At 41.6% G+C, this 72,089-nt stretch overlaps 2 protein-coding genes across 2 annotated transcripts; one reads left to right on the top strand and one right to left on the bottom strand.

The window, feature by feature from the left end:
* The first annotated feature begins 18,646 nt into the window (after positions 1-18,646).
* Positions 18,647-26,273, top strand: wdr74.L (WD repeat domain 74 L homeolog). The gene is given in 11 exon segments (NM_001097880.1): positions 18,647-18,726; positions 20,981-21,087; positions 21,406-21,527; positions 22,477-22,540; positions 23,434-23,577; positions 23,652-23,753; positions 24,242-24,342; positions 24,814-24,869; positions 24,958-25,100; positions 25,346-25,402; positions 25,837-26,273. Coding segments are annotated over 11 exon segments (1,131 nt in total). The 5' UTR covers positions 18,647-18,668; the 3' UTR covers positions 26,014-26,273.
* Positions 26,274-31,299: 5,026 nt separating this feature from the next.
* Positions 31,300-70,236, bottom strand: nxf1.L (nuclear RNA export factor 1 L homeolog). The gene is made up of 21 exons (XM_018257637.2): positions 70,078-70,236; positions 64,035-64,233; positions 63,795-63,930; positions 63,404-63,487; positions 61,481-61,585; positions 61,204-61,284; positions 59,341-59,410; positions 59,165-59,253; positions 52,874-52,981; positions 52,090-52,199; positions 48,262-48,298; positions 47,955-48,023; positions 47,807-47,862; positions 46,574-46,684; positions 46,367-46,425; positions 44,241-44,356; positions 43,705-43,747; positions 42,850-42,922; positions 35,797-35,979; positions 34,622-34,682; positions 31,300-34,251 (listed from the first exon to the last, which is right to left on the bottom strand). The coding sequence occupies exons 1-21, from the start codon at positions 70,103-70,105 to the stop codon at positions 34,213-34,215; spliced, it is 1,857 nt and encodes a 618-aa protein (XP_018113126.1). The 5' UTR covers positions 70,106-70,236; the 3' UTR covers positions 31,300-34,212.
* Between the last annotated feature and the right edge of the window lie 1,853 nt (positions 70,237-72,089).

Genomic DNA, 72,089 nt, shown 5'->3' with positions numbered 1-72,089 from the left:
GGGGGGCGCTAATTGAAGTCCTTGCCTAGGGTGCCAAACTACCTTGGTCCGGCCCTGCTGTCATGGATATATTACTGAGGCTGAACTTATAGCACAGATGGCAAAATCACAAATCCTGTTGCCCACAGCAATCAGTCAGATCTTTGCTTTGATTTTCTGACTAATAGGTGACTGTTAAACCTACTTGCTGACTGGCTGCCTGCTATGGGATTTTGGTGATTTTTATTACCTATGTCAGTTAACCAACCTCAAAGTCCCAAATATAGTAGAGCAGTAAATGTCAAATGACATCCTAATATCCCTTTATATGGGTTTCCAGCTGTAACTAGGAGGGCAAATGGGCATTCTCCATAGACCCCCCACAACTTTAAGTTGAGCCAACTGTCAAACAGAGTGAGATTTGGATTGAACACTTGTTTAATGTATTTGTTATTTTACATATGCAAATCAACTACAGAAAAAGATGGTTCATTAGTAGGGATGTAGCGAACGTCGGAAAAAAAGTTCGCGAACATATTCGCGAACTTGCGCAAAAACGCGAGCGGTTCGCGAACGGTTCGCGAACCCCATAGACTTCAATGGGAAGGCGAACTTTAACATCTAGAAAAGACATTTCTGGCCAGAAAAATGATTTTAAAGTTGTTTAAAGGGTGCAACGACCTGGACAGTGGCATGCCAGAGGGGGATCAAGGGAAAAATGTATCTGAAAAATCTGCCTGTGTGTGCTTGGAAGAGATAGTGTAGGGGGAGAGCTGTTAGTGATTTCAGGGACAGATGATAGTAAGTTTGCTGGCTAGTAATCTGCTTGATACTGCTCTGTATTGGAGGGACAGAAGTCTGCAGGGATTTGAGGGACATTTTAGCTTAGGTAGCTTTGCTGGCTAGTAATCTACTGTTCTCTTTAAACAACTGCCATACGTTGACCTTGTAGGCATTGTTTGCCCAGTTTTTTTGGACGCAGCCACTGAAGCACAGTTGCCAGAAAAAATATGCCATATAAATGCTGAAAATAGTCATTTTTCGCCATACGTTGACCTTGTAGACATTGTTTGCCCAGTTTTTTTGGACGCAGCCACTGAAGCACAGTTGCCAGAAAAAATATGCCATATAAATGCTGAAAATAGTAATTTTTCGCCATACGTTGACCTTGTAGACATTGTTTGCCCAGTTTTTTTGGTTGCAGCCACTGAAGCACAAACTGGGCAAACAATGCCTACAAGGTCAACGTATACACTACTACAGCGGTGGATACGGATTACGTAAAATATATGAATGCTGCTTGAAAAAAGTGACTCCGGTGTTTTTTCTGGAGACGGTAATATTATGGATATTTAGACAGAATGGGAACAAGGTCACACAGCTCGATGGCGGGTTGAAGAAAACAGTGTGCAAATAATGCCTACAAGGCCAACGTATACACTACTACAGCGGTGGATACGGATTACGTAAAATATATGAATGCTGCTTGAAAAAAGTGACTCCGGTGTTTTTTCTGGAGACGGTAATATTATGGATATTTAGACAGAATGGGAACAAGGTCACACAGCTCGATGGCGGGTTGAAGAAAACAGTGTGCAAATAATGCCTACAAGGCCAACGTATACACTACTACAGCGGTGGATACGGATTACGTAAAATATATTATGGCTGCTTGAAAAAAGTGACTCCGGTGTTTTTTCTGGAGACGGTAATATTATGGATATTTAGACAGAATGTGAACAAGGTCACACAGCTCGATGGCGGGTTGAAGAAAACAGTGTGCAAATAATGCCTACAGGGCAAATAATGCCTAAAAGGTCAACTTATACACTACTACAGCGGTAGTAAAATAAAAAAAAGTAAAATAAAAAAAAAATGAATATTAAAAAAAAAAAATTAAAGTTGGTGCTGCTGAACTACTAGGAGCAGCAGATTAGCACACCAGTCCCACTCCCCAACACTGCTAGACTAATAGCACTGGGCTCTTATAGTAGTAGTAGTAGTAGTAGTAGTAAAACAACAAAAAAATAAATAAAAGCAGTCCTTACAAGGACTACTGTTATTGCAGCAGTCAGCAGATGAGATCAGAAGCAGGACAGCTGCCCACTGCAGCTACATACAGAGCACTGCAGTAGAAGGTAGATTACTAGCCAGCAAAGCTACCTAAGCTTAAATGTCCCTCAAACCCCTGCAGACTTCTGTCCCTCCAATAACAGAGCAGTATCAAAACGATTACTAGCCAGCAAACTTTCAACTGTCCCTGAAATCACTAACAGGCAGCAGCTCTCTCCCTACACTATCTCTTCAGCACACACAGGCAGAGTGAAAAAACGCTGCAGGGCTTCGGTTTTTATAGGGAAGGGGAGTGGTCCAGGGGAGAGCTTCCTGATTGGCTGCCATGTACCTGCTGGTCTGGGGTGAGAGGGCAAAAAAAAGCGCCAACAATGGCGAACCCAAAATGGCGAACGTCGCGCGACGTTCGCGAACTTCCGGCGAGCGCGAACACCCGATGTTCGCGCGAACAAGTTCGCCGGCGAACAGTTCGCGACATCTCTATTCATTAGGCTATGGGCACACATGCTGTTGTCAGTGTCTGTGACCGCACACAGGCTGATTGTATTCCAAGCAATGGAGCAGGGGCACTGAGCAGATCTGATTCTCCCAGCCAGCAGAAATATGATGTCTGAGAACAGCCACTGACAACAGTCTGTACAAGCTGGAGTGGATCAGTGAGAAAGCATTAACTCATTAGGTAAATCTGTCATGGATATATTACTGAGGCTGTACGTTTAGCATAGAGAGCAATATCACAAGTTTGGCTGCCCACAGCAATCAGTCAGATCTTTGCTTTCATTTTCTGACTAATAGGTGACTGTTAAGCCTACTTGCTGACTGGCTGCCTGCTATGGGATTTTGGTGATTTTTATAATATATGTTTGTTAACCAACCAGTCCCAAATATATTAGAGCAGTAAATGTCAAATGACATCCTAAAATCTCTTAAGATAGGTTTCCAACTGTTACTAAGAGAGCAAATTGGCATTCTCCATAGATCCCCCCCCCCCAACTTTAAGTTGAGCCCAACTGATAAACTATCAGGGGTCAGAGAAACATTCTACAAAGCATGAGTTACAGAATCCATTTTTCAAATGTGTATGTTTAGTCTGGTCCTTCTTACCTTCTGCTGATTCCCTCTCTCTCTTCTTCTCCACTTGCTCTACGTGGCACAGGCGTTTCTCCTCTATGTTGTTACCCATAAGTTTGATTTTTTTAGGTGCCCTTTCTTCTCCTTGATGTTTCTCTTCCTCATGAGCCCACCAGATTTTGGAGAATTTGCAGATCTATCCATAGCTGGTGGATAGAACCTCAAAACTACTAAAATATAAAAAAAATCGCTTCTCGCTGGGGAGACGCTGTGAACATTACCAAGTGCTGAGACAGCTCTATGGCCAACTGATATTCAGCAACTGCCAAATGGCCATGTGCACACTGCTGTGAATGACAGTTATACAGGGAAACATTACATAGCTTCCCATGTTTAATGTGTATTGCCTCATTAATCATTTTATGCAGTTAGTCATTTAATTGGAGTTGCTTTATAAAAACAAAGGGACATTTTTTTAATCTTTTTATACAAATTGTTTCCTAAACAAACGCTGGTGGAAATACGACTACTATTGAGCCATTCAGCTAGTTCCTATAGGTGTAGCTTAGCAAGTTGGCAGGTCGTATATACTGAGCATCAGGGGAAGCAGGCAGAGCTTGTTGTCCACCAAAGCCTCCCTGGCCCCCCCAGGATCATGAGCAGTGCCTAGACCACAGTGTGTGAGTAAACTTCAGGTGCGACTGGGCAGCATGCCACCCCGTCATTTGTGCTGCCCTAGGCCCAGGCCTTTGGGACCTTGCCACAAATCCGGCCCTGCCTGGTCTATTACCCATAAAACACTCGGTGGTGTAATTAACATACAAAAGACCCTTATGTCGCAGTAGGTCTCAGGCCATGAGGTCTGCTGTATGGTAGTCCCCCTCCTCAGCCACATAGTCTCCTTCATCTTTGTCACCTGACAAAAACGAGAGGGCCTCAAATAACCACTGAACATTTTTGCAGGGGCCCAGTGGCTTCACATTATGCCACTAAAAATACACTACTTACTTTAAACGAATTCAGCAAATATATTTTATGAACATTTGCATTCAGATGGAATGTAGTAGACCACTCAAATATCCAATGTCTATTTTTCTGCAACCTGACAAGATTTCTGCAACCATGCAGTAGACCCCTCAGTTCTCCATGTATGCTCTCATTCTATAACTTGTGGTTATTGTTATTGAGCTTCCAACACAATATCATTGGTAGAAACATTGCCATTTAAGCCATGTGAGGTTATGGGTGAGGATGATACAATGAGAAACCCTCAGCACAATTTTATGACTGAAAAACATCCAGTGTCAGACTGGGACACCAGGGGCCCACCATAAACCCTTAGACCAGGGGCCCACCCAAAAACCTTTAGACCAGGGGCCCACTCTAAGTATTATTTTGTTACTCACCTCACTCAACCTCTATTCTCCTATTCTTTTTTCTTTGCATACTATAACTTATTATTCCATCTATTTAGCCTCTTTATTCTTATAGAAATAGACAATGACCATAAATAGGCCAAATTTTTAGAAGCAGGAGGGCCCACCGGGAGTTTTCCTGGTATCCCGGGGGGCCAGTCCAACACTCAAAACATCCCTCCAGGGATATGCGAGGAGCCATGTTTCTTTACATTCAGTACTCCTCCTCCCTGCGCTAGCGCACTGAGGTTTCATCGTACATGACAGCTAATATGGTGGCGGCCTAGGAGGGCTTTGTGGGAGGTGGTTTCTGGGAATAGTAGGCGGCTCCTTTCAAAAAGAGGGTTCTGGTTGGTGGGGGCCGAGGCAGCAGTTCAGGAAGGGGCAGCTGAGCGTCAAACGTGATTTAGCTGTACAGAAGAGAATGAAGCTACTGACGTATAACATGCTACAGAGCCACGTTACCGAGGTCACCCGGGGATTCCCTCTGCTCATCCCGTATTTGTTGCATTTTGTGCATTACATGTCATTTACTGATTACATTGATTAGTAAGCCACAACTCCCAGCATCCCCTGACAGCAGGGGCAGTAGTGTCACTGTTACTACAGATCCATTCCTGCCATTGTATGTTCTTATTCTCATTTACACTAAAGTATCAAAAAAAAACACAAGTCAAGGGGCTATTACTTGTTTCCCTTTATGACATGGTGTTTGTGGATTAGTTTAATGGAGGAATGCAGACAGGGTGGGGTTTAGTGATCTCTATATATATGTAACATCTTGTGTTAGAATAAAATACTGTCTTTCCTATCTCTGTTGTCTTCAGTATTAATGACACTGGCAATGAAGAGGAGCAAAATCGGGCTTGGGCTGATTTCCCATGGTTTGGACTAGATTTGGTTCCATTCACACTTCTGCACTTCCTACTTTGTGGAAAGGGTTTGGGGAAGTCTCTTTCCTGATTCAGTATTATAATGCCCCCTGACACAAATTGTAATCCATAGAGAACTGGTTTTCTTAGATGGGAGTGAAAGAACCTGATGGGTCTAAACAGAACCCTGACATTATCTTAACTGTATTTGTACCCGGATAGAGAACTGGCTCAAAGATAGACTACAAAGAGTGGTGGTAAATGGAACATTTTCTAATTGGACCAGTGTTGTTAGTGGAGTACCGCAGGGCTCTGTACTAGGTCCCTTGCTTTTCAACTTGTTTATCAATGACCTGGAGGAGGGCATTGAAAGTACTTTTTCTATTTTTGCAGATGATACTAAATTGTGCAGAACTATAGGTTCCATGCAGGATGCTGCCACTTTGCAGAGTGATTTGTCTAAATTGGGAAACTGGGCAGCAAACTGGAAAATGAGGTTCAATGTTGATAAATGTAAGCTTATGCACTTTGGCAAAAATAATATAAATGCAAGTTATACACTAAATGGCAGTGTGTTAGGAGTTTCTTTAAATGAGAAGGATCTAGGGGTTTTTGTAGATAACATTTTGTCTAATTCTGGGCAGTGTCATTCTGTGGCTACTAAAGCAAATAAAGTTCTGTCTTGCATAAAAAAGGGCATTAACTCAAGGGATGAAAACATAATTATGCCTCTTTATAGGTCCCTGGTGAGGCCTCATCTGGAGTATGCAGTGCAGTTTTGGACTCCATTGCTTAAGAGGGATATAAATGAGCTGGAGAGAGTGCAGAGACTAAGTGCACTTAAATTGGTTAGAGGGATGGAAGACTTAAATTATGAGGGTAGACTGTCAAGGTTGGGGTTGTTTTCTCTGGAAAAAAGGCACTTGCGAGGGGACATGATTACACTTTACAAGTACATTAGAGGACATTATAGACAAATAGCAGGGGACCTTTTTAAGCATAAAGAGGATCACCGTACCAGAGGCCACCTCTTTAGACTAGAAGAAAAGAACTTTCATTTGAAGCAACGTAGGGGGTTCTTCACAGTCAGGACAGTGAGGTTGTGGAATGCACTGCCGGGTGATGTTGTGATGACTGATTCAGTTAATGCCTTTAAAGTGATACTGACACTAAAAAAAATACTTTTTAAAATATTAATGTAGATTAAAAGTTACCTATAGGTCATGTTGATCGTTTTTTGCAGAGAGGCTTGTTTTTGTAAGTAATGGTTAGTTGAAGTTTTTAAACCTGACTGTTTTGCCAACCTGACTGTCCCATCTCAGCCTCTCAGTTAGAGTTTCTAATGCTAACGGACTCCTGCTGCACAAATATGGCAGCCCCCTCATACAGGAACATGGGGCATCAGACAGGTAATTTAAAAGCATTGTGCAAATTACTTATGTCAAAGTTATAAGTAGCTTTTAAAGCCAATATTATGATAGCTGTAAAAAAGAATTTAATTTCTGGTGTCAGTATCTCTTTAAGAATGACTTGGATGATTTTTTGGACAGACATAATATCAAAGGCTATTGTGATACTAAGCTCTATAGTTAGTATAGGTATGGGTATATAGAATCTAATTAAAAGTAGGGAGGGGTGTGTGTATGGATGCTGGGTTTTCATTTGGAGGGGTTGAACTTGATGGACTTTGTCTTTTTTCAACCCAATTTAACTATGTAACTATGTAACTGAACACCAGTGGGTTAAATTGAAATTCTGATCCCCATCATCAGTGCCCAACCTCACTAATGCCCTTGTGAATGAATGGATGCAATCTCATCTACATGTAGAAGAAAGCCTTCCTGGAAGAGTAGAGGCCGTTAAAGCAGCAGAGTGAATAGTCACTTCTTTGGAAATGAAATGTTGGGCAGGTAATTGACAATATAGTGAACATTAGGGCACATGGTTTTAGACTAGTCATGTGCAGTTTGGAAAATTCCTTACCCATTCTAAATCTTGACTCTCAAACCTGATGACCAGACCCACCAAGGAACAGCAGCAGGATGGATAATCTAGCGGCAGCGCACAGTTAAAGGTGATGCTGCTGTTGGTAATATTTAACCCATGCCCAACCAGAACTTTCCCGACCCACTTGAATCGGGCCAGCCCGTGTATCACTATTGAGGGCCCAAAAATGGGTCCCCATGACACTCTGTAATACACAATAATTAGTATGTAGAAGATTAGTAATTCATGTTAAACCAATTCGGAAGCTGTACCCACATTGCATCTGAATTCCTAAGGAAAGGGTAATGGCATCTGGATAGATTCCTAACATTTTGCTGCCTTTGTGATTTCTGGCTCAGTGGATGCAAACAAGTGGGAATTGCTCCTACATTGATTTTAATATTAATTGCCTAGACCCTGCCAGTGTTCTCATGAGCTTGGCAATTTTCATTTGGAAACACAGCAGTAATCTGCCCTCCCAAGCACAGTATGATGGAAGGAGGCAGCATCCCAGTAACACAGGGCAACAGCACAGTGAGATTCCCAACATGTCTGATACAATTCCTGCTCAGCAACAGGTACTAAAACGCTTGGAATCTGTGTGCCATTGTCTTATCTTTGTCACAGCCAAGACACCACTTCTTTCCATTATGTTGTACTTAGGGGCGTGGGTGACATGGTGCTCCATTAGTTTCAGGGTCAGACTGGACCTGCCTGAATGCTGCTCTGGTTCTCTCCTTTACCTCTCCCCGATCACAACTGCAAGGGAACAGGTACACGCCGGTGAAGTGGGAGGTGTGGTGCCACGAGTAGGACTCAAGGACTGAGGTGGGGGCCCCAGGCAGGCCCGGACTGGCAATCTGTGAGTTCTGGCAAATACCTGAGGGGTTGCTGTAATATGCCATAGACAGTCACTGTGGAGTGGGCTGGCGGGGGATTGGTTGGGCTTCTTTGCACTTGAAATGCCAGGGCCTATTTTGAGTCCCAGTCTAGACCTGACCGGGGTATGTGCGGCCCTCTGAGGTGGCAGCCGCAGTGGGCCCTGGGCCCCCAGTCTGACACTGATTAGGTTGGACTTCTCTGGGGTCATTGCATCACTCTGGCCCCTAAGACACTTGTGACCAGCGCCGGGCCAACCCAGCCAGGCGCCCTAGGCAACCTGGCTGGCCACGGCGCCGGCTGAGGGATTGCTCTGTTGCGCATGCACGAAACTGCGCAGAAGCGCAATTATGGAAAAATATCCACGGCAGTCGGAGAGAGACAATACCGGACAATGGGGTAGGCAACAGAGCAGGTACGTGCCTGGCGCCCCCCCAGCTTTGCGCCCTAGGCACATGCCTACTCTGCCTACCCCTAGTTCCGGCCCTGCTTGTGACAGGTAGAAGTCTCGTCACAGTAAGAGTGCAGCAATTCAGTCACATAAAGGTGTCCTGCTTAAAAAAAAGAACTGAAATGTTTTAAAAGCCCGATGTGATAATCCACCAATAAATGTACCATCTTTACACCACTTTTGCTATGATTCATATGAAAACTTTATAACTTTTGGCTGTTCTACTATTTTACATGGTTTAATTTAAACAAAGGGCAGTTCCATTTCATTGTATTGAAGATATTTTATCATATGTGTGCAAAACAAACATGGAAGCCGCTTTGAATGACTAAAATCTAGTTTCAGCTCTGTTTAAAACAACCATTGTGACATTCTATTTGTTTTATAACAGTGAAGGGCAAAATGAATGAAACTGGGCACACTTGGCACAAGCTATGTTGATGAAAACCACTCAATTGACCCAAATGTTACCATTTTATGAGAATGTGTTTCCCCACCACAAGCAGAAGAGGTCAAGCTTAGTTCTGTTGATTTCACTCAGGATTTTGTAACTCGTATGATTCCTAAACTGGAGTGGGGGCACTTTTGGAAGCTGCAGAAAGTGTGAGTAAAATCCTTTGTGAGACTTTTTATTCTCATGCACTTGATGCAGGGGTGCTTCGCCAATGAGGCAAGTTGAGGCTGTCGCCTCAGGCGGCAGCACCCCACTAGGTACCGGGGGCAGCAAAAATGCTGCTCCTGGTACTTTAAGAGCGAATTTCCGGGGGGGGGGCAGCAGCAACTGCTGCTGCCTCAGGCGGCGGAGGGGCCAGGATCGCCCCTGACTTGATGTAAGGTGATGTCACACATGGTGATTTCCTAACACAGCTAAGTTGCAGCAACAAAACTTCAGGAATTATTTCTCTATGCTAGGGATAATTTTGTATACAGAATATATTGGGGACAAATGGCACCCCATACTCTCCTCAATGCAGGTGTGCTCTTCCAGTCAGCTGGAGGCTGGCGGGTCTGCAAGTACACAAGGCCCAGGTTTCCCTCACAATACTAGGCCGAAGCTCATCCCCAGGCTAGGGTTGCTACCTGGCCGGTATTTTACCAGCCTGGCCTGTAAAAATGATGGTTGATTCCAATGTTATTAATAGGGGAAAAAAGATAAATATATAGCAAGGCTGGTATTTTTTTCCATAAAAGTTATGAGTTATGTAGCTTTTTATTCAGCAGTTTTCCAGTTTGCAATTTCAGCATTCTGGTTGCTAGGGTCCAAATCACCCTAGCAACCATGCATTGATTTGAACAAGAGACTGGAATATGGAAAGGAGAGGGATTGAATAAAAAGATGAGTAATAAAAACTAGCAATAACAATAAATGTGTAAACTTACAGAGCATTCGTTTTTAGATGAGATCTGTGACCAATTACCCCACCTCCTGGCTCATAATTCAAAACCTAAAAAAAATAAATACTGAAGACTAATTAAAAAAAAGGTGGTTCGAACTAGCCATTTTGTAACATGCTAAAAATTAATTTATAGGTGAACCATCCCTTGGTTTGCACATTATTGTTTGGGTGCAAGTCAAACGCAAACAGTTATGACCCATGCATCCTCTCCATGCTTTGGTAACCAATCGGGAGAATCAAAGTTGAACTGAAAAGCAGGAAGAAATGTTCTGGCTATTATATTAGACATCCAGTCACTCCAGCCTTAATACATTACATTTTTGGCTGACTAACTATATTAGAAACATTTTTTTATTTTGCACAGCCTATCTTCTTACCCAACATTTTGGAAATAGAAAGAGGGACAAAAAGATTTGCTCAGCAGAGTGCGGCAAATTATTTTTTACTACGCCCATTTTTGTGGCCACACCCGCTAATTACCATGTTCATTTGGCAAGTTATGAAAGTTTGAACACTTTTCTGTGGTTTTTATTGTTATTACAGTTTTGCTAATAAAGGTGGATTGCCCTTTAAGCTACATAGTTTCCCCAAGAGACCTTGTTATCTTAAATTGTTACAATCGCTTCTTTGCTTATCTTAAATTGTTAAAAAGTATTTAAGTAAACCTGGTGGCTGTTTTGGGCTCTCTGCCAAAAGCCAATTAAGTTAGAAACTTTGTATCTTTTTTTAGCTGTTCAGTGCAGGAGATCAAACAGAAAGTTGGGACAATTAAGTAACAAACCCGGGACTGTGGGTTGAGCTGTCAAAATAGGGACTGTCCCATAAAAAATGGGACAGTTGGGAGGTTTGATTTACCTGCTTTTAATTTTTATACTGAACAATTCCTTTAAAAGGTCTCAGTTTTGGCTTCTGATTGTCTAAACAAACTTTATTCTCTTGGTAGCCAAAAGTTTTGGAAAAATTAATTGGGCCATGACTAACGAAAAACTGACCACAGACACGAGAAATTCAGGAAAACCTGAGACCCTTGGTTTATACTCTGTCCCAACCACAGAGACCCTCTCTACAGTTTCGCCTTAGACCCAGTTCAGGTGCAAAGGCTCACACACCCTATGGAGTTGACAGTGCTAATAATTTCACCATTTTCATTTATTCCTTTTAGTTTGTTTTCATGCTCTTTGATATAGTGCTACTACTCTGTTATTTTTGTTATACTTGCCTCTACTTTCTCTTTTCTTTTCTCTCTTTTCTTTATTTGTCTGTCATGAGGTGCTAATGCAGAATATCTATAAGCTATATGTTTTCTCTTAGATATTGATGTAGTGAGCCAGGTTAATTAGCACCCAAGCATGGATGATGCACACTGGCATCATCTACTATGAACAGGAAGCTATATATATATATATATATATATATATATATATATATATATGTGTGTGATGCATCGACTTACACCATTAAAGCTTATGCACATAATTTAAGTCCCTTGAGTGCTCTGCATTCTTTATACTATATATATATATATATATATATATATATATATATATATATATATATATATATATATATATATATATATATATATATATATATATATATATATATATAGATTAACTGTCACAGTTGGTATATTTATTGTTGGTTTTACATTAATTTAGATACAGGTATGGGATACATTATCAGGAAACATTTTATCCAGAAAACTCATAAATTCGGTATGGCCATCTCTCACAGCCTCCATTTTATTAAAATAATTTAAATTCAAATAGCACACTAAATAAAAAAGGTCAATTGAAAAATTGCTTAGAATACATTGCCCTGTATCAACTTAGAATTTCCCCTTTTGTATGTTCATCTAAAAAGCACCTAAAACAAAGTGAACAGCTCATTGGCCTATGAATGCTAAAAAAGAGTTTCTTTCCTTGGTCAATATCTAATCTTGGTTTGCCCAGGTAGTTATTAGACCAGGTAAAATATTAGTATCAGCCAAAGACTGCATGTTATTCATGTTTTTTTTTTTTATTATTTAAAAGTTTTATTTTTTCCTTGAAATTCTCTAAAGCATAATAACACATGATCGTACAGGTTGTAATTTCTGATACATTATGACAGATTGGCATCTCAAATTTGTAAGCACTTCTACATAGATATCTATTCCCGACATATATACCTTTATATTCAATGTATGAACATATTGCTTTCTTTATTGTCGCTACCTTCCTTTATTCACCATAGGTTTCGGGGTAAGTGTTACCCAATCTGTTAACAATGCTTTTTTATAATTTGAGGAGGGAAAAAGAGGGGATAAACTGGTATAGAAAAATAGGGAAGATCAGAGGATGGATGCAGAGGAGCCGAGTCTATGAGTCAGTTGACTGTTTGGGCTGTTTCAAATTCCACCCAGGGTAACCATAACAGTTCATTTGTATATCATTTGCCTTGTAGATATGCTCTAATGGTCTCCATATTTCTTATCCATTTCACTTTAGTGCTGAGGGCCTGTTACTCATTCATGTTTTTAATGGTTCTTGATGTGATCCAAGCTAGATTAGTTCAGGGGCCGAATGTCTTCAAAATTGGAATGCTATATTTTAGCACTTATGATAGGTCTGTGTAGAAGTAGAAGTAGTAGCAGGTACAGTTGCAGTATGTATTGAGGAGTCTACTGGGACCTCACAGGTGAGTTAGTGAGTGTTATGGGCATTAAGCATTGCAACTTTATGCCCCACAAAGTCCAACCAAGAAAGTATCCCTGGAAATGATTTCAAAATCTTGACACCCATGCTTTCATAAATATACATGTACCCATTATCTTCCCCCTTCCACTCTCCAACTTCTTGATCCATACAAATCTGCTTCACATTTAGAGGTGGCATTTGCAGTTCAGCAATTGTCACAAGTGCCATGTTGAAACAGTCCAATAATATTGTCACTTCTCATGCACTAAGGTGAATATGTGTGTTCCACAAGGTAATGAGGAATGGAGGACATTGTGGCAGCTTGGCAGGTGAAGGAAATTCAATGTTCTGACGAGGACACATGTGCCGGACACAAAATTCAGCAGCGTTTTGTGCCTTTTGGAATGGCAAAGTGACTTCAAACCGTTGGCCACAATGAGGACTCAGGAGATTATGGGCGTCTACATCTGGTGTTAGCTCCTGCTGCCCGGTACCTTGGGGATCAATCAGGAGCTGGCAGGGCAGGGGACTAGGATCCACAACAACAAATGCCGTCTCTAAGGATTCTTCATTACTGCAGTGTTTAGACAAGAACCAGCAGTAATATTGCTCGGACTCTGCAACCAAAGAAAGATTCTTGATTAGTATGTAAAGTATTTTGTATTCTGTTCTAGACACAGGGCCATTATAGCGTGGTTTTTTTTTTTTTTTTCCTCTAAGGTTTCGTTTCATGGAAATTATGAGACCTTAATATTGTTTAATTTTCCTGTTACTTATTTCCATAAGCCTCTATACTCTAGTATCACTGGCACAGCATGCCATTTAGCCTTGGCTAATCTGTACCTGTCATTTAAATACCCCACATCCCCCATATTGTATTATAATCCCATTACAAATAAATCTAGAGGGAGCTTGGCCTTGCAGGTCATGACCAGGCCCGGATTTGTGGAATGGCCTAGGACGGCAGAATTTTATGATTGCCTGCCCTCAAGGATGCTCATGTGTCTCAATGGGAGCAAATTCTATGTTCCAACATCTAGTGGAAAGCAGTTCCAGAGGAGTGGAGGCTGCTATAGCAACAAAGTTAGAAATAAATCGTTCTACAAGCACATATTGGTGAGAATCCATGTTCTTTTGACCATGAAATCTACCATACATTAAGGTCAGCATAGAGATTCACCTGTACAAACTCTTCAAGAAAATGTGAAGTTAGAACAGCCCTTCAGGCCATTCAAATCTAGATACATCATATTGAGACTGTGAGTAGAGAAAAATATTGGAAGCACTAAAATAAAGTAAGATTGAAGGTTGAAAGTGCTATAATTCATGTGCTTGTTTACGAGTAGCTACGGTGATTCAGTGGCCCAGCTGTAGAAAAGGATAGGTCACAAGTTCTTGGGCAACACTAGGCGAGTTATTTTAATATTGTTATTTTAATTTTATGTAATTATTTTGCATTATGCATTAACAAATGAAAAACAAATTCAACTCCTGAAACTCACATGAACATTTCTTTTCATACACTAGTGGTCATGCACAGCAATGCAGGTGTGCCCCTACTTGTGGTGGCTTCGGTAAACAGCACACTGATTCTCCTCCCCTGCCCAAGTATCCTGTAGTAAGTCAATGTGGCACAGCGTAGGGCACACTCACTTGGTCGTGTTGGGGTGAAGTGACGTGTACCCTGCAGAGGGTGACTGCATCTTTCTGTTTTCTGCAAGCCCGATGCCAAGGCCCACATTGTAGTAAAAGCCCCCCACAACCAGCCTGCAACCATCCTACTTTGCCTCCTCTCCAAAATCCATATTAATATCCCGGGCACCATGCCAGCACATGAGAGAGAAGTCAGAACTGGCTGCTGTCCCAGGCTCTATATTAACCCATGCAGTTTTAGAAGCATAAAGCAGTCATTTAGCTTCTTGATTGATATGTTGGAAAAGAGCAAAAGCCATTCTCATATAATGACAAGGACAAAGAGCATTTGTTTTGGATTGAGTTGCATTACATGCTTATAGTATCCTGCTCTTTCACATGGCACTGCCCAAAGGGACTAGGTATATTGTACTAAAATGGATTTCCCCTTAAAGCTTCTCTTATAACAAGAATAGGCTTAGTTCTATATGTAGGGTCTCCTCCTTCTTTTTCAAGACATAGCAATACGGTGCCGGCAGTGTCGGACAGGGATGCCAGGGGCCCACCAGAAAATCTTAGACCATGGGCCCACTTTCCAAACTATTATTCCTCCTTTCTTCACTCAACCTCTTTATTCTCCTAGTCTTTGATATCTACTTACTATATTCTTTCATTATTAAGCATTTTTTTCCCATAAAGAAATAGGGAATGACCATGAAATAGACCAAATGGTTAGAAGCAAGAGGGCCCACTGACACCTGGGCCCACCGGAAGTTTTCCTGGTATCCCAGTGGGCCAGTCCGACACTGGGTGCCGGAACCATATACATCTCTCATTCAGATTAAATTAATGGTGCTCACTTGCACACTGGCCATGTCATTAATGCCATTTAGTCTCCCAGTTTCAAACTGGTTACTTGAGGAAAATGTGAAGGATCCCCTTCTTTACAGCATCCTTCAACAGGCTGTCTTTGGGAGGCTCCTTTGTATTTTTGTGCCATTTCTTGCAAATTATAAAAAGTGGCTAAGCAAGGGGGTAAAAGGTGCTGCCTCCTAGTGGGAGGGCCCCTTCATCCACTGTTCCTGTCCCCCTACAACAGAAGTTCCCAACCCTTTTTACCTGTGAACCACATTGAAAAAGTTGGGGAGCAAAACAAGCATTAAAAAGGTTCCTAGGGAAACTAATTTCTTTTGCGCAATTAAAGGACCAATTCCAAGTCCCACATACCCAATGGCTGACCTTTCACAAGCTCAGCCATGCTCTCAATGCCATACACAAGAGCCACGGCTTATCACTGTCCACGCATCCCCTTTTGCTATATATTAAGAGAGGTCATACGAAAGGTCTGGTCACTATGCTATGTTGCTACAAGAAGTGCACAAAAACAACCTAGATGGGCTACGGTCAAAATGGGAGGTAGATGTGGGCACAATCCTGGATGAGGAATGGCAGGAAGCGCAGGAATCCCCTCAGTTAGTATCCCCCAACCATAGATTACGGCTCATTCAACTGTATATTCTCCATAGGGCTTATTACACCCCTGTCAGACTTCATTATATTAATGCCAGCACCCTGGATGTTTGCACTAGATGTGCTTTGGAAAAGGGTACTCTGTTGTGGAGCTGTACTAAGCTCTCCGCATACTGGAGGAAAGTCCTAGACACCTTAGATGCGGTGCTTCAGGTGACTATTACCAGGTCGCCAAAGGTGTGCATTCTGGCCATAATTCAAGACTTGAAGCTGAATCAACATCAGTAATTTTTCCTTCTTGAGGCCTTACTACTAGCTAAGAGACTAATCACTCAGAATTGGAGAGTGGTGGCTCCTCTTACCTTCTCTTCCTGGAAAGCAATAATGCAGGATACCTGTAGCACTGAATATTTAATGTACCTGAAAAGGGGAGTCCAGACCAAATTTCATAAAATTTGGGGGCCCTGGGCCGACCTTTACCCCCCAACATCCAAGACGACTTCTAGCAGTTTAGACTGTCAGGGTTCAGGGAAGGTGAAAGGTGTAATAATAAAGATGTGAACTGTTGTGCTTATGACGTAGTAATGGCTGAATGTTATACTTTCTGCATTTTGTTTTGTCTAAGACATGTAACATGTGATACAATGTTCTTCCTTATTTTGACTTTATTTTGTAAACTGCTTATTTTATCTACTCAATAAACTACCCGAAATTTAAAAAAAAATGGTGCCCAATAAGGGCTGTAATTGGTTATTTGTTAGCCCTTATGTGGACTGGCAGCCTACAGGTGGGTCTGTTTGGCAGTGCTCATGGTCTTTATGCCTCCAAGTCAGAAATGCCAAAATGAGCACCTGTTTTGAGGCAACTGGAAGCAACATTAAAGGGCAACATGTTGCTTGTGAGCCAGTGGTTGAGGATCACTGCCTTACAACATAAGAGAAATGTGTATTTGGTCTTCCCTAACATTTTTTTTCCATTGGTATGTTCACCTGGGCCTAAAGGTATATCTCCAATGTAACAGCATTTACAGTAGGTGTCACTTGCTTTAGACTGTGCCGCATCATAAGCTGTACTCCTGGTTGGCTGTTTAAATGTAGCTGTCAAATAGGCAAGTTACCTTACCTCTCACACAATAATCAAGACTTTAGAAGATAAAAATTTAGTAGTGTCCCGGTGTAAGACATTGTCTAATATCAGGTTAATCAAATAGCTGTTCCCATTCACAGTCAGACTACTACATAATGACTGATTATGTCACTTGAGAGTAAATTTACTAGTGCTTTTAGACTGTAAGCTCTTTTGTATGTTTCTTTGCATAAACCCATTTATTCGACTGCATTGCGGAATACGTTGGCAATCTAAAAAAACATTTTAATAATAGTGCATGTGAGCAAGCCCCCAAGCATGTAAGATTATGTAAAACACTTATAGAATAAAGGAGTATCCAATGCCAATGGAGAGATTGTATTGCTGAGTTCCATAAAAACTCTGGCCTAGCTATGAGTTCCTATTTTTTTCATCTTTTTCTGAGCTCAGCTTAACCCTTACGGTACTTAATACAAGCTGGATCTATCAAACTTATCAAACTGTAAGCCTGGATCCTTCATTGCATGTACATGTAACGCTTTCTTGGCCTATTCTGCCGAATAGGCTAAATTGGGTATACCACCAGTGATTTCAATTACTGGCAACGGAGAGGAATGTTTGGGAGATTTGCTGGGTGCCAACTACTGTGTGCCACTGGGTGCAAATACACACAGAAGATTTCAGCACAGAAACATAAGACTTTGCATTTCACCAACACAAGTTCTTGGTGCAGGATTGATTACTGTGTAGGTACTGATTCTTGATCGAGTTTCAGCCCATGTAGGGTTGCCACCTGGCCGGTATTTTACTGGCCTGGTCAGTAAAAATGCTGGTTGATCCCAATGTTATTATTAATAGGGAAAAAAAGATAAATATATAGGAAGGCCGTTTTCAGCTTTGAGTAGGTCACCATTTTGGGCATGCTCTGGGTGTAATTGGGAGTGGCTAGGGTTGCCACCTGGGAGTAGGGTTGCCACCTGGGCGGTAAAAATGATGGTTGATCCTAATGTTATTAATAGGGGAAACAGATTAATATAGAGGAAGGCCAGTATTTTCTTCCGGAAAAGGTGGCAGCCCTAACTGGCTGGTAAAAATGATGGTTTATCCCAATGTTATTAATAGGGAAAAAAGATAAATATATAGGAAGGCCGGTATTATTTTCCAGAAAAAGTGGCAACCCTAGGAGTGGCTGGATGATATTCAGGTACAAACAGCTAAATTTATTTATTTAGTATATTCTTTGGTTTGCATTTTATCAGAGAAAGGAATATATGCATAAAATAATCAAGTCAAAGAATATTGATAGGGACCAATTCTTAGTCTCCAGCCCAGGGTATTGTATATGCAGTCAGTGTGGAGTAATATTGGGCTCCTGACTGAGTGTGTGTGCCACTGGGCCCTGTTTACCAAGTTGTACGGTGGCCCATTTAGGTCAGCAGCGTTCCCTTCTACTAAACTCTAGTTCTTTCTATAACTTAACAACCGCGCAATTACAAATGCCGGAAACTGAAATCCTCTGGATTATGTCCCACAAAAGCATCAGACAGACTGACATCACAACTCTCCCGCGTTCTCAATTTACGGCATTGGGATTCCCTAAAGTTTTTACTCCGATTGATAACTTCCGGCTTCTGCCAGGAAGTGTCAAACCGGAAGTGACTGCAAGTCTTTTAGCAGCTATGGCAGCGCCCGTTCGGAATCACGTGTGGGTAGGAACCGAGACTGGAATACTCAAAGGTTAGAACTTACTACTGTCAAAAACTAATGTTCTCCCCCTACGACAAATAGGCAGGATTCATATGGGATTCTTGTTGCGGTTCGATGTGAGATCCATCTCGTTTAGGAGACAGTGTGTTGGCTCATGCTGTTAGATTTTGTGCACCAGCTCTCAGCTTTGATCCTGGATACACATACACAGTGCAGTTCTGAAAGGAGTTATCTACACCTTATGATAATAGTTATTAGTCTGGGATTTCTTGTACACAAAAGGTTAAAAATGACCTACATAAAACACTGCAGCAAATTAAGGGTGCTCGTGGGCGATCTGCACCTTCGGGACATGAGGGATATTCTGACCATGGAACCATGTTGCGAGTATTACATAGTAGGTAACATAATAAGTAAGGTTGAAAAAAGACACACGTCCATCAAGTTCAACATTTTAGGTTTTTTTATTCATCGGGTACCTACTGGTACCCAACCCCCCACGACTGTAAAGACCGTTTTCCCAGTAGGGGATGAAGCTATCTAAAGTCATCACAGAGCACATTTTATCAAATTTTAAAAGTGGGTGACCTATTTTACTGAGTATATATACGGACGCTTTGTACATTTTTAGGCTTCCCCTTCACAAAGACGGAGGAAAATGATTTACTTATTCATGTTTAAAATCAACATTTTATTTAAAAAAAGTACAGAATACGAACATAGAAAGCAACTAAAAAAGTGTTGTATACAGTTCAGAAGTGCTAAGCTTTGTCACAGTGAACTGCCGCTTTAACTATTACATGAAGATGTCTGGTAACATTGTATCAATCTAATTACTTTAGCATATTGGGTGAAGTTCTGCAGGCAGATTAACCACTTTTTGACTGCTCCTTTTAATCTACATGTTTACAAACTGCACAACCTCACTACACTGAAATCAGTGGTATAACATAAAATAGCATGTTAGAAAAAAATAAAAAATTAAATCAAAATTAGAAATGAACAGAAAGCTGCCAAATGGGAGTTCACTCAGAATGTAGGGCCGGATTTACATATAAGGCGCCTCTAGGCCCGCTGTTGTTTGTCGCCCCGTCCCCTCCCGTTTGTTCGCTCAAATTTTTATCATCGGGATCGGAAGCAATGGGGATTGGCACATAGGAAATTTAAAAACGATTGTATCTCCTGCTTATCCCCAGTGTTTCTGGACCAGTGTGGGTGTGGTTGGACAGCATGCCGTCCCCTAAAATCCTGCCGCCCGGCCTCTGCACAAATCTGGGCCTGTCGGAATGGGTAGAAGAGGGGAGAAAAAAAGGGAACATGTGATAATGGAAACATTCAAAAGAAAGGGCAATGAGGGAAATGCAGAAAAAATACAATGGCAGAAGCATAACAACTGACATAACTAGAAACAAAAGTTCTGTACAGTGGGGAGGTGATTCCCATTGTAGTAAGTGGCAGCACAGTCAAGTTTAGGTGTTCTACTTGCACCAAAAGTCAGAGATAAGAAAGCATATGAAAAAGGGTGGGAAAAGCAGAAGTGGATGACTGGAAATAAAGATTTATCAGAAGAAAGAGAGAAAGGCTGGGTAAAAAAGGGCAACTAAACAAGACTTGAAGTAATACCATTTTAAGAAAGGACACAGTTGCTCAACCCCGTCTGAATTGGTTAATTTTTAGAGAATGCAGAAGGATAGAAAGGCGGCACTCCAGTTAAAAAGAAGGTGGTTCATTGCAACAGGTCACAGACCAACATCACCTGACGCGTTTCGAGAGCAACTCCCTTAGTGATTAAGGGAGTTGCTCCCGAAACGCGTCAGTGATGTTGGTCTGTGACCTGTTGCAATAAACCACCTTCTTTTTAACCGGAGTGCCGCCTTTCTATCCTTTTGCATATATGACTACAGTGGGAATGCTGGAGGCTGAGCAACAGGTTCATCAAAATGGAGCTGCACTAATTTGAACACACAGGGGGTGAGTCTGGAGTGACCAAAACCCTTTTTTACTTTGTAAATTTTTAGAGAAGTAACGGGACTTTTTTATGCAACTGATAAATGATTTGCCCTGGACTAATCTTGCAACAACCATCTTTAATGACATCACTTCTGCCAATAATGTAGGGATCTGACCCCTTCTCCCCTACCCATCAGCGGCACTGGAAGGCAGCACAAAGAACAAAGATAAGTTTGTCCTGTGCATGTGCCAATTGCTGATCACAAGCCAGAGAAGAATGTGGGTGTGGAGGATGCGAAAGTCTAATTTTGTTTGTCTTTTGACTTTAATACAGGCATTAATCTTCAAAAAAAACAAGCTTTTAATTACACAGATGTGGCTTCCATAACTAAGGGCCAGGAGGTTACTGCCATGTGCTGGGGCGATCCACAAGAGTCTGAGGTGAGTAACTTTAGTGTACTCCTGTGTTATGTGAATCTGGAAAATACAACAAGCAAATATGGCAGTGGAGTGAGCTCCGAAATCAGCAGTAGTCAGACAAAAAATGTAAATCCATGGAAAACTCTGGAGCACTTTACCCTTTAAAGCCCAATGCATTTGTGTTACCCTTTGCAAGGAAATTTACAAAAAAAGTTTACAAAATCGTTACTTCAAATACAGTATTTTAAATCTGGCTATTATAATATTGTTTACATATTGAAGCTATGTGCATTTGCCTAGCCAAGGGAAAAGATCTACTTCCTGTCTTTCGTTTCCCAGGTTCTTCTCGGTTGTGGAGATGGCACAGTCAGAGTTTTTAGCAGCGAAAAATCCAAATTCACTGAAATTCATGAGTGCAGAGGAGGGGAAGGGACATTTAAAGGACTTGCTGTTATGGATAAGTAATTAACACTTTCTTATTAGCTTGATGGGGAGCTCTTATACATTATTACATAGTTGGGTTGAGAAAACATCAATGAATTCCAACTCCTCCAAACAAACCCCAGTGCACATACTTGTACATACCTATCTATACAATTCCATATATAATATAAATATATATCTTTAAATCAATACTTATACTAACTAACTGTAGGTAATAGCCTTGGATATTCTACTTGTTTAAAAAATAAATCATCCAATGCCCTCTTAAAGGAGAAGGAAACCTAGTCTGCACAAAAACCGTCCCCCCCTCCCGTGTGTTGCCCACCCTCCCTCCTCCCCTCTGGCCTACCTGTCCTGCTGGGCAAATGCCCCTAACTTGTTACTTACCCCTCTGCGCAGGTCCAGTCTACGGAGTTCACAGACGCCATCTTCTTCCTGCTTTGACCGGCGCATGCGCAGTAGGAGCATTTCGCCAGTACGATCTACTGCGCATGCACCAAAAGTCACAAAGTGAAATCGGAAAACTTTGTGACTTTTGGCGCATGCGCAGTAGATCTGTACCGGCGAAATGCTCCTACTGCGCATGCGCCAAAACGCCGGTCAAAGCAGGAAGAAGATCGCGTGGAAGAAGATGGTGCCTGTGAACTGGACCTGCGCAGAAGGGTAAGTAACAAGTTAGGGGCATTTGCCCAGCGGGACAGGTAGGCCAGGGGGGAGGAGGGAGGGTGGGCAACACACGGGAGGGGGGGAGGGTTTTTGGCCGACTGGGTTTCCTTCTCCTTTAAAGGCATTTACAGAATTTGTTATCACATCATCACCCAGCAGGCCATTCCACAACCTCACTGTCCTCTCCATGAAAAAAAACCCTACACTGCCTCAAATGAAAAGCTATTCCTCCTTTGTGTCTGGTTAAAATTATATGGAAGTGATGTTTTCCTTATCTTAACTATGCTTTGTCTTTATCAGTGCTCTTGTAACATGCGTGGAGTCTGGACTCTTAAAAGTGTGGAAGGCTGGGGACTCTGATAATGTGAGTAAAAGATACTTTACTTTAAATGGCATATCTTACCTCCTCGTGGGCAGCAACTCTTTTGCCTCACTGAGGCAACTTTGGGCGACTATTGAAAACGCATCGCCGCGTGTGCATTAGCGCAGGTGACTTTTCATTGTAGCCCATGGGAGAAAACGCTGAGGCAGTTCGGGGAGATAGTCGCTCAAAAGACGTGGCGATTAGTCGACAGGCGACAAAATCTCCCCGAATCTCTTCGTGTGGACTAGCCCTTAAAGGCTCTAGAATGAAAAATTTAAAGGATGTGTTCTAATTTAAAGAAAATAGAAAAAAAGAAAGTAAAGGAAGGTACAAAAAAAAAAAACCCCTCAAAAACTAGAGTTAATGCCGAATGCAGCCCTGCTTCCAAGTGCGACTGGTAATTGCTTTATTAAGGTGAACCTGAAATCACTAGACAGACTAACAGCTACTTGCATCTGCTTTAATGGGCTTACTTAATTTTAAGCTAACTTTCAGTATGTTATAGAATGTCCTATTCTTGACATCCTGGCAGTTGGTCTTCATTTTCTATGTTTCAGGTTTTTAATTTCATTTGTTCTCTGCCACTTTCCAACTCTTTCTTCTGACCCCTGAAGACAAAAAACTATTACTCTTTGAGGTTAGAATTTTATAGAATCTTCCCAACTGTCTAACCATTCTGGTGCATGGATGGAACATCAAAGGTATAAGTAATGAATCATTATCCAGGTTAAGCTGTGCATTTAGTTGGTTGCTTGAGAAAAGGAGGCTCAAATAAAGGGTGACTGTGCCCTATACAATACATAAGAGAAATTAAATATACGATTAACCTTTACATACACACAATACATTTTTATGCAGCTGTGTATAATAGTAGTTTCCCATATGTTCATTAGCTAGAGGTGCAGGTTGGAGCTGGGATTGAGAAGATGCGACAATGTGAAACTCAGCATCAGCGATTTGGAACAGGAGGCAAAGAGACTGACCTAAAAATCTGGGATTTGGAGAGACCTGAGGCCCCCCTTTTTAAAGCTAAAAATGTAAGTGTAATAGCATTAATGACTATATTTGACATCAGTTTTGACCATATGAGACAATGTGCTGCTCTTCTTAGGTAAGGAATGATTGGCTGGATCTCCATGTGCCTGTCTGGATAAGGGATCTTGGATTCCTTCCAGGGTCAGAGAAAATTGTAACCTGCACAAGTCACCACCAGGTGAGAAATCTTTTAACTTGTATACCCATAGATCAGTTGGCTATTCTCTACATTAAATCAATATACCAGATGAACATGTTGCAAGGACCTCTGGTAATAATACATGTAAGGCCAATGGGACTGGCTCCTCAGCACTTACTCTCTCCTGTTAGAAGCCATAGATATTATTACCACTGCCTTTCTGGGGGACAGGCCACTAATTATTAGTTGCTCAACAAGCAATCATTTGGTACAGTTCACAAAATTAGTATATAATAGAAATATTATTAATCTTACTGCTGCAGCTGACCAATCAGAAGTCATTATTACTGGAGAATATAATTACTCCCATATTATGACATGACAGGCAAGCTAGTTGAATGTTCTAGGTGACATGTGAGTTTTGTTGTCTAAGGGTCAGTTCAACTCGACAACTTCCTTTGCTAAATATTTGCAGTGCCCTCCGTGCCCCTATTTTGGTGTTCCCTGACAAACATAGTTTCTTGCAGGTCAGAGTATATGATCCAAGCAGCCCCCAGAGACGTCCAGTCTTAGAGGTTCTGTATGAGGAAGATCCACTTACTGCGCTGAGTATCACTCCAGATGGCAGGTAATAGAGGTTCAAATACAGTGTTTGGTGTGGATTATGATTGCTAATTGTGCTATGAAATTGTGGGGTAATTTCTGTTGAATCAAATATTTAGCTTACAACGTATTGGTGCATTTTTACTTAACCAGTCAGTGTTCTTTAGCTACTTCTGACTGCCATGTGTAGGAATCAAACTGCGGCAGTGCTCAGCATTTTAATCAGTTTGCTTATCAGCATTGATAAACTTGCTACATACACTATGAGAAAGATGCTCTTGTAGAGTCATAGTATATCCCTTGTATGGTCCCTAAAGAACCAATACATTTGCAATAGACAGAAAATGACATGTACCCAGAGACTCTTATTAAATCAGACAGCTGTTGGAAGTGGACTTCCTATGGGACATTGGATGATCATTGTATTTTTTAGGGCAGTCAGTTGAAACCAGTCGTACCAAATTCATGTTACTCACTTCCTTTTATTGTTGTGTAGGTCTGTCGTTGTTGGAAATTCCCGTGGCAATGTGGCAGTTATCGATCTGAGGAAAGGTAAGAGTCTTAAATTTGTACTCAAAGGCCCTTTCTGTCTCTCTGTCCCTTTCTGTCTCACTTCATTATTCTCAAATTGCCATTCCAGGCCGACTGCTGTGCGCTCTCAAGGGAAGTGCTGGATCCATACGCTCCATCCAGTGCCACTCATCCATGCCTATTGTGGCTTCCTGTGGGCTGGATAGGTTCCTCCGAATTCACAACTATCAGAACAAAGAACTGCTGCACAAGGTGCTGATCGTCACGTACCCATAAGTGTGCTATATATGCTTAAATTATGTCACAGCAGTGTCACTTAACACATGCTACTTATCAGCTAAGGGTTTAATGCACACAATGAAACAATTTGAAATCTACAAATAGTTACAAAGGCAAGAGAACAATCGTGGATCTCACTCAGGTGTTTCAGGGCAGTAATATGTTACATGTCACACTGTTCTACAACGTACATAACAATTTAATTTTTTTACTCCTAGGTGTATCTAAAGTCGCAGTTAAATTGCCTTCTCTTAACTTCACGTGAAAAATGGGAGGTAAGACTCAAACTATGTTGGGTGCTTGTACAGGGTTGTCATCTGCATGGGTGTGATTTTTTTTTAAGACCGCGTAGGGAAATGTCTTCAATGATTACTCAGCAAGTCCAGTTTTGTTTTTACATTTACCTACACTAGATATACCATGATGAATGAATGAAAATCTTCATAGTCATATAGCAACCAGATAGCTGCTAACGTTCCAAACCAGAGAGCTGCTGAAAAATAAGCTAAATAACTAAAAGAAACCACAGCAAATAAAAACCAAATGCTAATTCTCTCAGAACATTGATATCTACATTATACTAAAAGTTAACTTAAAGTGGAACAACTCCTCAAGACTGGCTTTTGGTCTGGTGATGTGTTCACACAGTATGTCTATGCACGTGCAGTATCTACTGCTGGATTCATTTCATGTTTCATTTTCTGTCCAGGAGGAAGATGCGACTTCACCTGCAGAACAGGATGTTAAGGAGGAGGAAGATGCAGTGTGGGACAACATGGAGACAGTGGTAGACAAAACCAGCAAAAAACGCCAGGAGGTTCAAATTAGGGCTAATTCGGAGACTGGAACTAAAAACCCCACACGTAAAAAAAAGAAATGTGCTTGATTTCTACTTCTTTTTGGAGTAATTTATTGATAGAAAATATGCAAATATAAACCGGACTATTGCCCAAACTGCCATCTCTGCTTGTTCCTCCTTTATCCCCAACAGAAGGAGAGAGATCTATACAGCAGTGAAGCGCCCATCTGTAGGATTTTATACCACATTCATGTAAATATTTCTGTGCTCACTGTGCTCATATGGGGCACAGGGTAAGTTGCTCAATATATGAAACATCTGTCTATGTAATAAATGGATTCTTCCTACATATTTTGTAAGTGAATGACTAGAATTTCTTGATCAGCCAATAGTCTTTCAAGTACACTATTTCTTGCATTAGAAATAAAAGTAGTATTTTACACCATTTTTTCTGGTTACCTGAAAAAAACATAAAATGGGGGTTCTTTTTTGCATACTATTGCACTAAGGGGGTACTACATGTTTTAAATATTGTATAAGGACTAGTACATTCATCATACAATGAAATAGAGTCCTGAAGTCGGAAATGCAACAACCCGATCAATATATAAAGTTATTTAGGATACACAGTGCTGAACTATTTTACAATATAAAAAAGCATGCACAGGAAAGACAATGTTATACTAAATAATAGTAAATAAGCATATTTACTATTTTGTTTTTTCCCATGTGGGAAAAGACACAGTAGTAAGGAATCGCAGTCCCAATCTCCTTCCACTAAAAACTCCATCCACTACCCTAGATAGTCCCCCCCCTTCCTGGTTCCTCCCCGCATAGCACATTATTCCAAAAAGTATCCCTGAACATCATGCTCACATATCCATATAAAGCAGCTCATGGACACCATCTTCCACATCTTTGGTCTTCTTCTTGGAGCCAGAATGCTATTCACGCCAACTGCACATGGGTCAAAAAGTTCTGTAAATTGCTGAAGGGAAGAGGATCCGAAGATGGCACCCATGAGTTCTGCTTCGCTACTCTGCAATGATTCATGAGCATGATATTCAGGGACACTTTTTGGAATAATGTGCAATGTGGGGAGGGGGGGAGAGCTATCTAGGTTAGAAGACGGGGCTTTTCTTTTTAAGGGGTTTAGTTCTCCTTTAAGGGCAGAGACACGTGAAGATTTGGGGAGATTAGTCGTCTGAAGAAGAGGCCATTGTTGCTGGACTAAATCTCCCAGAATCTTTGCATCTCTGCCCTAAGTATGAAAAAGGTTTTACGTTGTTTGAAAGCATAGCCCATTTAGCAGAAGTTAATAAGATTATTTACAGGTCATCGCTGGCACATATCAAAGGGGGACTGCCTTCACTGGATAAGTGCCTCTTAGCTATATACCTTTTTAAAATAAACATCATGATACCAGGACAATTAGCAATTCACTCAGGCTCACATTATATGGCAGCACAGAAACCAGCTCCTTCTACAGCCAAATTTAATTACCAGCCCTGTAACATCAGCCTCTGTGGCACATGAACCTCATTTCCGAAGACCCAAAGCTGAGCTTCTAAACAGCTGCCTGTAGTACCATGAGAATGTGTAGTGCCCCACACAATTTCCCATTAACAAAGAGATTGCCCATGCAGACCCTGGCCTTTAATCCCTGGTAATAAGGGAGATGGCACTCCCCAGTACTCAATTAGAAACAGGGATTTCCCTGTGCACAAGGTCCAGTGGAGACTAGCACTTATTCCGTTACTGCATATTGCAGACCCACCGAACCTGAAAGCGAAGAGCCAAATAGGCTCATAGCCATACATGAGAGGGTGGCAGTTAAAGAGTTAATTGCATAGATGTTAGGCTTGTCATTAGCTTAGGGTATCACAAGTGTACTGGATAGCTAACTTGATACAGGTAAGTCTGTGATTTGCTAAATGGATTGAAATTTGGTCAGGTGGTAACTGTGAGCCCCTATATAAGCAGCAGTGATGTAAAACCCGCCCCCGCCATTCCAAGTTCCTTTTATAGACCCGCGCCATCAATGACATCACAAAAGGAGTGGGGCGAGCAGGTGCGCGGCTATAAAAGTCGACAGTGTAAGGTGGCGGACGGGGACAGCAGGAAGAAGAGCTCGACCTGGATCCACCTGCAAATGGGGGTGCAAGGTCAGCACAAACCCAACCCACCCGCGGGTATCAGGCGGGCCCGCATATCACCAATAAGCAGGTCTCCAGGGAGGTATACTCACCATTGGGGAATCAGGTCCTGAGACATCCTGATAGAGTCCTGAGCGGAATCAATTTGTTAAACCCAAACCCGCATACTTACCTGCTTGGACCTGCTATCCGACCCACAAGTACCTTATCTGCAACCCTGATTAGCTAAGCAAATAAAAGGGCGTGCCTGGATATTTCAGCTTTACCCCTACTACTTTCCCCTCAGCTTTTCAAGTGTGCTGTTCACAGGAGGTTCGACCTTAGATCTCCAGGAGACCCATCAGAATGGACTGCATTAGTCAGCGGCTAGCACTGACACCAGGGGCCAGACATGGAACAGGCGCCATTTTGTGGAGACACACGGTGGTATGCAGCACTCTTGTGACATCACACATAGGTGTACACAATTGGCGCCAGTTAGATGGGGAACAGCATTGGATATCCAGCATTTCTGCTCACACACAGTACGGACAGCAACAGCAGCACCCTGGGAACTATGCCTGAAAATTCCTCTACAGAGAGACCTTCCCAGGGCAGGTACTTATGCCTATTCAGGGGCCCCTTAGTGGGCGAATCAGCTGTCCCAGTCCCTCACTACAAAATATTCCTTCTCTAGCGAACTCCATTGTGGTCACTATTGCAGATGCCATTGGGAAAGCCATGTCTAAAGCTGGCCATAGACGTGCAGATTATTAGGCTATATCAGACGAATAAACATGCGCTCCATTCTTCCAACTTGCAACTAGCCCTTCCGATTAATATAAAGTAAAGAACAAATCAAACAATGCTCGGGCCATTAATTGACAGACACCAATTATATGAAAGTAATGTCCGAAAAATAGTGACAATCTAATATCAGACTATATATGCAGAGATATTATCAGTAGCGGTTATAAATCCTTTAATTTTTTTATTTAAAAGGTAAATTTTTTTGTTTTAACAAAAACAATAAAATAGCATTTGCCAGTTGTGATCGAATACAACAATTTAAAATGGTGTTGGTGCAGATACAGTATCTTAACTACAAGTCGTTGCTAATGGTTGTTAGTGCTTATATGGAGGTAAAGATTTAGAAACCGCATAAGAGCAGGTAGTGTGTGTTCCAGAGGGTCTGGATCACACCATGCCCCCCATACCTTGTCAAAGTTGTCTGTTGCCCCCATTGTTTCATACATAAGCTTTATGAGTGGGAGAGCTCCGTCTACCATATGGTGGGTGTTCCCCATCCAGTGCATAATCACTGGCATTGAACATAAGGGAGCACAACCAAATTCTATCCACATTGGTGGGTATTATATCATCAATCACTCCTAATAGACAGACCACTGGGTCAACTATCTGTGGTGTGCCCAGTTCGGTGGTTATAGTCTCCATTACTTTAGCCAATAATACCTTTACCAGGGGACAAGACCAGATCATGTGGATAAAATTGGCATCTGGGAATTTACATCTGGGGCAAAGATTGTCCTGGCTTTTCACAATTTTTTTTTAGTTTAAGGGGGTTGTATAAACCAGATGGAAAAACCTTATATTGTACAAGTCTGTACCTTATTGAGATGAACAAACTGTAGGCCGTCTACCGCTTTTTCCTACTGTTCTTGACGGAGGTGAGGAACAGACTGTGTCCACAGGAGGCAGGCTCTATTGAAAGGGGGTTTAATCATTGGCATAATGTTATGGTATAATCTGGACAATAGTTTAGCAGGATTGGGGTGATAGAGGGTACTCTCCAGGTTAATCGGGCCATTGTTTGGGTAAGGATGTGAAACGGTGCCTGGAAAGCATGCCTGTGCTTTAAGTAGCTATGAGTTTGGATTTGTTGAACGAGAAGCCGCTCTTGCAGGTCTTGGAATGTGGGAAATTGCGCGTCCAGTACTAGATCAGACAGCTTCTTCAGGCCTAGTTGTGACCAGTATATGAAGTCAGTTAGGCATGTAAGAGAAGGGGAGAAGTGCGTTGCCCCACAAAGGAAGGTTAGGTGACCGATGTAGTGGCAGGTAGCCAAGAAGCTTTAGCGCCGTAGACCATGCTTTGTGCGGGGTGGCCAGGGTGTTCGGCAGGATCGCCATGTCAGAAGGGTGCCTATAGGGGCAAGTACCGAGGCCCTCTATGAAGTGTAGAATGGAAGCTTGGAGGACCGTATTAGGGTCTTCTGGGTCTCCTAAGTATATTAGGATATAATATGCAAAAAGGAACACCTTTTCAGTGATACTGGCATATTGAAGGCCTTGTATAGTTGGGACAGTCTTGTATCAGAATGGCTAGGGGGTTAGATTGCCAGTGAGAAGAGGATTAGAGAGAGTTCAAAGATCGTTAAATGCAACATATAGACAAGTAAAAACGCATAACATCTTTTACCCTGTTACCCACCCCCTAAAAACAAAAAGCCCAAAACCAAACCATTCCCACCCTGCCCAACCACCCAACTTGGCGGGCATTATTTTACATGCTTTTTTTGTGGTTCCACCTAAATAAACCTGTGTGTTTTTACTATTGTAAAAGGAGGAGCTCAGTCATCATACAGTGAAGTAAGAGTCCCAAAGTCAGAAATGCAATAATATGATCAATATATAACATTTAGGATACACAGTGCTGTACAATTTTACAATATAGAAAAGCATGCAAGGAAATCCATTATAAAAAATAACAGTAAGAGCATATTTACTTTTTTTTTTGCCATCACCTGGTAACGACATAGTAGTAAGGAAATGCCAGCCCCATAGAACTTACAAATAATCTGTTTATTGTCGTTGAGCCTTACAAATAAGACTTTACAGGGTTTCTGGAATACGTACCTGCTGTAGGAAGACATGTGTTGAAAGCATTGCCGACCCTGGAACGTGATTTGTACTGCAGCTTAAAGTGCTTCCTGCTTTGCAGAGGTCATCGCTTGCCCGTGACAAAGGGGACCCACCCCTGCTCAAGCTGCCTCAACAGCTGCCTATAGCACATGGAGCATAAGCAGTGTCACCAACACTTAAAAGATGGCAAGCTCCCATGAACAACTTTGAAGCCCTGGATCCATTACAGTTAAAAAGGCCCACTGAATGTATGTGCTGGTACAGTGAGCTTGGATGAAGAAATACAGCATTTCCAGTCATATTCATTCAAATGATTTAGTTCTACTCTAAAGGTAACAAAAAGAAAGGGCCACAGCTTGTACCAAAAACATTTATTAAACAATTTATAGTGAACAAGAAGTAACAAGAAAATTCTGTTGCTTCACAAAGGATGAAAGTGGATCTAATGTAGAACACACAATACAGGAGATTAAATGGAGAACAGGATACAATGCTGTACAGATGAATACATTTCAAAACGTAGATTCTGAGCATTTACACAATCTCTAAAACATCTTATCTACACTGTAGTTTAGAGCTTTGAGAATAATTCGATTTGCTACAAAGAGCCAATTGGCTGCCCAAGGGGTCGAGGGAGTGATACAGATACAGTTATGCTACTGGAACCAATTTCATTCACTTGGGGATAAAGCCAAGCATGATGTGACATTAACAGGAGCGATAGCGCCATGGCTGGAAAAACCTGTCATATCACTTTAAAGCCCTTATGCCTGAATCATTTTGCACATTCATACTCACTTGTAGAAAATCTGCAACATATTTAATTCCATCTCTACCTAGAAAAATAGGCAATAGGATTTGCAGATTTGGAATTAAACAAGCTTGCCTGTAAATTAAAAAAAAAACAAAAAAAAAAACACAATTACACGTTTGGTTCTCATCCGCTTCAGAATTCACAACCCCTTTAGGAGAGTTGTGCCATCCCCAGGCCCACCACACTTCTATTCCAGAACACCCAGACACTACCCAACCCCCTAAAATGATTCCTTTCCTCCACTGTATTAGCACATGAGCTTCTTTGGGATTTTAACAAAATGCCAGATACAATTAACAAAAAGTTGGGTTGCCAGTTACTTGGGAAGCCCGAATTCTAAAGTACAGTTCCATCCATAAATACCCCCAACCCCTAACAAAGTTAAGTCCATATTGGAATGAAATATTGGGTTCATGTTTTAATACTTCAGCCATCCTATATGTAACACCTAATATTTCATTTCAACATGGAAACAATACCAAATCACTACTCCTCAACCTGTTTCTACTAAAAAGTCAACCCAATATGATCCCCACTGACTCAACTCTCCACACCACCCCTTCCCATTAACTCCTCCGCTAACCATCCCACAAATTCATTCAATCCAATATCAACCCAAATACCACCAATGATCAGTCCTCCCACCTCAACTATGGACCATATAAGCCCACCCAATTCCCACCACAGGCCATATCCTGTCCTACCCTCACTATGGCCCACATAAACCCTCCCAACATCAACAACCAACCAACCAATGCCCCATTCCTCCCTCACTATGGCCCATTATAAACCATCCCCAATATGGGCAACCAACCAGTGCCCTGTCCCTCCCTCACTATGGCCCATATAAACCTTCCTAACATCAGAAACCACCCAAATTAAACCCAGCCAAATCCAATCCCCCCTATGGCACACAAACACTCTCCAACACTAACAACCACCCAATGCCCTGCCCACCCTCACAAACTGTCCCCCCGCACCAACAAACACTCAACCCCCCCTTCCCCCCAAAGCCATATTTGCCACCCCCCAATATGGCCCACATAAATCCTCACAAATACCAGCAGCCACCAAAACCTCACACATTCATGGCTCCCTTCACTCAACCAATAACCCAAATCCCACACAACCCTACCTCAATTTTAGGGCAAATCATACTAGGCCCATAAAGATAGCAAGGCTCACTCTCGTCCTTACATACACACTACACAATCCCATAACAATCATTCATACTCTCCCCCCCCCCCTTATTGAACAGGAAAAGGGCTTTCTAATATTTTGGTTACCATTGGCGATGTTAAGCTTCCAAAGATTAACAGCTGCATCTGTAAGATGCCCTTGATATCTAAACAAGGGTATACAACAAGGCACTAGCAGAGAGAAAAAAGCTTAGCCAAAGTAGAAACAACTGTGAAGCTACATGGCCTAATCATTCCTATTAAACCTTTTGTGGTTCTGCAAGAGCTCTCAGTCTGTACATGTTTGTCTAGAAAAAACAAAAAAAAACCCCTCTAAACATCACAGTGATGCTGTCACCCATACAAAATCACTTGCAATTCTTTGAAACAAATTATTTGGTGTAATAAAAAAAAAAAAGAAAAAAAAAAAGAAATAAAATATTTGTATGCAGACCTATTAAAACTAGCTCAGGTTATTTAAAACAAGACAACACACAACTGGAAAGAGAGGAAGCACCCTCAAGCTTCCAAGTTGCAGGTAAGAGCAGCAAGCCCATAAGAGCTCTCACATCCTATCATCATATAATTCATTGGTAATGCACCCCCAGATTTACCTACAACAAGAAATAAAAGGGTCCAAATTAAAGTATGATTCACCACTAGACCCAAAATTGAATTCTGAATCACTAGCAGACATTTTTACTGTTTCAAATACTAAACTGAACATAATGTTTCATAAAATATAGTTAAAAGAAACCTGTACCATGCAATGAAAAGAAACGGCGATAGCCGCTTCACCAGGTTTCTCACGAAGGAATTTCTCGGAAGTGTCTCTTATAAAGATCACTGGAAACAATGTGGTTGATAAAATAAAAATGTGTAAGGGAACAACTTGACTTCATGACTTCTGTTCTCCAGCTCTGAAATGCACCATCCACCCCAAAGAGTCACAGTTAAGGCCCCACCCTCTGTTGCCAAGTAGTTATTATAGAGGTTATAAATAAAATTATAGATAGGTAGCGCTCCTTTGGCAGAGGCGATGGGAAGTCACAGCTGTGTATAGGGGGGTGTGTTGCCTCTGATGAGGTATAGAGCTCTCACTGTACATATAGGATATCCTGGGGGTAGAAGCCTGTGTATGGATTAAAGTTGGAAGCAGGTTCAAAAAGAACCACCAGTTCTGTATCTTGTACCACAAACTTTTGTTTTATTATAGAGGACGTTGAAGCAGAAAATCGCTTTTCAAAAGAAGGGTATTGTACGGCTGAATGGGAAAGTCATTTCATAAAGGCAACACTGGGAATCTTTCCCTCTTCCTGTGGAGAGATTTAGTATTAATTAGAACAATTATTAATTAGGATCTGGTTTATCCCCCTATAACTGTAAAGAGGAATTTCTTGGTATGTGTGTGTCATGGCGCCTCCCTTCTCATAATAATTCCCGTTCAAGAGTAGTGATCAAAATCCCTCTTACCCACTATTAATATGCGTCAGTGCCACAGCAATAAAGCACCATGATCTCTCTCGCACAATGCTTTTTTCAATGTGATGTAACAAATTAACGGTTACCAAATCCCATTTGCCGACCGTGAAAGCGATTGTGCCAAAACTCAATTTTATGATAAAAAAAGGCTTTTTAGACATGAACTCAAAGTTGAAGTTTATATTTTGCCTAATAAATACTTACATTTAACTTCATAAAAATTCGAGCTGCTTGGTCAAAGTCCCAACCGTTGTCCTCAAGACACCTGGTGGAAGATAATTTGAAAGAAGACTTGTCAAATAAGATAAGCAACTGGTTTGTCTTGCCCTCTCTCTGAGTGAGCAACACAGTGCAGGTATGCGAGAATGTAATGGTTTGCTGGTAATACATGTCGGTGGGGCAACATCTAAAGTGATGAGAGAATTTAAATTTGTCATGGATTACCCAGTTTCCCTTTTATGTCCAGGTCTCTATAATATAACAGCAAATTCCCCATTTCTACTTTAATATTTCCTCCAATGTTCTACCCATTCTCTCCACTAAAATAGCTGCATCAGTTGTACAGTCTCTCTCTGCAAAATACCCTTTAAAACCATGACCTCTGTGCAGCCTCCCCAATAGGCTGGGCACTTATCTACTGCAAACCTTCGCACTAGGCAAGCAAAATGCTGCTCAGCAAGTCTTGTCCTGCCCAATTCTTGTACAGTGACTGAAATCACAGTGTGCCCCAGGAATCAGTTTACTTGGTACATGACAGCTCAGAGGCATCGCCAACAAAATCTTCCATCAAAATGACAAATCAGTTGGGGCGAACCAACTGCAGCACAGTCACTCTGCCCTTATATCCCCTTGTAAAACTAAGAAATCAGTTCCCTAAAATAACTATCTTAGCTAGCAGTTGTGCTTCGCCAAGCTACCCTCCCAAACATGCAACAAACAAGAGAATGAGCACTGCAACAATAGCAAAAAAATAAACACAATAAGACATCACAATAAGACATACTGAAAGGCACATGCACACTACTACTCATCCTCATACCAGATATTTGCTGTTTTGCTCTGTCTCTCTAATACAAAGTTCAGTCCCTACTTTATATAAAAGCCTTTAGTTTCAATCGCAGCACTTGATGCACACACTCCTTTAACTGAAAGTTCTGGTGTAGTTATAAAAGCAAGGGTGTAGGACGGTAGGAAAAAACTGATAGTACATTAAAAACCCAGCAGGACCAGTGTCCAATAGTAAGATGTGAAAAAAGTAGGGGCACCTCAGAATCTAGGAGAAATGGAACCATGAGAAGTGACACAATGAAGAATCAGGTTTTCCAATTCGGATTGGAAAAAATGTAATTTAAAAAGACATTCCAAGGAGATAAACTTACTTCTGAGACCATTCTGCATTCATGCCAGATAACTGAATGAACGCCTGCACCATTTCTTGAGGCACAGGTGCCAGGACGGGGACTGGGCTACTGGAGGGAGTAGGAGCAGGTGTGGCAAAGGCTTTGCGTATCTCTTCGGTGGTGGCGTCCCTTATGAACTGTTCATCGTTCACTAGAAGCAGCCTTTTAAACATGAGATTAATGTAAAAACATCAGACAAAGCATTTGCACAGAATCTCTAATAAGGAATGTGCTGTTGGAACCAAACTGTATAGCAACATAGCATTCATGTGTGCAATGGCTGCAAGATACCAACAGGATTCCAAAATAAAGTCAGTTATTGCATCCCTTAGCGGAGATGCAATATTATTCAGTTTATGTTTCAATGCCGCACTGAGAACACAGATGCTATTCATTTATTGTCTTGCTATAAAAATAGATATATTTGTGTCAGGATAAAGATGAGCAAAATAAGTAATTCAGTTATTTCAAGCATTAGTGCCAAGTTAATGGGACATTATCTCGATTACTTTTTTATACTATTCATTAGCATATTTTAAAAAAATATTTATTTTTTTAAATACATTCTCCAGCTAGCTGGAGCACACAGTAAAAACAGCACAAAGTACAGAAAGTTCTGCCAACAAAAGTCCCATTCTACTTTCTGATTTGTAAGGCCACACTCAAAAGAAATACCCAGTCCACTGAGAAGTCTCTGTATACTAAAGGTCCCCATAGATGCAAAGATTTTTCTTTGACGAACGACCGATTTTAGCGGAATCCGACCAATCCGTCAAATTATCGTGGCGTTAGTGGGATTCGAACGATCGTACATCTTACGATTTTTTTGTCCGACATCTGTCACAAAATTGATCGACCAGGTTAAAAAATCGTTATCGTTCCCAGTGCAATCTATCTCTGCAGGGCCAAGCAGGCAGCCCCCTCAGTTTTCCTGGCAATATCGCCTGAAATTGTCTTTTTAGTTGGACACATCGTACATTTAAACGATCGTTTTGAGATAATTATCTCATGATACAGAAAACAGGATTTTTGATACTCACCGTTAAATCCGTTTCTCTGTAGTCGAAAGGGGGACACAGGGACGATGGGGTTAAGCTCCACCCTCCAGGAGGCAGGACACTTGAATAAAAATTAAGGGGCGTGCCCTGTTGGGCTTAACCCCGCACACCGTGCTCTAGTCTTCAGTTTGTCCCAAAGACTTTGAAACCAGAACAATATGAACATAACCATAACTAAACGCAAGCCAAGGTAAACCAGGGACTATCCTGGAACGAAACATGGTTAAGCTCGTCCTAATGGGTCGGGAAGCCCTGTGTCCCCCTTTCGACTACAGAGAAACGGATTTAACGGTGAGTATCAAAAATCCTGTTTTCTCGGTCGTCTTAGGGGGACACAGGGACGATGGGGACTTAACAAAGCAGTCCCGGAACAGCAGGGTGGGAACGAGCTTAGACACATTGGTGTGAAAACTGAAAACACTCTTGACCAAGGTAGGCCTTGGCTGAGGAAAGAGTGTTGAGTCTGTAATTTTTAATGTATGCACCGAAATAGGTGGCTGTCTTGCAGATGTGGCCCAGTGAGTCACAGATACACCACGCCTAAGAAGTTCCCACTGCTCTAATATAGCGGGCTCGGATACCTTCTAGTGGTGACCTTACTTGTATGATATGCTTGATAAGAGCGTTAATCTGATGAATTTGGCAATGGGATCTTGGAAGTTGCCTGACCTCTTCAAGTCCCGCTGGTATGATGCGAGTTTGCGAACGGTGTAAGAATTTGACTAATTCATGCACCCACGGAGTGCTCTGACTATGTTGTCAGTAGGAGCTGGGAGCGACGACGGTACTAAAATCTCCTGATTTAATGAAGGAGGAACTACCTTGGTATAATGAAGGAACTGTACGTACTAAGCCTTATCTTCGTGAAAACCGGAGAAGCTGGATTACAGAATTGTGCCCTCAGCTCATATATACACTCATGGTTGGTGAAATGCCATCAGAAATGCCACCTTGAAGATGAGCCAATTTAAAAGATTGAGTTCAGAGACTAAATGCTGGTTCCAGTAAGCCAAGAGTACCAATTAAAATCCCAACCTGCGACTGGTGGGCGAAAGGGACGGAGCTGTGTGTGCTACTGCATGCAAAAATGCACAATTTCTTCCACCGCTAACTGATGCTGGAACATAAAGATAGCACAGACACCGTACCTTCAGAGAGCTAGCTGTAGACTCCTCTGCAAAATGATGATATCCTTGGAATGTCATGTTCCAGGAAGATCAGCCTTCTTACACCAGTTTAAAGTATGAGTGCCACATGTACTAGGATCTCGAAGAGTTGATTAGTGTGCCTTGATCACTCCAGATACAACTTCCACCGCTCGCCCATGCCTTTACCAGGTGGGCGACTCAACAGCCATTCCGTCAACGTGACTAGACCCAGACTGAGATACATTTTGTGCCTTGTCGCAGAAGCTCTGGGCTGCCCTCTCGTCAGATAGGTTGTACCAACCACCTCTCCTGCAAGTTCGCAACTCATATCGTCCGAGGCCAGTAAGGACCTACCACAAAAAACCCCGTGGTGATACCTGTCTGAATTTCTAGAGGACCCGAGGAGCATAGGGAGAACAGGGAAGTGTACGATAGATCGAACTAACAGCACTGAGTCGTGGCGTCCACTCTCGTTGTCAGTGTGTCTTGATAGCAAGTGAGAATCTTGAAAGTTGTCTGTTGGTACTGTAAGCCATTAGATCTATTGTGATTGTCCCCAAATATTCACAAGTTCCGTGAATGCCTCTGGGTGAAGTGGAGCTTCACCCAGCACACCTGGTTATGTCGGAGGAAGTTAGCTTTAGTCTTGGGCATTCTAGGTAGGTGTATGGCTAATAGTCTTACAAGGCTGTCTGGCGACCAATCTCAGGATTTGTCAAACTTCTGCTAGAGCTGCTCAGCTGTGCGTTCCTCCCTGCGGATTTATCTAAGCTACTGTGGACTCGTCTTCATTCTAGACCTGCACCAGCTTTGCTTGTATAAGATGTGCCCATCTGTTTAGTGCTATTTTTTACAACTCGTAACATCAAGATGTTGATCGTCGGTATGAACTCCTTGTGCAGACAGGTTGTTCTATGATGCATTCCAGCCTTGCAGACTGGCATGTGTGGGTAACACATTCCAATTCGGAGTCTCCCATGACTGCTGTATGGTTAGGTTGTTCGGCTGTAACCACCACTGGATATCTTTTCTTGTCAAAACAAGTTGATGATTCTAGACAGAGAATCCCCTTTCCTACGGACTCAACTCGCCTGAATGGCCGCAAGTGTATCTATGCGATGTGACACTTCACTGGCCGGGACCATTGGCCCCAGCTCTCTCATCGCTAAGAGACTTTTTGGTCTCTGATTGGACAACAGTGAACGGATTTGACCTCTGACCTTGTCCTGCTTGCCCCGTGGGAGACATAAGGACTGTGTGATTGTGTTGATTCTAGTCATAGAATTAGCATCTGATGGTCGGGTTGTAATTTGAAGTCTCTACCATATGAATGCCCACTGGAATTCCCGAGTATCAGAATGGTTTGGATACTGAACCTTCCTAGCTTTGTCTTCCGACCTGGCCTTAAGTAAAAATTGGCCATCTGGGGGAAACTGAACTCCACTGCAGTCGCAAGGTCGCTGCTGATACTGCCATCAGATTAGTGAGTACATGAAGTGCGATGAGAGAAGACCAAACAAGTGCTACCAACTGGTAGTGACGATTCTCAAGGCAATTCGAAGATACCCCTAGAGAGGGGCCAAATTGGAACATGCAAATATATACCTCCTGGATATCTACTGACATCATTAATTGCACTTGCTCCATCTCTCGAATCAGGGGGATGTAGGGTTTCCATTTTGAACCAAATGGGACGGATGAGCTATCTCAATTGTTTGAGACCAAAACAGGAACTATGAATGTTGGTGTAAAACCATCAGAGTGTCTTCGGTTGTGGTACCTTTACAATAGTTCCAGACTGCTCCATCCTGTAATAATTGAAAGAAAAAAGAGCTTGTGCTTTGTTGGAGTGCCATAGCACTCTGGGTAACATGAGTCTAGGAGTTAGGAGTTGTGAAGTCTAGGAGTTAGCCTTCTTGCACACTTTGTTGACTCATGCATCCAAAAAGTGGAGACTTCACCTCCCAGAATGTCAGGTTGTTATCGAAGTAACTTGCCCCCTATGTGATCCCTGATTCTGGAGGGGATGACCCGTCATGAAGAAGTTTTGTCCGCTGTAGACTAGATATGCACCATGGCCACTAGAATTCTTTCATACCTTGCTGATCCTGAAGATCTGGATCTAGCTCGTGCCAGAAGAGTACTAATTCCTCATGTAGGTTGAGCAATGATTTACTCACGTTCTTCTCCAAATAACCATTGCCCTAGGAATGGAGTGACGTTGGAGATCTCTTGAATGAAGGTCAGACTGACAAGTCTTTGAGCTGTAATGATTTTCCCACAGCAACGGACAGAACTGAAGTGCGGGCCATACTTTGAGAAGTATGCGAAATTACATAAGTAATCGATGCTTCTGCTATCTCTGGAGTGGCTTACACTCTCGATCATACGAGTCGGATATGAGTCGATCAAGGTTTGAATGGCGATGGACACCCAGCGGATACCAGACATGGCCGTAATGCTGACACGGAAGATAATTAGCTTTTAACAGCCCATTATCGTCCGTCGGATTCCTGAATGCTGCCGCCATTCGTCACTGGCAAGTAGTAATTGTGACAGTCTGGATAGCAGAGCCTCCACTGCTAAGGGGATTGACTACAGTGTACCAGATCCTTTGGAATTAAAATGACAACTTCTTTATAGCTTTGAATTTTCTCTTGGGAGTATTCCATTCCCCTTGTATTAAGTCAGGCAGCTGTTCATGTGAATAAAGAACAATTTGTGGTTGAATAGCTTTTGTGCTGTGCCTTGCTATTCAGCTGTTTATGAGATATTTAGAATCTCACGTACACCTTTATTATTCCGCCAGAAATTTGGAAGGTGATTAATATTTTTTTTTTTTTTTTTTTTGGATGACTTGTCCCGCATTTACAGTAATGTCATCATTGGAACTGTCCAAAAGGGGCAGCCAAATGAAAGGCAGATGATGGACTTCTGGCACTTGCCCTACCATCACTCTCGAAAGTAGGTTAAAGCACAGCGGAACAGAGCTGCTCTGGAGCGGAGTTTCTAGCAGATGTGGGAAACAACCCACAACCTATTGGACCAGGGTATCAACCAGGGGCTTGCACTCTACCGACTGACTATTTAGGAAGGCTCCTATCTTTTTTTAAAAACCTTCCTAAATTAACAGTAAGGCAAGTAATCCTTGACGTGGTACTAAGGAAGAACGGAGTTGAATTGCCAAAAATGAGGCTTGTAGTTAAATGACACAGTCGCCTCCCAGTTCCTGTAAGAGAGTCTCTAATAGCACACCTTCAATTGGTAACGCTACTGGTGCCTCACTGAACAGCTGCGCACACTGTAGCAACAACTGGCACAAGGCGCATGCAATAAAGACCTGCGCTGTGGAGGGTACTCTCTCCTCCCCCGGCCCTTGTGGTAACCCACTGGCTTACCTTCTGCCATTTCGGAGCCCTTGTTGGTGATCAAACGTGCATGAGGTTAGTAACCGATTCTGTACTAGCTTATGCCGGTATTTCCACCTTGATTGCACCACCAGAATGAGCCATTATCATTGTGGCATCATTTGCTTAGCCAAAGATATCCGTGCGGCGCCCTTGTCTCTCGCAGCCTGCCGTTAATCTTTCAAAATGGCCGCTGGAACGCATCTGCGTTCCAGCGGCGCGCGGCAATGCAAAATGGCGCTGAACCTTCTGCTCCTCCTAAAGACGCTCACCTCTGCTTCCTCTCCTGCCGAGAATAATGCTAGCAGCGCATTGGATACTGTCTGGTAACGATGGCATAGCCATCCAGGAGAGGGACTAGCCGGTACGGAGGCACTCATTGAGCGCTGTTCAGAGGAGAGGAGACGGACAAGGTTGGTCCTCCGACAACTGACTGAGGTTAACCCGCACCAGGGGAAAACTCTTAGGAGGGGTTGCAGGGAGGGAATTCTGCAGCAGAATGTCACCACTGGAGCCCTCTGCCCATACTTACTAAGGATTTTCACCGGCCAGACCCTCTACCCTCCAGTGAGGCGCAGGCAACGTCTGGATGGTCGGTATAGCCTTCATGGCTAGAAATTGACCCCGGTGGGCTACTTCGTGTTGGGGGCTAACTGTAGAAGAGACAGGTAACCCTGCTCTTAGTATCACCCCAGGTGTCAGACAGGACTGACCGTAGAATCATCTATTTTCTAGATAGAGAGCGTAGTCCAACCTCCTGGTAGCAGGACACTTGAAAAACTGAAGACTAGAGCACGGTGTGCGGGGTTAAGCCCAACAGGGCACGCCCCTTAATTTTTATTCAAGTGTCCTGCCTCCTGGAGGGTGGAGCTTAACCCCATCGTCCCTGTGTCCCCCTAAGACGACAGAGAAAAGATCTTTACATCTATGGCCAGCTTAAGCTGCTCCTTATCTCAATGCCTGAAAGCATGTAGCTGGGGGGAGGGGGGCAGGTAGGGTTTATTAACACAGAGGGTTACTCGGTAGAATGGTAATTTGTGGACTGTTCTACAAACAGGAAGAATGTGATTTCTTTATTTAACACTTGTTTATGAATTAAAGAGACAATTCACTTTCACAAATCATTTTCTAACAGTATACAATGAATAATAACTTGCATGGATGCATAGGATCTTCTTTTCTACCGTTTAGTAATTGTTTTTTTCAATGAATTTGTTTTCCTCCCTCCAATATCAGCATAAACTATGTAGCCCATCAGAAAAATGCCAGAAACTAACATCAAATTGTAAGAGTCAGCATGTGGCTTACTGAGCTGGTATTGGTAACCCTGAACAGGGAAAAACAAAACCAATTCATTTTTATAACTTCATTTATATAAAATGCTTAAGATAACAATCCTTGACAAGTATTATGGCTTACCCTCCATCGCTGCCTGGAACAGCAGCAAACACCCGACTGAAAGCGCGCACAGGGTTGCTTGATTGTCCTTCAACTTTGAATTTGAAGACAAAAATAAGGTTAACTGGTTAGGGGCGATTTCAAAAACATAAGACATCAAAAAAAGAAAAGGGTGACTAGATTTGCATAAAACCCAACCCTGTTCCCTTCTTAAAGGGGAACTGTCACCCAGACACAAAAGCTGTATAATAAAAGTCCTTTCCAAATTAAACATGAAACCCAATTTCTATTTTTTTTTTTTATTAAAACATTCATAGCTGTTGTAAGCTCATGTAAAAATCTCAGCTGTCAATAAAATATTGTCTGCCCCTCCTCTATGCCTAAGGCATAGAGGCAGGTCAGAATTACTTTCACTTTCCACGGTCTTCCACACATTCCCCTCTCTCATTTAATTGTGTAGCCAGGGCATAGGATGGACATCAGGTCCCCCATTCTGGTGCAAGATTTTGAGATGATGTAAGGCTTGCCTTAATAAGTGCCCACAAAAGTGCTCCCGCCTGTTTGCTTTAATTATGAATTCCCAGACTGAAGGAAACAAGATTCAATCATTTATAATAGTGTAATTAAAGTTAATTTTGCTTGACTAATGTGAGAATAGGATTATGAATCATTTTTTTGGGCGACGGGTCCCCTTTTAAAGGAACAGTAACGGGTTAATCTATGAATATATAGTCCAATATCCTTATGATTCATTAATACTGGGAATACTGAAAAATATATTGTCACAGTGGCAAGGAGGGGTGTGGTGTGTTTCAAAGTAAATGGAGTCACAGAAATAAAATGTGAATCCCTTTAAATAAGTATACCGTAACTCACCTTCTTTGAATATTCCATTTACAACAAAGCTAAGTAATGTGTTCTGAAAAAAAAAAGAAAAAACATACTGGGTTAGAATTGAGCTTCTATCGCTCTTAACGATATGCTTGGTGAGGCACAGATATGCACTTTGTAATTATTCATTTTATGGGTTAACTGTCTCAAAATGGCCCTGCACAATATAACTCAGCGTATTTATTTCAGAACATAAATTCCATAGACAGGCCAGGTAGCTTTAGGGCAACAGCCCACAGGATGTTGAATTCATGCCCGTAGCAGCAATCAAGCACTGAAAATCACTCATTCAAATCAATGTGGGTATTTTAAATTCTGCTGCAATCAACCATCCTGTTTTTTTTAATGTCAGAGCTCATTGGTAAACATGAAATAAAAAAAAAGAAATTAAACCCCCCCCTCCCACACCCAAAATATAGAAAAGCTTGTACTGAAATAGCTTGTTAGATTCTTGTGCGCTAATCAAAACATTAAAAACACAAAAAAAAAAAAAGCAAGCTGAAACATTAAAGGGGGCTTACTGAATGAGCAAGGATATCCACTACAAAGGAATTGAGGTCATGCTGGGTTCTTGGAAGTTCATTCAGGAAACCAACCACATTTAGCCGCTTGTGTTTGAGAAGTTTAAAGCGCAGGGCTGTAAATATAAAAAAATAATAATAATTTTAACAGTATTCCCGATACCAATCTTAGATTTGCAATTCTATCCGCACTTGTTTTGCTTTCCTGGGGATGTATATTTAAGTAAAAGGAAAGCGAACTCCTGTTGTGGCGAATATATACATCAATGTAAAAGTTGTCCACCAATGCACTTCAATTAGATTTACAAACAAAACCAAATCCATCACATTTAGTCTTTCAGGCAACAAAGAATATTACAGAAATCAATTATCAAGGTCTTTCCTACATTTTTTCTAGGGGGTTTGCCAAAGAGAAATATTAAAAACAGAATGGGATTTATAAAAAAAAAAAAAATGGCAAATTTGCACTTCGGTAGTAAACCACGCCAACCAGATGTTTGCTTTTGTTGTACTACTTGCTGCAAATTTGCCCTATATGTATTTTCCATGTATTCTGGGGTGAACTGATTTGGTTAAATGGATGTAGTCATGGGAAAAAAATATTTTTTTTTCAAAACGTATCAGTTAATAGTGCTTCTCCAGTAGAATTCTGCACTGAAATCTATTTCTCAAAAGAACACACAGATTTTTTTTATATATTTAATTTTGAAATCTGACATGGGGCTAGACAGTCAGTTTCACAGCTGCCCCCAGTCATGTGAATTGTGCTCTGATAAACATCACTCCAACTTGCAGTAAAGAGTGACATATCACCCCCCCCAGCAGCAGAACAATAGGAAGGTAACCAGATAGCAGCTCCCTCACACAAGATAATGGCTCCCTGGTAGATCTAAGAACAGCACTCAATAGTAAAATCCAGGTCCCACTGCGACATATTCAGTTACATTCAGTAGGAGAAACAACAGCTGGCTCTTTCTGAAAGCACATGACCTGGCACAATGCCTACACACCAATATTACAAATAAAATAAAATGTTATATTGTAGAGTGAATTATTTGCAGTGTAAACAGTGCAATTTAGAAATGAAAACGACAGGAAAAAAAACGGTCAAATATTAATCAAGATTTGCACGATTGTGGTAAAAAAACAAATCTGAATCATCTAAATTTTTTTGGTATACATTGCATGGATTTTCTCCACCAATTTTCCTGCACCCATCTCATACACAAAATTTGATCACTTCTACAAGTAGCTTTAATGACACAGCTAAAGTTTGGGGTATATTTATTTCTTGAATGAGCGTCCTGAATAATTAACACTTAAAGGGGTTGTTATCCTTTCAAACACTTTTCAATGTTTTTGAGATTGTTCCACAGAAATAAAGACTTCCCCCCCCCCCCCCCACTTCATTTCCATTTATTTATAATCTGAGTTTAAATTTTAATGTTCCTGTCTCTGGTGTTTGAGTCTGGCAGCTCAGTAGCTCAGGTGCAGACTCTAATCTGTTATAATTTTGCAACAATAAATCGATACATTTCTCTTCAGTATCAGCAACTATTGTATCAATTCTAACAGCTGCCTTTAATGAAATGCAGGGATTCTGCTTAGCATGGCCAAATATAACTAATGTATCAACTAAATGTATCAATTTAGAACAGTTTACAGGGTCGTTCATATTCCCCTCCCAGAGCAGTTTTGAAGGTAAAAAAGGAAACTTTACAATTCAATATTAGAGAAACAGTCACAAATAAAAAATAGAAAGCAACAGGAAAAAGTCTATTTCGGGTGAACTATCTGAAAACAAACTGAAGTGAAAAGTGTTTGCAGCAGCGATGGATACAGAATGCTTTAAATATATTTGGCAGTACGGGCAATCTTTCTTTGGAAATACATTTTTCTACTAAAGGCAAAAATATTTTCAGACCCCAGATTCTGCACACTACTGAAAAGTATCACCATTCACCCCTTAATAATTCACAAAATCCATCCCCTTTCATTGCATGACCTGCCCACATGTTCACCCCACCACACAAACTTGTTTTTTGTCTGAGGCAAGATAACATAGGTGAGTTCCTTGCTATGCGTTTGCTCTACAATACAGGAACACAGAAAATAATTTAACTTACTTGGGTCTCTAAGCCTTCTTACATTCCTGCTGTCCTTGAAATATTCTCCAAGGCTACTCCTGTCCAAAGACACAAATATATTTGAAACAAATACTAACCTTTAATTACAATCATTTTCTTATGCTGTTACAGATTTCTATTTCCTATTCAGGAAATAAGACAAATTCATAAATGGCTGCAGGAAATAATGTAGAGGAAATTACAAACCTGGATGGGTTCTGGCTTATACTAGAAGGAATGCTCAAAGAGCAACATGCCTCATCGTGATACACATTTAGAAGACCTTGCCTGTCTTCAGAATCATAAGAAGCATAAAACCTGGGGAAAAAGAAATTAGGAAAAAATTGCGTATTGTTTAGCTGGTAAAGAAAATGCGACAGTGTCAAAATGGTGGAAAACATGCATCAAAAAAACCCACACACTGGCAATACAAGCAGAAGACAAAAATTGAGTGTATACCCTACAAATCTGTAAAATCTTGGGGTAAGGTCACATTGGTCGATTCGGGGAGATTTAGTCGCCCGGCGACTAATCGCCTCTTCTTTGGGGTGACTAATCTCCCCGAACTGCTTCCCCCTGTCTTCCGCCTGCTACAATGAGAAAATCGCCTGTGGCATGGCACACGCGGCACTTGATTTTCCGAAGTCGCCTCACGAGGAAACTTCAGGCGACTTCAGAAAACGAAGTGCCGTGAGTGCCATGCCGCAGGCGATTTCTCCTTGTAGCAGGCGGAAGACAGGGGGAAGCAGTTCAGGGAGATTAGTCGCCCCAAAGAAGAGGAGATTAGTTGCCGTGCGACTAAATCTCCCAGTGTGACCTTACCCTTAAGAAGAGTAATTTGCTTAAAATAATCTGCTAATTCAAGAGATACCAGGGAGAATCATTTGGGTTACAGACAGGACACCAACAGGAAAATTGTCCTATTGAAAGAGAAGGGTTTCTAGGAGACAAATAGCTGCAGATAGCTCACCCTTGCTAGACTGACCTAGGGACACCTTAGGATGGTGGCAGACAGTGTTCTGGGGAGATTAGTTGCCTAGCGACAAATCTTTCTTCAGGGGATAAATCTCCTGAAATGTCTTTCCACCGGCCAGAATGTGAATCGCCAGCGGGATGGCACTCAGATCGCTTCGGAAAACAAAGCCATCAGAGTGCCATCCCGCAGGCGATTAACATTCTAGACGGCGGGGAGGCATTTCGGGAGATTAGTCACCCACAGAAGAAGAGGAGTTGGTGCTGGGCGACTAATCTCCACCCTAATGCTTGCACTGCAAAAGGAGGCATTGTTACTGCATCACTGCTGCATAGAAAGAGGCAACTCTACTATCTGTAGCAGAAACCATATCTACAACTGTAGTTAGTAATTGCACAACGACTATGTAAAATAAGTCAGAGAAAAAGAATAGAAAAACAGTGAGGGTAGGAGCTTTGTGCACTCACTGTTGTAGAAACCGTAAGACCAGTGCTTTAATGTCATCAGATGCCAGATAACTACCCTATACCAGACACAAAAGAAAAAAAATAATTAGGTTGCCCAAAAAACTGCCAATGCAGGTACATACACCACCTATTCTGACAAATTTCTTACCTTACAAGCAGGAAGAGTGGTTGGTGTTTCAACATCAAATGTGATTGGAGGAGGAAGTTCACGGCCATCCTATAAAGTGTTGAGTTACGGAAAACAGAGAACAAAGGCAGAGCAGGAGACAGAACAAAGAAAAAGAAATTGCAGAAAAAGAAAAATGAGGGTATATATTGTTGCGTGGATAGAAGAGAAAAAAAAAATGGAAAAGTTATTACACAGTAAAAGTCATTACTTAATTATAAACCCGAAATGTGTGCTTACATGAAAACAGGCACACAGAAGTTAATGGCTAAAGACATAAAAGCCTTACCAGTCGTAGCAGTTTGGGAAAGCGTTCTCGCACGGCACTGTCATCCAGGGCAGCGAGTGGATCCACAGAGGGTCAGACAAACAAACAAACAAAATAGAACACAATGTCAGTGCCAGGTAATAGCAACCCCAACCCACACACCATGCCCCCAAATGACCCCTCCATCATACCTCCCCCTAATCGGGGAGAGGGAAGATAGACACGCACACGTCTTCGTATAGGATGTGGAGGTCCAGTTGCTGCATTCAGCTTAATGTCTGCAGGAATGTGAAGTCCAAAATCATTTGGGATGGTAGCATTATTCAATATGTAGTTATCAAAATGTGACCCAACAACAGATATTATCTGTGCCCTCTGTTTTATTAAACACCAACCACCACCCTGATAAGGCACCTCTTTAACCACAGTGCAGCACAACACTCTTGTAAAGACAGTAACACAAGACACAGCACAAGTAATGAAATGAGATTTATACAGCTTATACCAGTACCTCTTTGTAAAAGAAATTTCAAATCACTAACCTGTCTAACTAACCTGTTTCCCCAACCTGAAGCCTGCCTTTAAAGTTTGTATTAACTATTCTAAAGGTCTAAAAAAAAATAAAAAAAAATGAAGTAGCTTATTTAAAACTGAGACTATTATGCAGAATAGGGACAGAGAAGTCCAGGGAATCAGAAAAAGTTAATCTTATGTCTGATTTTTTATTTTTATTTTTAAATTGATCCTAAACCCCACAACATATTAATTCATATTCATGCTGCAGGAATCTCAAGACAAAACTATAGAACTTGCTACAGGACACTTATAAAGACAATGCCACCGTAGTTTATTCAAAACAAAGGCTACCATGCAGAGTAGAGACAGGAATCTAGGTAAGTAGGAAAAAGTAGATCTTAGATTTTATTTATTTTTTTAAATAGATCCCAAAACCCCCTGACATTCATATGCATATTGCAGGATTCTCAGGACCAAAACACTAGAGTTGCTATGGAACACTTATAAAGACAATGCCAGCTGAAAATTAACAAAAGAAACGGGAGTCAAGATGGTGGTAGGATGAATGGCAAAGTTGAGAGGACAAGTGATTATATGTAAATATGAATGTAAAGAAGGGGTGATATGTGGAGATGTTTCAGGAAAGGGACAATAAAAAAAGTGGCACTGCCTCTGTCTGCCCTGGAAGTACTTCTACCCTAGCCTCACACAATCCTCCACCTCCTCATGTTAAAACCATTTCCAGCTTTACTGATCAGTGCTGTGCCACCCCTCATAACAAACCCTTATCCAAAGCATTCCAGTGTGCAGCAGCATCCTCATGGTAGCAAGCAAGTAGTGACAGGATTTCCAGGTCCCCTGTGGGGGGCAATTTCTCCCTCACTCTCCTGGCATGGAGGGGATAGGGAAGATGTGTGCATGTATGAGTGGGAGAAGGAGAGCAGTCAGCTGTACCTCTGCCTCCAAGCCCACCAACCTCCTATTGTGTAGTGGTTGTTTTCAGGTCTGCCTTAGGTTGTCCCCCCCATGGGGGAACTTACCTGTCATAAACCAAACATCCACATGCCCGAGGAGGAGGTGATGGGTGAGTGCTGTATGAAAAGGGTTCTCAAAGGGACAACATATAATTTTAATTAGACTTGTTTTGCTGGGTTAAGGGGTGGCTTGAGAGAGTGAGCAGTGGGGTAGGAGAAGGGCAATTAACCCCCATACCTAAGGAGGAGCAACAGGAGGGATACAGATGTAGAGCAGACTGTTCCAGGATTTACAGAGACCATGTGCATTCTTCAAGGCTAGGGAGCATGTGTGGCACTAAAACATGAAACAATGGGAATGAACAATGATGCAATGAAAGGTGTGAGCAAAGACAAAGTGTTTAGGATGAGAGGGTAGAAAAAGTAAATAGGAGTAGAAAGCTTTTTTTATACTCTTTTTCCTTTTAAAGTGTCTCTGTTCCAAATCTTATTTTATAATGTTTAATGAAACGATATATTTACAAACTCAGCAATGCCAAACCACGTATGGTCATAGAACAGATCTCATGTTTACAGATCTCAATATTTGTTTTCCATTAAACATGTAACTGACCTGAAATGTGTTATTTGTAGTATACAAGCCAGTTCACATACATCACTAAGTGAAAAAAATGCCTGTGTCCCAACTCTGCAGGTAGCCCTGTCAGAATAACATGCACAATATCCATAGTCTTATTGTTTTAGATAGTAGCTTGGTTCTTTAAAAGCTATCAAATAAGATTATATACACCCTGTCTCTACTTAATGAAATTACATTAAATGTCTGCTAATATTCCATTGTTTATTAGCCACCTTGTATTTAATTTTGTATCATCTTGCTGGTTTCCTTTCCATTCTCAATTCTTCCTTTTATCCCTCTGGCTTCTTGCTCTTAGCTACAAGGCTGGTCTCCTTAGAGGCAATTAAGAACTTGCCTTGCAGGCAGCTTATCGATTATCTATCAACAGTCTACCCCATTCACATAAGCTGCCAATACTTTTCCCCCACTTGCCTCTCTGAAAAACTATAATCTGCCCCACCTCAAATCCCTTCAGGAATTCACATACTGTCCACTACTGGGCCTTCTATTCCTATGTGAGATCTTAGTGGACCAGACATTTTCTATGTATCAGCAGTTGAAGCTAAAACTGAATAACCCACACTTACAATTTTACAAGTACCTCCAAATTCCACCCCCCACCCACCGTGAAAACAATTTTCCATGAATCGGAGTGCAAAAAACAGACATCAAGCCTGCACCAGGCTCTCATAAGCAAACGCCTCCCCACCCTTTGCCAGAGACCAGCAACGCTGACAGTCACTCCCAGCTATGAATGAAGAGCAATGGGAGGAGGCCATTGATTCCCAGTGATCTAATCTTCCTGCACGACAAGCTGATGGAAGTACAAATTCATTCACCAATTATATATTACCCCCACTAAGCTTTAAAAAATGGCCTAGCAACCAGGGGCAGGGTACCCAAGATGCAAAGAGCCTGAAGCATCCCTTGTACACTTGGCATGTCAATGTTCCCCGATGCAGAGCTTTTTAGAGGGAGGGAACAAATTACCTAGCAGACAACCTGGCATTGCCACACGTATCGTATGCTTCCCTGAGAATGGTTTACTAGGGTTTGTAGAGGATTTATTTCCTCTAAATCGGACCATCTCATATGAGGGTCACTCTGCATCATGCAAAGAGAATGGTAATTATGTGCTGGATGGGCAATAGTGTTCCCGTGGTCACCCAATGGGTCGATTTAATAAACAAAGCCCTTCCCTCCATTAAGCTCACTTATCTGACCGGAGGATGCCCAGAAAAAATGTAAAAGATATGGGACCCATGGCTTGATGTTAATATAATAGAGCACTCTTAAAATATATAGGACCCAATGCTTGATTTTTGACTACTGCATGTATGTAAGGTAATGTGTTCTGGTCTCTGATGACCATTTGACTTTTGCTGAATGGTGTATTGGAGACACCATAGGCCAACAATTGCTACTGCTTGTGAACCCTTCCCCCTTCCCTTGAAAACTGAAACAGTTGCAAGATTATAGTGCTCAATTAAAAGTTAAAGCGTATTCAAATATTAAATGTTTTTTTGCAGATCTTCATCTTATGGCTGTTAATGCAGATATTAAATATATGCTATAAACATCTAAATGGGATATCCAATCCGCTCAATCCCATTCTCCAGCGATTGCAAAATCACTGGGAGCGTCAGTTGATTCATTTACAAAACCAGTAATTAATAACAAATGAATTAGCCCCCTTCCCATGTGCTTTCCAGAAAGTGATCAAGAGATCCACAAACTGACCTGATGTAACTGGTCTGGTCTCTAAAGGAATCACAAAGTGGGTTTCCATCTAACCACAGCTCCTCCAGCTTAAGCCCTTTTATTTTATCCAGTTCACGATCACTTTTTAGCTGAAAAATAGGCATTTGAAATCAAATCTTGTGCTAAAACAGTATTCTTAACTAGAAGTAAAGAACACAGAAGTAGTTGAGACACCTACAGCATCAAAAACAAATAAGTTACTGGCTGCTACGTGCAACGTCTTAAAGGGGTGGTTCACCTTTAGTATAGTATTTAGTATGTTACAGAATGGCTAATTCCAAGCAACTTTCAATTGGTCAGGCAAAATTGCCTGAAGCATCTTCAAGCAAAGTCAGGGATGGCTGGTACAGTGTCTGTAGAAGCATCTAGTGCAGAGGTCTCAACCCTTTTTACCGATAAGCCATACTCCTACTTGGACAGTGATAAGGGGCAATGTTTGGCAATTTGCCAGTGCAAGTAGTCTGCAGGAGACTGGTTCTTTAATCATCCTGTGTAAGAACTAAAACCATTGTATTCTGCATGGTTCATCTTCCTCATATAATTGAATGGCTGCACAGCAAGCTATTTAACTTTAGGAATGTATCTTATCAAACAAATAATTTTCTAAATGCATGTAAAATAAATTTGGCCGTTAGTGGTTCTTAAGTAATACGAACACTCAGAAAATGAGTTAAAGTAGTAAAATTTAGACAGTAAAATTCAAAACAATCCACTATATTTCAGTATTAGTTCAACGATCATTGAATGGCACATGTTTACTCACCCCATTGTGTGACAGTTTTAGGATCTTTAGATTGGGGGCTTTACGTGTAATCTCTTCCAAGTCATCTAGTTTGAAGAGTTTGTTGTCGCTTATATCCAGGGAGAGTAGCTATAGTAATGAAGAATGGAGTAAGGAGGAAAGGAAAAAAAGAAGTGCATCTATAAATATTTTGCACAAAGGCACTACTAACCTGCAAAAATGTGTCTGTTGTCACAGCATATCCTCCCCCCAATCACCACCAACAACATATTCTATCATTTGGCAGACCTTATTCTTTTTCTCCTGAATCTCCTGGTGGTACTTAATTTTTTTTGCAGTGGGGATTTTGCACACATAAATTAAGCGTGTGCACAAAAATTATTTTTACATTACTGTATCGAGTAATTTTCATTTTATTGCCCAGTGTGACTAGCATGAATGCTAATCACCCTATGCAATATGTTATTATATACATTTAAAGAGAAAAAAAACTGGTGGCCTAACAAATACTCCTGTAAAAATAGAGCAAGAATTTGCAGATTTCTATAAACTACTGTACACTGACATCAAAGTGGTTTACAGAACCAGGAAAAAACAGGATTTTTTATACTTACCGTTAAATCTGTTTCTCTGTGATCAATAGGGGGACACAGGGACGATGGGGTTAAGCTCCACCCTCCAGGAGGCAGGACACTTACTACTAAATTTGTGGGCGTGCTTAACCCCACACTCTAACTTTATACAATCAGTTTGTCACAAAGATACTGTAACAGGAAGTAGTAATATTTAAGAATAACAAAACCATGTAGAAGGAAAAACAGGGAATTATCCCGTAGTGACCAAATGGTCAACCTAACTTCAGGGCGGGAAGCCCTGTGTCCCCCTATTGATCACAGAGAAACAGATTTAACGGTAAGTATAAAAAATCCTGTTTTCTCTGTCATCATAGGGGGACACAGGGACGATGGGGACTTAAAGCAGCCCCAGAACAGCAGGGAGGGACTGAATGTAGAGTTGACCATTATTTAAGCACCGAATGAAGCACCTTGCGCCCAAAAGATGCTTCAGCTGAAGAAAACGTATCAACTCTATAGAATTTTGTAAATGTGTGTACGGAAGACCAGGTAGCCGCTCTGCAGATCTGGTCCAATGAGGCAGAATTGCGCCATGCCCAGGAAGCTCCGACTGCTCTTGTAGAATGAGCTCGAATTCCCTCAGGTGGAGTCTTTCCTTTGGACAGGTATGCCTGTCTGATGGTCTCCTTGATCCATCTTGAAATAGTAGCTTTAGATGCTGGAAGACCTCTTCTGGGCCCTGATGGTAATATGAAGTGATTGAGAACGTCGAAAGGACTTCGACCTTTCAAGATACCATTTTAACGCTCTAACTACATCTATGTTGTGTAGTCGTCGTTCTTTATCATTCTTCGGTTCGGGACAGAGAGAAGGAACAATAATCTCTTGGTTGATGTGGAATGACGATACCACCTTGGGCAGGAAAGATGGAACTGTGCGTAGGACTGCCTTATCCTTGTGAAATACTAAAAAGGAAGGGTCTGCGGATAGTGCACTTAGTTCTGACACTCTTCAGGTTGATGTAATTGCTAATAGGAACACTACCTTCCAGGTGAGCCATGTGTCTGAAACAGATCCCAGCGGTTCGAACGGTGGATCAAGTAGAGCTTCGAGAACAATATTTAGGTCCCACGGTGGCATTGGGGGACGATACAGAGGAACTATATGTGCCACTCCTTGCAGAAAAAAAAGTACTGTGTCATCCAGGGCTAGTTTAGACTGGAATAGGATCGACAGGGCTGATACTTGTACCTTCAGTGAACTGAGTTTTAGACCTAGCCGGAGTCCGCGATGTAAGAATGACAGGACTCTTGGTATGCGGAGTTCGTGGAATGAGATTGAATTCTTCACACCAACTTCGGTAGGATTGCCAGACTCTGTGATAGGACTTTGAAGATGTAGCCTTACGAGCCTTTAACATTGTTGAGATAACCTCTTCCGTTAACCCTTGTTTCCGCCAGATGTCTGTTACAACAGCCACCCCGTCAATGCGAACAGACCTGGGTTGTGATGTGAGATGGGCCCCTGCAAGAGAAGGTCCGGCCTGTTCTCTAGACGTATCGGCTGTGCTATTGACATTTCCTGAAGGTCGTAAAACCAAGTCCTTCGAGGCCAGTAAGGAGCCACTACTATCACAGTGATACTGGACTGTCTGATCTTTTTGAGTACACGTGGTAACATGGGTAGCGGAGGAAATATGTAGGCTAGGTTGAATTGCCAGCTTTGAGTCATGGCATCGACCCCTGCTGCTAGACCTTCGCGATAACGAGCAAAGAATCGAGGCACCTTTGCGTTGTCTCTTGATGCCATCAGATCGATCTGTGGCTGTCCCCATTGGAGTACCAACTTTGAAAACACATCTGGGTGAAGTTCCCATTCTCCCGGATCCAGGTGATTTCTGCTTAGATAATCTGCCTTGGTATTTAGAACTCCTGGGATATGGATTGCCGATAGCTGTACTTTGTTGGTTTCCGCCCAACTGAAAATTTGCTGTGCTTCCATCAGTGCCGCCTTGCTGCGAGTACCTCCCTGGCGGTTTATGTACGCCACCGCCTTGGCATTGTCGCTCTGCACCCGAACTGGTCTTGTTTGTAACAACTCCGTCCATTCGGATAGAGCTAGCTTTATTGCCCTTAACTCTAAGATGTTGATAGGTAGTTTGGATTCCCCTGGAGACCACTGACCTTGGGCGGATAGGTTGACCCATGTCGCTCCCCAACCCTTCAGACTGGCATCTGTGGAGATTACATTCCAATCTAGAGTTGCCCAGGATTGACCCCTGGAGAGATTGGTCGGTCGTAGCCACCATTGGATGTCTACTCTTGTCGACTGGGATAGGTTGAGCTTGCGAGTGAGAGCTCCTCCTTTCCACGATGCTAGAATGTTTGCTTGCAGAGGTCGTAAATGGATCTGTGCAAATGGAACAGCTTCTATGGCAGCCACCATTAGTCCCAGTACTTTCATTCCCAGATGTACCGTTGGCCTCCGATCTCGGAGGAGTAGACGGACTTGATTTCGAATCTTGGCTTGTTTGTCTAACGTAAGTTGCACTATTTGTGAGATGGTGTTGAATTCGAGTCCCAGAAATGTCATTTGATGACTGGGTTGTAAATTGGACTTCGACCAGTTTATGGTCCAGCCGAAGTTCTGTAGAAGCTTTATTGCCAAGTCCCGATCTTCCTTGGCCCTCTTCTCTGATTTGGCCTTCAGGAGCAGATCGTCCAGATAAGGGGTGACTGAAATTCCTTGTAGACGTAAGGCTGCAGCCGTTACCGCGTCCAAACGGTAGAGCCACGAATTGGTAGTGGCGATTCATGAATGTGAACTGAAGGAAACAGTGATGTGGAGGCCAAATTGGTACATGGAGGTACGCATCCTTGATATCGATAGACATCAGCAGTTGATCTTGTTCCATCCCTCTTATCACTGATCTCAGGGTCTCCATTTTGAATCGTACCGACCTGATGAACTTGTTCAGTTGTTTGAGATCTAGTACAGGTCTGAACGAACCGTTCTTCTTTGGCACTATAAAAATGTTTGAATAGAAGCCGGAGAATCTCTCCGCATGTGGTACTGGAACAATCACTCCGGCTTGCTCCAAATTGATGATGCAATTTAGAAAGGCAGTAGCTTTGTCTGGGTCGGGAGGTACCCTGGACATGATAAATCTTTTGGGAGGAAAGGTTGCGAAATCTAGATGGTAACCTTCGGATATTATTTCGTTCACCCACATATCTGAAGAGTGGCTGATCCACACCTCCCAGAATCGGAGTAATTTGCCCCCAATACGCTCCCCCGATTCCGGAGGGGGTGACCCGTCGGGCAGAAGAGGACTTGTCTGTTGCGGACTTGTTAATAGGTCGGTTGGACTTCCAATGCGTGCGACTCTTGTCGTTTGTTTTGGCTCGAAAGTGCGACTGTTGTGGAGAATTGTTTCTTCGTACGTAACGTCCGCTTGAGCCACGAAAAAATTTACCGCGTCTGGTAGGTGCAGCTACTTTACTCTTGGCCTGTGGTAGAAAGTGCTTTTTCCTCCCGTGGCCTGAGAAATAATCTTTTCAAGCTCCTCTCCGAAAAGCTGCTGTCCTTTAAACGGAAGAGATGTCAAAGATTTTTTGGAACTAAGATCTGCTGACCAATTTTTCAGCCACAGTGTTCTGCGTGCTGCAATGGCAAGAGCGGAAGTACGTGCTGTGATCTGAGATGTGTCTAGTGCGGTGTCGCACAGATAAGCTGATGCCTCTGCGATCGCTTGTGCTGATGACAAAAATCGCTTGTGCTGATGACAAAAATCTGCTCTAGGAACTGCATTTTGGATGTCTTTGATAAGTGACTCGGACCAAGCTTGTATTGCTCTGGCCACCCAAGCTGATGCTAGACATGGACGTAGGGTTGACCCGGACGAAGAATAAATTGATCTGAGAAAACCCTCCATTCTTCGGTCAGATGGGTCCTTGAAAGCCGCTGCATCTGTGACCGGCAAAGCAGTGGACTTGGCCAATCTTGACACCGGTGCATCCACTGCTGGCGGATTAGTCCACTTCTCCACTAATTCCTTAGGAAAGGGATATAATTTAGAGAATTTTCTGGTAGTCTGAAACTTTCTTTCTGGAGAATTCCACTCTTCTTGTATTATATTGAGAAGATGCTCGTGAGAAGGGAAACAAATCTCGGATTTATGCTTCCTTTTGAATAACCCTGAATCATCCTGTGACTTGGGTGTTTGAGAAATATTTAGCACATCCATAACGCCTTTAATAATACCCTCCACATCATGGTGACTATCATGATCTCTGTGGTCCTCTAAGGCTTCTCCCTCCTCATCTGATGACACTTCAGAAGGAAGTAATTCTCCCTCAGATTGTGAAGATGCCTGCTCAACTGCTGACTCGTCAGACAGGTAGTGGGTAGTGGCAGCAACCTTAGTTTCGTCCGGCCGCTTCCGCTTGGTGCTAGATTTGTGGTCAAGTCTGGCTAGCACTCTTCCTAAATTGTTAGCAATAGAAGGAAGTCCTTGCAGGGAGGCAAGTGATTGCGTCAATTGAATGGCCCACAAGGGAGCTGGTATATCAGTCTCAGAGTTGGGCCCCCGACCTTGAGAGGTACCCTCCATTAAAGGGTTTTCTGGTTGAGCCACCGCAGGGCTTGTATTCTCAGACACAAGTGCAGCACCCTGCCCCACTGAGCAGGACCTACAGAGCGGCTCCACCTGCCCTCTAGGCAGTTTAATTTGGCAATTTGAACAGGCAAAAAATTTGACCTGCGCTGTTCTGGCAGCCTTCCCCCCTGCCCTTGTGAACAACCCCTCTGTCCTACCTTCTGCCATGGATTAATTGTAGAAAGGAGAAAGCCTAGCGACCGCTATACCAGTTTTTAGCTATAAAACGTGCAGGAGCAGTGGCTTTAGACCATCCGGTGCGCAGTCAGTGAGAAAAAGACTCGCAAGATGGCCGCCGGAACGCATACGTCGCATGCGTTCCGCAGTAAGGGAGAACAAGGACGCGCAAAATGGCCGATGGAACGCATACGTATTCTGGCACTCTCCCTCTCTACCGCATCGCTCTCCTCACTGATAGAAGGCGCATCGAGCGTGGAAAAAGTATTGAGCGCTGTAAGAGAGGGAGGGACAGGATTTATACTAGCACAAGCCCTGCATTGAGAAGAGAGGGAAGGCGGGGACCGACAATACCCGGCCTAGTAATGGACCAGAAGGGGAAGCTGCCAAGCCAATGCCGCGAGGTGAGTTGGTATACCCAACGGTAGGTACTCACCTCATGCTCCTCCCGGCCAGAACGTCTGCCCTTGAGCCAGCAGGAATGTGTCTGGGTGGTCGTTATAGCCTATTACGGCTAGGAATGACCCCGGTGAGCTGGACCTACTATACTATACTAAGGAGCAGATGATATTGCCCAGAGTAAGTAACCAGAAAAGAAATATCCAAAAATTGAATAAAATAAATAAATAAAAATCCATGTGCTGGAGGTCCATCCTCCTGGTAGCAGGACACTCAAAAAACTGATTGTATAAAGTTAGGAGTGTGGGGTTAAACCGGTTAGGCACGCCCACAAATTTAGTAGTAAGTGTCCTGCCTCCTGGAGGGTGGAGCTTAACCCCATCGTCCCTGTGTCCCCCTATGATGACAGAGAAAAATATTTGGCCCTATACAACTTCAATTTAATAATGGCGTTGAACCTTTGGAGTAATTTATTTTAAAGTCTACTATGACAAAATGGCCTACCTCTGGTACATTATCCTCGATTATCTGCAGCATTGTCGTCATGTAGCTTTTTCTGTTCAGGATCATATCTACTTTATTAGCAACTAAATCTAGGATAGAGAGATGAATACAATGAGATTTTGCTTAAGGGTAAGGATAGTCAAAGAGGTACAAACAGGCCGTTAGAGGGGCTTTACCAGGGTCACTTCGCACAGCCTTCATATCCATGGCTTGATGAGCACCATCGTATCTCTTTTGCATACATTGCTAGGCAAGAAAGGAAAGCACAGAATCAACATTCACAGCCATTCTTAAATCTATACATAAGCTTAAAGAAGAAGGAAAGTCCCTTTGCACTTGGGGGTGCCAAAAGTGAGGCACCCCCCAAGTCATCGCATTTACTTACCCAACACACCGGGACTGTGCATCTATCAGGGGTTATTCCAGCGAGCACCACGGAACGATAGTCTTCCTGCTTCTTCTTTCTTCTCGCGGCAGCACATGTACAGCAGAGCAAAAAGCCACCTATTTCTTACTGCACATGCATGTGCCCTGGGAAATTTGAAGAAAGAAGAAGCAGGAAGACAATCGATCTGTGGTGCTCGCTGGAAGAATCCTGGACCGGTGCATTTTTCTCCCGATAGGTGTACCGGCCCAAGGTGTCAGGTAAGTAAATGCGATCACTTGGGGGTGCCTAGCTTTTGGCAGCCCCAAGTAAAAATTATTTTCTTTTTCCTTTAAATTAGTTATATGATTGTGTTTTGGAAACTGAGTGCTGGTCCTCTTCATAATTATCTACATATTATTTTGTCCAAGCACCCGGAAAACGGTAAATTGTGAAGGAGTGCAGGTATCAGCAGCACTCACGGCAAGTCGCTCACATCAGCGTTAGAATAAAATTGTATACTTTCATTTAATCACTCATTAAAATATATCAACGTGTTTCGATCTGTAGGAGATCCTGATGACGATCTCCTACAGATCGAAACCCAACAAATCCGATAAACCTGTAGCCAGACATTTTTTTATACAGGGACATCCACTGGCATCCTTAAGATGTATGATTATTGATCACTGCCCTATTGCCCCACGGGTTGGCAACAGAGATAAAACTTTACTTCAGATGGAAAGTAGATGGATTTTTAATCTGGATACATTGGCCTGAAAGGTCTGAATGAAATGAACAGTTTCCACTGCTTCTTGGGACCCTGATAAAAACAATCAACCTTGGGAGGATGTGTCTCACCTCGGTACTGATATTTATCTCCCAAAGATGACTGCTTCATATACTATTGCCTTTCTCTATTTCTGACTGAACTCTCTCTCATTCAGCGTCTAGGGTTTTGCACCAACATATTTGGGCATGTCCCTCTCTCTCTCAATATGAACTTCTATTGATGTGAGCCTGGGATTATTGAAATTCACTTTTGAGTATTGCTATGTTATTCAATGAACCTAACTATTTGGGCACTCATGAGTTAAAACAACTGAGCAGTACCGCCTTTTGAATCCCTGTACTGTCTCCCCCTAGGTTCGCTGCTTGATTCTCTCACTGCTGTGCTTCGGAGATAAGCTGCATATCACCATGACAATGCGTGCCCCGGATTTACGCACATAGCTTTCCTTATTCAGTAGCGTTGCTATGAAGGCTTTCATTAGCCTGTGTGAAATGTATATACATGTCTGCTGTGGCTTTGTATTCTTTCACGGTGATCACTGGGGATATATGTTTTGGACACTGTATTCACATCACTGATGACATCACACAAGCCTTTTTGGTGCCATTTCTGGCTTTTAAACTATGGGCGGAGCACTGTCTGTCTGTAAAGTCTTGAGAAAGTTCCAGAACGGGACTGAAACGTTGACAATCCTGGGGTTTCTTCAAGAAATAAAATGGTTTATTTTAACATAGAAGAGTAATCAATGTGAGAGAGAGATATGTAGCCTTATCCATTTTTTGCATATAAGTGCTACCAGAGTATGAACGTCTTCAGTTAAAAAAATACTGCAATTTAACAATAATTTCAATTAAAGCCATCAATTGTAATATAGATTCATACCTTTAAGTGATCTATTTCTTCCTGTTTCATATCCTTTGTCACAGCCTGAGGAGGTGGACATGGTCGTGTTAAAACTGTGATCTGTAGGGTAGGGAATGAAACAAAACGTAAAAAATAAAGCATTAGGAATATTTGTGATTTAGAAGTTTTCCCTCAACCATAGAATAATAGAATTTTGCAACATAATGATCTATTAATGTTTGAATGTGCCACTACTTTATTTCCATTGTTTTTAAATTATCTATAGCAATGCCTAAACACCTTAATCACTACTTACCTTGAAATTGTCTCTGTCTGTAAATGTCCTGGATATCTGCTTTAAGGCTTTTGCAGCAGCAGAATCTTCAACGAAGAAGTGAGCCCGGGAATGGTCAGTATGATACTATTATGTGGGAAAGAAAACACATCCCAATAATTATGTTATCTTCTTCCCACAAGTGTGTATTAATTTGATAGAACAGTAGGCAGCAAGACTCCCCAAACCTCTCCTTGATTAATCTTTGCCCTGAGCAACTTAAAGGAACAGTAAAACCAAAAAATTTAAGTGTTTTAAAGTCATGACAATATCATGTACTGTTGCCCTACACTGGTGAAATGGATGTGTTTGCTTCAGAAACACTACTATAGTTCATATAAACAAACTGCTGTGTAGCAATGGCGTGAAAAAAAAGGCTATATGGCACAGGTTAAATAGTGGATAACAGATACACCATTATGTTCTACAGAGCTTACCTGCTGTGTAACCTGAGCCCTTTCGCCTTTGAATGGCTGCCCCCATTGCTACACAGCAGCTTATTTATATAAACAATAGTAGTGTTTCTGAAGCAAACACAGCAGTTTTACCAGTGCAGGGCAACACTGCATTATATTTTTATTACTTTAAAACACCTATTTTTTGAGGTTACTTTTCCTTTAACTTGACCCCTTGGAGGGAGAGGAAGTCTCGCAGTCACACGTCTCACCCGCCCGCATCTTCCTCTTCCATTTATAGACCTGCACCGACACACCCTGCCAATGACATCTAAAAAGGGGCGGAGTATGCACAAGTCTATAAAAGAGGAAGCCAGAAATCTAAAGGTGGCGATAGACGAAAAGATCCGCTCGTTTGGCGACATCTGCAAACAAGCCGATCTTTCCCCGATATGCCACTAACGGGCATGGCTACGGTATATCGGGGGTAATCTGAACGTTTGGCCCTATGGCCGAACGATCATATTACGATGAGAGCGCAATGGGCTCCTGGCAGGATCAGTCGGGACAAAATTAAACCTGTCCGATCGACCAAACGACTGATCTCCACCGGACGAAAAATGTCGGGACTCTCCACACACGGTCCGAGGATTCGTATGATAGCATCTTTGTGTCTATGGCCACTTTAAGGGGCTGGTAGGGAGAGCAGGCAGAAGAGGTCAACCCAAACCTATCCACAACTCGCAAGAGGAACAGAGAGGTCTGCCCGAACCTGCCCAACCTGTGGGTATTGGCCAGGCCGGCATGTCACTAGAGCCGATATCCAAAAACAAGTGAAAAATATCTGCTCTGAGCTCAAAAATTATTGACTTACTCCCATGGTTTCACCACAGTCCTGTTGATGCTGGCAAAGTTTCCCACTAAACATCATACAGTATAAATAGGGAAATTCCCCTGCACAATGTTTTAATTTCCTACATAACAGGGTCTTCTGCCTTCCAAGGGTGAAACGGGCTTCAATTTTCTAATATCTGACAGAATGCTTTGCTACGTGAAATTGTTGTGGTAAGGACACCATCATATTCCATGTGAGAACAGACAACTACTTATAAAGCTGCAATTTGCTTCAACTTCATACTTGGTGAGGAGTGTTGCTACACTGCACATTTCTCTAAATTGTTTGGAAGCTGCATTTATCTAAGTAACTAAAATATAAACTAAAAGAGAAAACATCTATTAGGAAATCTAATCCTATGTTTTACTCCAACTAGGTTGTATTCAACACAAACAGAACTGTATCTATGTAAATGCTCTGCACCCCCCTCACCAATCCCTGCTCTCAATGGGCCCAAGACATCGCCCACACTGGTTACTATATAGTTCCCCCCCGCCCACATCTGTGGGGTAAAGATGCATCTGCACAGTTGTGTGCCCTCAAAGCTGTTCCCTGGTCTTCATATAAATTCCCAAAAATAAACAAAGCATGTTGGTGGTAGGAAAACAGTCCTACCTGAACTGCAGTAAAGGGCACAGTTATAGCACCTTGCAAAATGCCAAGTAACCAGGACTTCTCATACTTCTTTCCATGAGGTATCTAGTAGGAATTAGATGGGTGACAGTCAAAAATCAAACTTAACATTACTGTTCGGTTTTACAATATTAATAAAAAGCAATGGACAATATTACTGCATTAACACTTTTGTTGTTTTAGAGGCCTTTTGCATATTCACAGGACACAAAGGTTTTTTAAAATTTACTTTCGCATTGATATTTTAATGAAAGTTAAAAATACAGGAGGCATGAAAATTTGACATACAGAACATCCATGTAAGGTGTTTGTATAATGTAAGCAATTTCACCAAATCCTTATGAATGCAAGAGAGTTATAAATCACATCTTACCGTGATCTTGGACCATGATCTCTTGTCCTCACTATACTCTGGTCTGCCCTGGTGCTGAGGCTCTCTTTGAGTGCCACCAAAGTTTTTCTTGTCCCTTTTATTATCTCTTCTTCTACCACCATGGCCATATGGCATACTGCATACAGCAAAAAGATAAGATCTTAGTTTCCTTAAGATTTCCAGTTAACCATATAGATACCAATCCTATCATAAGGCTACCATCTTCAGAAAAATACTCACAATCTTTGACGGGATGATTCATGTGCTTCTCCCATAGCCACATCTCCATCATCATCCTCTAGACGAGAACGGGGATTGGGTCCATAGCCACCCTTGTTTCTGTATTTATGGGGACCATCGCTATACATCTTGCCCGCGAATGGACCGCGCCCTCTACGTTTTTTCATTGAGAAACCCCCTCCATAACGATCATCATGTTCTGTGAAAGCAAAAGATAAAGGTCTGCTCAAATTGCTGTTGCCAATATTATTCAGTTCTGGTGCTTAACTTTTTTTGTAATAACATGGTCAGCACCTAATGAAATTTTTTAACTTTACTACTGTTGGGGCTTCTAAACATTAGCTAGCTATATGAATTCAAGGTCTGTTCTGAATCTACAGTATATATATTTTGTGCAGAACATAGGCATTTCTTTGGTTGGTTGCAGAATAACCTATAACCTGGGCACACCCAGCCAATTATTTATCCATTTACTCTAAAATGTAACCTTTGTTAAGAGGTTAAAATTAATATTGATAAAAAACCATGTCCACACAAAGGACATTTTAAAACCTGATAATAAAAGAGCAAAATTGCCTGAGGGGTTCATATACAGGTATGGGAACAGTTACATAGTTAAAATCGGGTTGAAAAAAAAGACCAAAGTCTATCAAGTTCAACCCCTCCAAATGAAAGCCAGCATACACACACACCTCCCATACAAAAACGCCATGATCCTTCTCATTTAAGGAAACTCCCAACACACTGCCATTTAGTGTAGAACTTGCATTTATAGTATTTTGCCAAAGTGCATAAGCTTACATTTATCAACATCGAACCTCATTTTCCAGTTCGCTGCTCAGTTTTCCAATTTAGTCAAATCACTCTGCAAAGTGGCAGCATCCTGCATGAACCTATTGTTCTACACAATTGTGTATCATCTGCAATACCCTCCACCAGGTCATTAAAGGGGAACTCCGGCTTCCAAACCAAAATTTGATAAAGTGGCCAACATAAAACACAGAATCCATCACAGTTACACGTTTCTTCAAAAAGTAGGAATAAATGCCATTTTCTATGCTGCAATCCAGCAGTTCTATTTCTGCATCATTTGAAATCCTGGCAGGGAAGGAGGGACTAAACACTGATGTTACAAACTTCTTCACAGCTTACAAACAACATGCAGGAACTACATAACCCACAATGCATTGCACTGTGATCTTTGGTTTCTTTTTGAAATCACATGTGCAGGGAATTGTGGGGTTTGGAGGATGCAGGGGGGAGTTCCCCCTTTAAATTAGATTGTAATTGCTTTGTATCGATTTCTGCAAGGTCCCTTGTATAAATAAGAAATCTTTCTAAAGGCTTACAGTTGTGGAAAAATGAGACTATCCTATAACCTTTAAAGTGTAGGCATTGACAATACTATAGAAAACATTGGTATTTCTAGATCAAGAGAAGGAGTCCCAGTGTTGGGAAATTAATAAGTATACCATGGATCCTAGATTTTCCTAAATGTAGCATGTTTATCTGCAAGTATGCTTGTTTATTTTTTATTAATGACAACTCAATTCATTTTATCTTTAAAATGGGAGATTGGAATAAAGGACATTTTACCAAAACTTTGCAATTGTGATTTTGTCAGAAAAATAAAGGTCATCAATGTTCTCGCATTATTAATGTTAGGTATCTTTGTCTGCAATAAAGTGTTTTGAGGATCCTTCTTGAGATTAATTTGTGTAACCTAGTGTATAATAATGTAAATTTGTGACCAAAATCTTCAAAAAATGTGGGCAGTCCTCAAGCAATTAATGTCCTAGTGTGCTATCACCTAAAGCCCAGTCAGTGTAGAGTAAGGATTCTGATGAACAAAGACAGGTACCAGCATTGTTCATGTGTCAATTTAACACATATAACAAAAAAATTGCTGGGAAACCACCTGCCGTTTAACCTTCTGTTAGATAAAGTGGGCCCTCAACAAATGGTACAGCTCTGCTAAATCACAGAGAGTGTATACTTTATAACCTGAAAATAGACAAAATATAAAAATCATCAGTCATGATTCATCCACATTTGTGAAGGAGAAGGTCCTTCCTCTTTAAGTTCCATAGAAAACAACTTCTATTATAGTCATCCTATGCTCTGCCAGATTTCTTCTGTGATTCACACTGAATGGTTCTGGATCAACTGGTCTGTGCATGTAAAATTAAATGAAGCAATAAACTGTAGCATAACTTTAGTTCCCTTGCGAATGCCTTATGTAATAACTGGCTGGGAAGTATCACCTGGACATGACAGCTTTCCAAATTCAACTGAATAAACTGGATAATGAAATGCAGGGTTTCGGGTTACTAAAAATTACCATACTGACTTAAAAGCAAACAAAGTTAGAACACCACTTTCAATGTCCGCTCAAAAGGAGCAATACGCGATACCTTATTATATCCCTTATCCAGAAGTTCTTATTATGGGAAAGCCATCTCCCATAAAGTCCAATAAAAGCAAATAATTCTAATCTTTTTATGGAAGAAGTTAGTTGTGAGTAGTTAGTACTTGATTATAACTAAGCTGCATAAATCAATACTGATAGCAAAACATTCCTATTATGATTATTTAATGGTTAAAGGGGACATATAGCATACATTTTCACAATGCAGCAAACCATATAAAATAAAAGAAAGATTTTATTTTAATACCATTTGGATCAAAATTGTCTATTATTCTGAAAATTTTGCTCAGCCCTCCCCCCCCCCCTGTCCAAGACTTTCCCGTATCTGACTCTGCAGCCGCCGGCTCTTTCTGCCTAAGTTACACAGCAGCAACCAGTGAGGGAGGAGTAGGCGTTTGTGATGTCACGCTCAGTCCTTCCCAGCAGACATCTGTTAACCCTTACAGCTTGTTTTCCCTTGTCCGCGTAAGTGAAAATTGGTGTGGATAGCTCCCACTTTTCCCAACGTAGATAGGTAGTGGGTGAATGGAGGGAAGGGTGGAAGGGAGGGCATGGATGGCGACTTAAGTCTTATTAGTTATCGATACTTTGCCGTGTTAAAATGTGGATATTAGAATCCAAAAAAAACTAGCACTTTATCCACCACCGATCCATTCTACGCAAACGTTTTTAACTATATGTTTTTAGGGACAAGGTCCTGCACAGTTATGAGTGGAATACGCTGTGAGTCTGCGTTGGTCATATTAGCAAGTTTTTATTGGAACACTGATTAATAGCTACAATTTAGATACTTTGTTACAACAATTACCTGAACTAGTTTAGCTTGTTACAATGAAGATGGAAGTGTGAGTCGTTCACATTCCATCTTAATTTGTTACGTTTTTGTTTCTAAGGGGCATGTTTACTAACATTGGAGATAAATATCTGGAGAGATTTCTGGAGATGTTGCCCATGGCAACCAATCAGCAATTAGATTTAAACAGCCATCTATAACTTAGAAAACAAAAGCAAAGATCTGATTGGTTGCTATGGGCAACATCTCCAGAAATCTCTCCAGATATTTATCTCCAATGTTAGTAAACATGCCCCTAAGTGCTTGTTTTTCCTTCGCTGAACTGCTCCTTTCTCGCCCTCTCTGTAGTGTTTTATTCTCTCCCTCTCAGTCCTGTTCCTTTCCCCCCCTCCCTGCACTATTAATTTCTCTCCCTCTCTGCCCTGTTCATTTAACCCCTCCCTGCAGTGTTTGTTTCTCTCCCTTTCTGCCCTGTGCCCTCTGAATGGTTCCTTTCTGTTCTCCTCACTGCTTGTTCCTTTTCCTGCAATAATTGGGGGGGGGGGGGAGAAAAGCAAACTTCTGTATGTATAAAACAAAATCTACTACTAAAAGTAGTATTCTTATTCTTTTCTGGGGGCAATGTGTATCAGCAGTTAGTGTAAATATCATAGTAATTTTCTACACAGTATTACGTTGTATACAAAAAGCAATAAACATCTTTTTGTTTTTTCCTTTATAACTCCCTGCATCTGTTATATGTTATACAATTCCAGAACATCAGCTGAATTTATTCCATTGCAACTCCCTGCACCTAAACATAAATTGTTCCACAACAGCCGCATGTATTCCCTTGCAACTCCCTATGCCTGGCCATAAACTGTTCCAAAACAACTGCATTTTTCCCTTGTAACTTCCAGCACCTGGTCATAAATTGTCCCAGTAGAGCTGCATTTATTCCCTTGCAACTCTCTGCAATTAAACGTAAATTGTCCAGGAACTGCTGCGTTTATTCCTTTGCAACTCCCTGCACCTGATTATATATCAGTATGCAGGAAAACAAACCTACAGCTGCTGTTATGGAATATCATAACAGTAAATACTATGGTACACTGTTTGTATAACTTTTATAATTAAATAGAGGCAGGGCAGAGGATGGGAGGGGTTTCCCTGCAGCTTTCAGCCTGTGACCACTTGCTGTGAGAGAATGAACAGACACTCCCACTCTTCATTTCAGCCTAGCTTCTGACCTTTAAAGAGCTATCTGCAGCTCTGATATAATTAAAGTTTTAGGAGGTAAAATGCTTTCAGAACGTTTTTGTTTCTGCATCGTTGACTGTTAAGGAAGGATGAGTAATATATCTGAATATGAAGGTTATTTAAAATGCCTCCTTTCAAGCAGTCAAGGTTTAATTATACCTTACAAGCTACTTTTTTATTCTTACAGAAAAAAAGGAAATCATTTTAAAAAATTTTGATTATTTAGATAAAATGGAGTCTATGGGAGACAACCTTTCCGTAATTTGGAGCTTTCTGGATTCCATACCTGTACTGGAAACAGAAGACCACAAAACAAAAATTTGTTGTCTTGTGTCCTATCCTTCACGAGTTCAGAATGTCTTGTTTCAAACTTTTACAATAGAAAACATTAATTTTAGCAAGGTACATAAAACAGCTTTTGGAGTGTTAGGGTGGTGGCTCATGGCTACTCAGAGATTAGTCGCCCAGCGACAAATAGTCTTCTACAGGCAACTAATCTCCCATAAATGCCTTCCTGCTGGTTAGAATGTAAATCGCCAGCGGAATGGCACTCTGATTGATTCGGCTTTCCGAAGTTTCCTCATGAGGCAACTTCGGAAAAAGTAAGTGCATTGCGGGTAAATAGTTGCCCGAAGAAGAGTCGATTTATCAACTTGGGCGACTAATCTCCCCGAATCTCCACGTGTCTCTGCCCTAAAGTTCAAGTTGGTTTGGTGGCCATGCTGGCTAATATGGGGAGTTATACTGCACACCAAACAAATATGTATAAGCATAAAAACTTCACCAGTAGAATAACTCACCAAATTGAATGGCTGCTCCTTCCCCTCAGCCCAAGGGAGAGGACAATCCATATGTAGAAAAACAAAATGTTGGAGCAAGGCACTCAAGGAGGACACAAAACGCGTTAGGCATGAGTTTATACAAATAAAATATTTCTAAATTAGTCTGATCTATGCGTGACCTACTTGAGTGCCTTGCGCCAACATTTTGTTTTTCCAATATGGAAGTGGCCAAGTCAATATTTAGTTAGCCTGGGATCCTGAACGGACGCTAGCCTTGCTATATTCGATCTAATTCTTCTAATGAAACATGCCATTTAAGTAAATCACACCGGCACGCATTTCTATGCGCCTTATTGTTTATTCAGGCAGTTACTTTCCCCGTGTCCAGATATATCTGAAGGAACGAATGTGAAAGAGCTTCATTACCCGAGGGGCTCAAAAACAAAAACACACGAGGTGGGCTACAATAACACTCGCTCTTTGCCAAAGCGGGGCCTCACATAATTGTATAGGACATTACTACTCACGATGCTGCTATATATATATATATATATATATATATATATATATATATATATATATATATATATATATATATAATATGTCTTTGGCATGGCTCTGTCTAGCAGCAAGGTGGCTTTAAAATCGCCAGCAAGGCCACCGAACTAGTTACTTGCCAGCCCACGTAGTTGGGAAGCAAACACGTCATACAAGTATAAACGATCTCATTCACAAATATTCATAACGTATTAGCGACTAGCTAAACCTGCTGTTTATATTTACTCGCTTATCTAGTCTTACCGATATAAGACCGTCCACCGTCCGCCATTTTACAGCTTTCTCTCTCTCCTCCTCAGTTGCTGGTTTTGACGCCGCCTCTCCTAAAGGAAACCCGCCCACTTCCTGAAACCAGTGGTAACCGCGCTGTGCGTTTTGTTTTCTGAAATGACGTACCTGGGGCAGAGTTCTTCTACGGGTGTTGGTTCGTTGAACCTGCTCGTTTCATTTGATGTTGCCCGGAAGTGACTAATATAGCGACCAAAAAAGAGCCTTCTAAGCCCCCAATTTAGTAGAGCTTAGTTATAAAACATTAAAAACAGTTTTATTACTATGAGTAAATGGCTAATGGAAGTAGGGTTGCCACCTGGCCAGTAAACATTATGGTTGATCCCAATGTCGTTCACCATTGAGTTCACTTTTTTATGATGTAGGGAGCAATATTCTGAGACAATTTGCAATTGGTTTTCGTTAGGGATGCACCGAATCCAGGATTCGGTTCTGGATTCAGCCAGAATTCGGCCTTTTTCAGCAGGATTCGGCCGGACAGAAGGATTCCGAATCCTAATTTGCATATACAAATTAGGGATGGGGAGGGAAATCGCGTGACTTTTTTTTATAAAACAAGGAAGTGAAAAATGATTTCCCCTTCTCACCCATAATTTGCATATGCAAATTAGGATTCGGTTCGGTATTCTGACGAATCTTTCGCAAAGGATTCGGGGGTTCAGCCGAATCCAAAATAGTGGATTCGGTGCATCCCTAGTTTTAGTTTTTTTATTATTTGTGGTTTTTTTTAGTTATTTTTTAATTCAGCAGCTCTCCAGTTTGCATTGTCAGCAATCTGTTTGCTAGGGTCCAAATTACCCTAGCAACTATGCGTTGATTTGAACGAGAACATGGAATATTAATAGGAGAGGGTCGGAACAGAAAGACAAGTAATAAAAAGTATCAATAATAATAAATTTGTAGCTTTAAAGGGGTGGTTCACCTTCGAAACACTTTTTTCAATTCAGTTGTTTTTAGATTGTTCCCCAGAAATAAAGATTTTTTTTTCAATTACTTTTTATTATTTATTTTTTACTGTTTTTACAGAATCTAAATTTAAAGTTGAATGTTCGTGTCTCTGGCGTTTCAGTCTGACTCAGAGCTCAATAATTCAGTTGTAGACTCTAAACTGTTACAATTTTGCAACATTTAGTTGATACATTTCTCAGCAGTATCTCTGGAGTATTAGCAACTATTTTATCAATTCTAACAGCTGCCTGTAATGAAACCCAGGGATTCTGCTCAGCAGGGACAAATATAAGGAATGTATCAACTAAATGTATCCATTTAGAACAGTTAACAGGGTCGGCGACCCCCCTCCCAGGGCTGCTTCAGAAGGTGAAAAATGACACTTTACACTTCAATATTAAAAAAACGGTCACACATAGAAAATAGAAAGTCATTGGAAAAAGACGTTATTTCTGGTGATCTATCTGAAAATAACTAGTATTGAGGTGAACCACCCCTTTAGAGAGGATTTGATTTTGGAGGGGGTCAGCAACCCCCTTTTGAAAGCTAGAAAAAGTCAGGAGAAGAAGGCAAATAATTCACAAACTATAAAAAAATAAACAAGAAAGACCAATTGAAAAGTTGCTTAGAATTGATCATTCTAGAACAGTGATCCCCAACCAGTAGCTTGTGAGCAATATGTTGCTCTCCAACCCCTTGGATGTTGCTCCCAGTGGCCTCAAAGCAGGTGCTTATTTTTGAATTCCAGGCTTGGAGGCAAGTTTTGGTTGCATAAAAACCAGATGTACTGCCAAAGAGAGCCTCAATGTAGGTTGACAATCCACATAGGGGGTACTAAATGGCCAATCACAGGCCTTATTTGACACCCCAGTAACACTTTTCATACTAGTGTTGCTCCCCAACTCTTTTTATCTCTGAATGTTGCTCACAGGTTCTAAAGGCTGGGGATCCCTGTTCTGTAATAAAAGTTAATCTCAAAGTGAACCACCCCTTTAATGAGGAAAAAATATAAATGTATA

The sequence above is a fragment of the Xenopus laevis genome, chromosome 4L (genome assembly GCF_017654675.1).
Source record: "Xenopus laevis strain J_2021 chromosome 4L, Xenopus_laevis_v10.1, whole genome shotgun sequence".
Lineage (NCBI taxonomy): Eukaryota > Metazoa > Chordata > Amphibia > Anura > Pipidae > Xenopus > Xenopus laevis.
The sequence above is the reverse complement of the archived record's forward strand: the minus strand, read 5'-3'. Positions and strand labels throughout refer to the sequence as shown.

Bases quoted from the DNA above. Each gene is read 5' to 3' on its own strand.
- nxf1.L (XM_018257637.2), bottom strand. From the start codon at position 70,105: ATGGCGGACGGTGGACGGTCTTATATCG. The intron at 61,285-61,480 runs GTAAGTAGTGAT...CCTACCCTACAG, and splicing joins CAGACAGAGACAATTTCAAG to ATCACAGTTTTAACACGACC. The intron at 47,863-47,954 runs GTAAGAAATTTG...TGTCTGGTATAG, and splicing joins CCACTCTTCCTGCTTGTAAG to GGTAGTTATCTGGCATCTGA.